The sequence below is a fragment of the Varanus komodoensis genome, unplaced genomic scaffold, assembly GCF_004798865.1.
Source record: "Varanus komodoensis strain SLA01 unplaced genomic scaffold, ASM479886v1 scaffold15, whole genome shotgun sequence".
Classification (NCBI taxonomy): Eukaryota; Metazoa; Chordata; class Lepidosauria; order Squamata; family Varanidae; genus Varanus; species Varanus komodoensis.
Genome location: NW_025335440.1, coordinates 14,283,794 through 14,349,200, shown reverse-complemented (window position 1 = coordinate 14,349,200; position 65,407 = coordinate 14,283,794). Strand labels below are relative to the sequence as shown.

General features: G+C 39.5%; 1 protein-coding gene across 1 annotated transcript; it reads left to right on the top strand.

Moving 5' to 3' along the window:
• The first annotated feature begins 4,693 nt into the window (after window positions 1-4,693).
• Window positions 4,694-52,605, top strand: NCAPG2 (non-SMC condensin II complex subunit G2). Its single transcript, XM_044425308.1, has 30 exons — window positions 4,694-4,790; window positions 6,912-6,952; window positions 8,022-8,149; window positions 8,971-9,090; window positions 9,836-10,024; window positions 12,375-12,489; window positions 13,302-13,462; window positions 13,874-14,008; window positions 14,673-14,767; window positions 16,144-16,213; window positions 17,924-18,010; window positions 19,430-19,525; window positions 22,644-22,769; window positions 23,256-23,435; window positions 24,769-24,921; window positions 27,739-27,961; window positions 28,577-28,680; window positions 30,378-30,551; window positions 32,119-32,189; window positions 32,381-32,534; window positions 32,667-32,840; window positions 34,151-34,267; window positions 39,174-39,317; window positions 39,949-40,048; window positions 40,680-40,867; window positions 42,102-42,248; window positions 45,003-45,106; window positions 46,666-46,763; window positions 50,778-50,880; window positions 52,411-52,605. The coding sequence occupies exons 4-30, from the start codon at window positions 9,013-9,015 to the stop codon at window positions 52,460-52,462; spliced, it is 3,438 nt and encodes a 1,145-aa protein (XP_044281243.1). The 5' UTR covers window positions 4,694-4,790; window positions 6,912-6,952; window positions 8,022-8,149; window positions 8,971-9,012; the 3' UTR covers window positions 52,463-52,605.
• The last annotated feature ends 12,802 nt before the right edge of the window (window positions 52,606-65,407 follow it).

Here is a 65,407-nt window from a genome sequence, read left to right as displayed (position 1 = left end):
TGTTGTCATGAAAATAAAAAGAAGAAGAGGATATTGCCTCTTCGGAGGAAAAAACATTTTAATATGATGTAATAATAAATAAGGTTTTAAGCAATCATGGAATTTCTATTGCTGATGGTTTTTAATTGGTTTTGTGTATAAATAATTTTTATATTATTTATATTATATTTTAATCTTTTGTGAATCACTCAGAGAGTTTATGATACTGTTCTAGCTATTAACTACATTGGTTTGCTTGTATTGTAGGCTGCTTTGCGGAAACCATTTGCCCAGGAAAAACAGATAGAAAATATGAATAAAAGAAGAAATGAAAATGGGAAAGGTTTAAATATGAACCATAAAGAAAACAAATAATAAAAAAGTTATCTCAGGTGATATAAAATAAATGTTACCATGTTATAAAAAGCTATTCCTGAATGGGTTTCTGATAGCAGATGTGAGTATAAAATAAGACTCTCATGTCAAATAACTATTGCAAAATGGGCACATATGCAATATAGTTTTAAAAAATGCCAGCTAGCCATTGTGTAATGTTTCAGTCTAGGAATATATTACTTACATTACTGCTGATAACAGTGGTGAATAATATACAAAATCGCACTGGCTTGCCTGAGGCATTTTAGGCTACTTGACAGCTAGTAAGAGGGCTCACTTAACAGGAAGAAAATGAGAGGTTGTCTGGTGAAAGGACAGCACTGAAGCAAACAGGCATTTGCTGTTGCTCAGCAACCTTGTACAGAAAGCCCTCTTTCCAAGGCTGCTTTAACTAGATTTGACAAGAGAATGATAATGAGTAGGAGATTAATATAAAAGGTACTGAGTGCTCCAAGCTGAGGTGTAGATGAATCAGGACTGAGGTTTGCAATTTAGGTTCTGCTGAAGGAGGAGGGCACCCTATGAAAACTGACAATTGGGTGGAAGGCTCATTATTACTTACACAAAGCCATTCATACAGGAATCGCAAAGTCTTACATTCCTTCATTTTGGCTGCCTAGCGTATCACTTCAGATCTGATCTTTATTATTATTCAGCCTGCTGTGATTTTCATGTCAGGTTTGAGTTGCAGACTAGGGCAGAGCAGGAGAAAAATTCAATATGACAAGACAAATCACATTTTGGAGAAAGCAGTATTTAAGTGAATCCACCAGATGGGTATCTTTTAGAGCTGGAAACATAAATTAATAAAATAAGATTTCTGGCTCCTTAAAAGTTGCACAATTATTTAATGACTAGAAGTGGACTCCATTCCATAAACACTTTTGGCATAATAAAGTTTTAGTTAAGGTGCATGTTTTAGGGGGACTGCCACCCTACTGGGAATGATGGGTACAATCACATGACACAAGAAGTCATGGTGAAATTTTAGCACTGGGAGTATGTTCTGCCATCTGAATCTGGTTCTGGCATTCCTCTGTGGTAGAATTTGTTTTTTTGAAACCACTGAGAGAATACTCTGTTCTAAGGGTTCCATGCTTCACCACAGCTTCTCTGGTCATCTATACCCAGGATTGCCAGTTTACCATTGTTGGTATGGAAATACCATAGAATCCCCAGCAAGAATGCCCACAGTAGTGGCTGCTCCTAGCCTCCAATCTCTACTATCCTCTTCCCCCCAGCAACAGATACATAATTGCTTGCTTTATTCCCATTGGCTAATTACATGGCTGTCACCTGGTTTACCTCTAGAAAAAAGTAAATATGCAAACATACATGGAGGAGGAAGGAGGGAAACACAGCAAAACCGTTTAATAAAAATTTTTTCTGAGCTGGAGCAGCTGGGAAGTGCAGCAGCCATGCAGGTACACTCAGGAGAGGGAAGGGGAAACTTGCCTCAGGACTGCAGTGGGCCAACAAGGAAGTGGCTGCTGAGGTCCGTAGGCAAGACTAGGGAATGAACTGAGATCTCATTTGTGGGGGTTCTTGGGATGTGTGGCAAGGATAGAGCTGAAAGTATGGAAAGCATGCTGTGCCCCTAACCAAATGATTGACTGGCAAGTTCAGGCCACAATGCACACACTGTGGAACCTGTGGCATGTTTTTCTATGATGTGTGAACTTTGCCAGCATTTTCCATACAGGTCTCTCTTTGTTACCTTCATCCTACATATTGGAGTAACTGCCTCCCCATTAACATTCCACTGGGTAGTTATACATGAGTAGACCCACAGTCTAGTCCTCCTAGGAAACTGTGAAAATCTGCCTAGGAAAAAATCCCCCCAAATTCCAGCCACTTGTCTTTTTACAGTTTTATCCCTATAAACCTGGGATAATAAAATGTCCCAGCATTTGCATAAGAATAGTCCTGTGGAGTATTTTATCTTCCAAACAAAGGAAGTTAAGTACAAGTGAACTTAGTCATGTTGAAAGTCAAGAGTCTGACCTAAAAGTTCCAGCAAACAGAATTAAAATCCACGGAAAGAAAGCTTTCTTATGCTGGTTTAAATTTTGTAGGCCAAACTAAAGATATGCGGACCCAACTTCAATAGGACAAGCACTGCTATGTATGCACATTTTGTTATGCATAGCCACAGGAAAAATTTACTCTTAAATTACATGTACTAGCTGAACCCTGAAACCCATTCTTATGCTGCTTCAAACCTTCTCTGGAAATCATTCAGCCAAAGCACTTTTGAGGCACTTTTGTCTGGGGTCAACATTGACCCCTTTGGGGACCAATGCAGGATTTCATATTGGCTCAGGTTCTGACTTCCTGCTGTAGGACAGAGGGGGCCTGAGTGTTATGCTAAATCAGAATAAAGGGACCAAGACAGTGTTAAAGAACATTTAATTACCCCAGAGTGAGCATACTTCACTGTCCAGGGCCATATTACAAACTATAGTTCTATTGGCACAGACATGAAGGGAGACACAATGCTGAACTTTCCTGATTCTAGCAGCTCCTGCTGACCACACCCTTGATGAACAACATATGGTTTAAGAACGTAAGATGGCCTATCCTGCCCAGTGTATTGTTCCTAGTGGCCAACTAGCTGCCTGTTGGCTTCAGCTCGTAATTAGAGTCTGAGGGTAGTAACTACTTGCTTAGGTTCCCCACTAGCTGATATTAAGAGCCTTACAGCCTCTGAAAACATCCATCCATCATGACTATTACCCACTGACTGCTTTTTCATCCAAGGAGGATTTATAGGGAAGTCTGACAAGAGAAATTTGGAATATAGTACTAAGGGGACTTCCTTCCATCAGGTTCCTGTACTATTGCATAAGCAGGTCTGATCAATTTCTGGAGACAAATTTTATTCCCATTGATGATAGTTACTGTCCTCTCCCAATAACTTCAGATAATTCTTAGCTTTGCTCTGGAGTTTTTATTATTGTTGTTTTTAGAACAATATTTTAATGCAAAGGTACAATTTTATGCATGCTTTGGCAAAAGGAAAGGCCTACAACTCAAGGGCACATTGGTAGTTGCAGGCCTTTTCTTCTGTCTGAACATGCATAGGATGGCGCCCTGAGTTTCATTATTGAAGATATTTTATAATATATTTAATCCCCACATTAAAATATTAACAAATTCTGGAACCAAACTCTAGTAAAACATTATTGCATGCCTCAATTTATTGGAATTTTTTTAATGCTATCTGGACACTTCTGATTTGCAATACATTCATGCTCTGGAACTAGTCCACACATCAAATGATTTGGGTGACTTTTTTTTAGTCAGAAATGCAGATATCTGCTTCAGATGTAAATATCTGGGTCTCTCAAAAGTGACATTTGGCAAAGAATATTGGAACCAATGACAGACCCTGTGCTAAAGTTCTCAGGGATGACATTTTCTAGACTCTTGAAGAGTGAAACAGGTGGATACAAACTAAGAAGTAAACAAAAATAATTGTCAGTGCCTTCATTAGAACCAACCAAAATCCCACAAAAGTGTTTTAGAAAATTTGCACTTTTGTGGAATTTTGGTCATATTAATAAAGACATTGATTAGCTGTGAATTTTTTTCTCACATACCAGTACAGTGATCCTTTAATAACAGAAGATCCTTTTAAGAAAAAGACCATAGAAGAGATTACTGTTGGCTGGCTGCACCCTACAGAACTTGGTCATGGTTATAAAAGAAAGTAGATAATTGTCACATATGATAAAGGGGTTAGGGATTTGGTTTGGTTTTTTTAAAAAAGCAATTGTTTTTTTAAAAAGTTATCTCATTCCCAACATTGCCCAGCAACAAGGTTGAGGAACTGTCGGATTGTAGAGTTTTTCCCATGCAGAGGATGTGCTCCAAGTGACAAAGCAAAAAAGCAAAGCAAAAAGGGTGCGGTGCTAGCGGTGGGGACTAAATAACAGATTTACCGTAAGCAAGCATCTATATAGCTCTATAGATAAATCCCAAATTTTATTTTTCTTTACACCAATTTTGATATATGCATTTTTTCCTTTCAGCCGCCAGGTCCAGTAACTCCTTCACCCCTAGTTCCACATGGGATGAGACAAAAACCTTGCCATTTTTAAGGGTGATACTCCAAGCTTAACATCCAAGGAACAGAGCCGACTTAACACTGATAACCCGAAACAGGCAGGCTGCCCCCACCTTCTAAAAAGACTAAGCGCGCACGCGCGCTGGCAAGCCGGAAAGACGTCCTCACACTTCCTTCGCGTCCTCCTCCCCCCTTAAGTCAATTGTTAGTCAAGCCAGTCAACTGACTAACTAGCTCGCGCATGCTCAGTACTTGCTGGAGGACGGCGATGGTTTAGCGTCGTCGGCCGCGGGATAATTCGAATCGCGCTGCGAGAGCGCCAAAGAGCATGGATGACTCCTTCGCAGTGAGTTTGGGCGGGCGGCAGGGAAAGATGGCGGGGAGCGGGACAAATCCTAGGTCTGAATTTCTCACATAAGTGAGATGTGTCCGGGGAAGGGGCTGTCGTGAATATTTTGCCACTCTGATGGGGGAAGCCGTTGAGTCTGTATCCGGTGCCTTCCGTGGAGTTTGGGAGTGGTGGGCTTACTCGCAGCGCTGAAGTGATCGGTCGAGTCCGCGGCCGCCGTTAGCCTGCGAAGAAACGTCCCTCATCACGGAAAGGCTGGCAGTGGAGGGAGGAGAAGGGCGGCGCTGGCCCTTCTGTGTTGTGTTTACATCCCGCCTTTTTCCCTGTAAGGAATCCTCTGTGAGGTTGGCTGGGCGGAGGGAGGGCGGCTGGCCCGAAGTCCCCCGGTGAGCTGCATGGCCGAGTGGGGCCGAGCACCGGGTGCAGCTCGTAAGTGCACTGGCTGTCAGAGCAGCCCACCGCGTCTCCTGGGAAGTGCGCTGGGGAGAGCTCACTGTGGCTCCGCGGCTGGGCTGCTGTCGCTTCTTGTGTGTTTTCTTCCTGTCTTTCTAACAAGGAGGTCAGGGCGACCCCCCCCCCCATTGTATCCCCACAACAACCACGTGAGGTGGGAGAACTGAGCAGTGGGGCTGAGCCTCTGCAAAGGATCGTCACCCTAGCAGGGAGCTCACTGGGGTGTTTCTCAACCTGCCTGTCTGCTTCACCACTGCACCCGCCTCTTGCCCTGGGCCCGCCGAAGTAATTGTGCGGGACAGAAAAGAGTCAGAGATTTTTTCTGCTTGTACACTGGCTGCCTGGCTGGCTGGCTGGCAGGCAGGCAGGCAAGTAGTTGTGATGAAGATGATGATGTGCAGGTACTGCTGATGGCAATATTATTATTATTATTATTATTATTATTATTACATTTCTATGCCGCCCCTTGCCGAAGCCTCGGGGCGGCTTACAACACAATAATATACATTGAAATACAATAGAACATAATAAATTACCACTAAATACAAAAATACAAAAAATACACTGAGATACAATAATATAAAATTAAAATTAACAGTATAAAATAAGTAAATAAAGAATATAGAAGGAGAAAAGAGAAGGAAGAAGAAGTTGCCCTGGCCAGATCATATATTTTAACAACTAAAATGATGTTTAAATTAAAAGTGGTGAAAAGAAAGGGTCTCGGTGGTGGCTTGCCCCAAGGACTCCTACCCAAACCTAGAGCTAGTGTTTGGGCCAGAATCTCATGAAACTTGGTTTACCTAGTCCCAGGATATCAGTGCTATTAGTGACAACTGTACCAGAGAGGTCTGCCTGGCGCCGACTCTTTACTCTTTCTGGTGCCAGGTAAAGACCTTTTTATTTAACCATCATTTTAATAACTAAAATCACTAATTTTAATAAAATCATTAATTGTATACAGTTGTATCTTCATTTGATTTATTTATTTATTTTCTTCAATTAGGAGATGATATATTGTTGTTAATTTGTTTTATTGTTGAATGTTTTAATGCTATCTATAATACTATATTATTTATATTGTTATTTCTGTAAGCCGTCCTGAGGCTGCTGCAAAGGACGGCATATAAATGTTTTAAATTAAAATTAAATTAAATGGTCCCTATTGATACAGCTGTCGCTCTTTGCAATTAATTTCCTTCTAACTTTATTGTTTATAGTTCTTCCCCCTGCCGCTTGAGGTTATATTATGTATAAACATGAAGCACTGTAATATTCCATGCATCTGTTGAAGTGGGCTACAATCTGCAAAAGCTTATATTGGGATAAATTGTATTCATCTTTAAAGTGGCACAACACCAATTGTTGTTTCCTTGCTGTAACCTACCATATATACTTGCTGGGACCTGAGAATGAGAATGACTCACCAAAGGTTATCCAGCAAGCTTCATGGACGAGTGGTACACATGTTCTAGTTAGGGTTTTGTGTATATGTGTGCAATAAAATTTTGGGTGGTTGTGGAAAAATACCAATTTTCTGGCAGCCATAATGGGAAAAAGCTACATGGGACTGTCACTTGCTCATAATTTCAGTGGATTGTTCACATTGCAAAATCTTTATGCATGGTAAACAGACATGTTATTAATATCTGTCCATATTTTTAGGAGTAGGGGAAGACGGAATTGGATGAAGGAGCAAGCTTAAAGTAATTTCCTCTTATTTTAAGTTGTTTTTGTTTCTCTTTTTAAGCATTAAATATACACATAAAACATTTACTTATTGAAATAATGTATATCCTATTGATCCAATGATCCTCAAGCTGTATAACAGACATAACTCATCTGCCCTTGATCCCTGATCAAAGGGTGGGGCCAGTGAACCTATTTGCACACAACAACTCCCGGTTGCCATGAATGTGCTGGTGTGCCAGCCCCCACTGCTCAATCACCCCTGTTTAACACTACTTGCCAATAGGAACAGCTCAACCGTCCAGGGATGCTATACAGCAGCTGTAGTTTTCAGTCAGGTGCTTGGCCATCGCTCTGGTAAAGACAAAATTTTAGGTTCAGATATCATATTCAACATCTCAGTCGAGAAGCATCTCTGGGCTTAGTGGCTTTCACTACAAGGAGTATCCAGTCAGGTGTAACCAGTGCACTGGCTTGTTTGCTGCAAAAAGGATATGAAGCAGGCCAACTTGTGCTTCCCTTTGGTTCTTCAGTCCCAGAACAATTGGCAGTTGGGGGCAACCTGGCTATACAGAAACTTTCTGCTTCCACTTTCAAAAGTACATAGCTGGAGAAGATGCCTCCATTGAAATGCTTTTGGCATCTGGCAAATACTTCTAAAAGACTTCCCCCAAACTTTATAAGGGCTTGGTTTGGCTTTTGAGAGATGTTAAGATTTTCTGGCATTTAAAATGTTGAGACTGGTCTGATAAAATATCAAGACTGATAAATCAGTTTTATTGATTTACCTCTCCTGTGCTGTTTTTATTGTTTTATTGTATTTTTAATAATGTGAGTCCAACCCCCTGCTGTTGCAGGACACTGCGTTACACTATCCCACTCAGATGGCTGTCCAGGTTCTTTTTGAATGTCTTCAGTATGGGAGAGCCCACCACCTCTCTAGGCAGCTGGTTAGTCTGGCTGCACCATTTTGCACAAGCTGCAGCTTTTGAAAATTCTTTAAGGACAGTCCCATGTAGAATGCATTCCACTAATCTAATTTAGAGATTCCTAGCTCAATAAATGACTGAAACCTTGTCATTCCAGGCCAAATAGGAACATAACTGGCAACCAGCCAAAGCTGATAGAAGACATTCTATGGCAAGAGGATTTGAAGGCCCTACCTGCTATTCTTTTTCTTCTGTCTATTCAACTGTACCCACCTACAAATGAGTGTAATGCTCTGTGTTTATTTTCAAAATGTTTAACAAATGCTTATGTTTAACAAATGTTTATTTAAAAGTAAAAGTATTTCTAAGCGTAGGCAGGCATGTCAGCAAATTCCAGCTGCTGCATTTGTCATGGGTTGACATGGAACTTAAATAACATGGAAAGTAGATCAACAGATGCTTTTTGCATGAGTTTTGAAAATTTATGTTTTAATTAATTGTTCTGTACTCTCAAAATGATGGGGTGTTGTTTCTACATGTTACATTAGATACATAATAGGCCTACTGCCCTTTCTTTTCAGAAGAGCTACTCTCTGTACTACACATCAGGCCACATCAGGTCACAGCAGCTTTAGATTTTGGTCAGGTGCTGGACCATCTGTCAGCCTTGTCAACCCATGGAAGGTGGTTGTGTGCATGCCATCCTCTCATTTTAAATCAGCCCAGAACACATTTTGGCATTTCCATTGCATTTGCTGCTGCCCTGGCATAGTCTACTCTTTTTCCAACATGTAACTGTGGCCAAATAAGCAAACACTTTCCCATGTGTGGATGTAGTTGAAAATTGATAGGGCTGATGAAAAATTATGGCTGCCATGGACTGAAGCAGTTGCATGAATCAGCTTCTATTCTGAACTACTGGTGATTTACTAAAGAAAAATTGCCAGGGTTATTTTATTTTACCTTGAAGCCCAATTGCACGCCTGTGTGGTGAAACCTTTTTTTTGAAATATTGATCCTGCAATCTTGTCTGTATCAGAGCAACTATAAAGTGAAAGTTTAACTGTCTGATTACTATTATATCTAAATAGGATTTTCTATTTCAGTGCTTTTTCCTTAGACATTTGTGAATTACAAAATAATACAACATGACAAAACGTGACGCTTTCCTTCAAGCTGTATTTAATGGTGCCATCGAAGAGTTCTTGCATTTTATCCAGCTTCATGTAAGTTTATGTGACAAATGTATTGGTGCCAGGAGTAAACAGAATTTCAGCTTCCTACGCAGGGCTGCAAATCAGGCTGCAGCTTTACTAAATAACCAATATTCTGAATGGCATATGCTATGTAGTCTAGTGTCCTGCCTGTGTGCTGGGTGAATTGCATCCAAGCCATCTGTTGAGAAAAACTGTGGGAGGGTGAATGCTGTAAGACAGAGGACTGTCCATGTTGCTTGCTGCTTGGGATGTGAGTGTTATATGTCCCAGTAGCAGGACAGTTTCGACGCCCAACTTGTTTAATGGCTCATAAAGGGCTCATGTTCCATTTGTGCCTAGCCTGATAGCTCATCTAAGGCCAAGTGTTTTTCCTAAAGCTAAAGCACCAGTAGGGGCAGACTATAAAGAAAACTCACACAGGGAAGAAGATTAATTATAGAACAAGTATGAAAACCCAGGCCAGGCGCATAATTTGGCAAAAATTCCTTCCTGGTCTCACCAGCAGGTCATTAATCTTGCTCTGTAGAAGGTAGAGCCAGCTCAAGAATGCATGAGGGTTACATGTGGCTGGTACCGCTGTGATCAGATTAGATCCTTGCTTTTTCTTGGGTTGAAATATGTATGTATTAATACATGCATTAATATGCATGTATTAAGTGATAGCACATTAAAGGAATTGCTTATTCTTACTGCACTATGACATGAAGCATGAAATACTTGGTTCAGGACAAATGGTTGTTTTTATCATTTACAGAAAGATGCTGCTGATTCATTTGATCTCAATGAGCTGCTTCAAGAATTATCAAGGAAACAGAAAGAAGCATTATGGGAAAAGTTAAAGCACTTGTTAACACAGGTTTTGGTAGACGATCCAGTAGAAGAATGGCAGAAAATTAGAGAAGAATGTGATGATGACATGGAAACAGAAAGAGCTGCTAAAAAGGTAATTATTTCAGATAGGTTAAATAATACATTTCTATGTACTAACAGTCCATGTTCATTGTTGTGGTTTTTCCTTGGACTCCAGCACTGGGAAACCTTGCATACACAGTCCTTCTTTTTCATTTAATCTCGCAAGATCTAGCCCAGAGAGCTTCAGTTGTGTGGCAGTATATAAATGAAATAAATAAATCAATAATAATTATAAATGGTTTACATGTAGCTTTCTCTGGCAATCTCTTATCATCAGAGAGCCTCAGCTATCAGGTGGTATAAAAATGAAACAAACAAATAAATTCCACTAACTACAGCATGTTTCCTTAGACCATTTTCTGTGCCTGATTTCTAAAATGTCCCTTCCTGAGGTTGTAGAGTCAATGTCTCCAATCACTGGGGGATCAAGTGTTAGGACCTTCTGCATCTTTACAGGGTTTCACTTCCCAGAACAGTCTTCCTGCTCTCGTCAGTCCCATTTGCCCATGGGACTTCATCTGCCACTTGACTGCTCAGCAGTCTTCTCTAGTTACCAGCCTAGTATGCCCTGCCCTTTCAATCCCTCTTTCTGCTTCCCGTCGTTGATTACCCTCTTCTTACTAAATGCCCTTTCTTCCCATGTTTGCCTCATACTCTTCCTTAAAATCCCTTCTATTTTACTTTCCTTTGTTTCTGTTTCTTTCCTTCCTCTCTCTCTTTCTGTGTAGCTTATCTTTCACACAGAACCTGATGCCTCCCGGCCAAATATTATTTGACTGAAAATCATTATACAAACTCTGACTAGGACATATCACTGTATCGAAGCATTATCTGCACCTTAGGGAACAAGTGTATGGCCTCCCCGTGTTGTTTTGGTGGCACAGGACATTTTAGAGCCTGCTCCAAGGCTCTGAAACCTCAGAGCTGGGAGTCCCAAGACTGAACCTCCACTCTAACAACCTCATGGCCAGCATGGAAAGAACCATGCCAGTTTCCTTTATGAGGAGGCTGCAGGGCCTTGAGGAGGGTTAAAAGTCTGTGTCAGGTGGCTGGGGCCAATGGTTTTTTGACCATCTAGTTAAAATTAGCAGATTGAGAGATCACAATCACCACTTGGTACATGGGATGCGCTTGAATTTGGAGCTTTGTATGCTTTTGGAGTCCTTTAACATTTGATTAAGGTTTAGGGCGCTGGGGTATGCTGAAAGTTGCAGGCCTTTCCTTTGTCTAAGAAGAATAGTCACAGCATTGCCTTTTAAAAGAGTAATTCTCATTAAGCTCAATGAATGTGCTCATATCTGGCTTTTATCAGTGGCCACATAATGCCATCAGTCCTCAGTAATTTCCCTATCCTTTTTTCAGGCAAATGTAATTGCCTAATTTATTCACTTTAGCTTCTCTGGTTCTCAGCTCATAATTCAATGAAGAATATTATTTGTTCCTGCTTTAAGTTCTTTTGCTGTACTTTGGTAGAACTAAAGATATACTTATTATCATTTAATACACTCTGGAAACGTTATATGTAATTGTATACTTTATTTGAGCATTAGTTAACAGCAGCTCATAAACTATTGGTGTGAAACATGTTTATAAGAAGATATGCAGAATCCCTGCAGGGAAAATATGTGATAGAAATCTTGTTTTTAAAAAGCAGGAAGATAAATATGGAAGATTCTGCCAAGTGGCTTTTAGAGAAAAACTTTGTGGGTGAGAGTTGTTTGAGCATGGAAACCACACATGTATTTAAAAACACCAGTATTAAAAACAACCAAAAATTAATATACTGGTATGTAAAAACAGCAAGCTCTTCCTTAAAAAGAAAATCCACAGTGCAAAAAAGGACTAAAAAAAATCTAAGGCACAGTCTGCCTAAATGACTCTCTTTATGGCTGCAATCTTATGCACATTTACTCAGGAGGGAATATAATAGAACTAAATAAGGCTTATTTCTGAGGAGTCTTGTATAAGACTACGTAGCAAGTCCTATTAATTTCAGTGGGAAAGTCAAGCACATATTCAGATCCTACTCAATGAAATAAATGGGATTTAAAAGTGCATAGCTCCGGCTACAGCTTGCTTCTACTGTGTGGAGAAGTCCTTATTCTTACAACAGTTTGGGGGCCTGGGCAATGGTACTGTATCATAACTGAAAATAGAACTGCTTTGTCAGAAATGTAGATTTGTACTAAATGTGTTTGGGTTGTGAGGTTGGGAAATGTATTGAAAATTCTTAAAGCAAAATTATTTACATCTTGGTTGCATTAAGCCAGTCATGAAGTTCTACTGAAAACTTATTTTCTAGACCCTCTACTTTTTAAAATATGGTCTAATTGCTGTAAGCAATTTACTTATTGTCCTTGTAAAATATACCTGTTTTTCAGGAACGAACTACCGCTATAATTCAGAGTGTGATAACTGTGGTTACTTCTTCCATACCTATAGCAGATGAAAATATAAACTTCAAAGCTCTTTTAGAGTGTGCACTGATATTAAATGGTATGTATTCTGTGTGGTACAGCATAATGAGATTAATTGATTTCTTAAATCTTTGCTGCATTTATTTTGTGCTAACCAGTTTTTGCCTGAGCAGTTAAATATTTAAGCAACAGGAATGCCACTTTTGATAATTTTGGCCCAGCCCAAATGTTATTAGCTTCTAGGCCCACCTTCTTCAGGTAAGGTCACAGGCAATCCCAGCCTTAACTCCTGACCAGCTGATATTCCTGACTAGTACAGCATCCAGGAGAACTCCCATACTAATGTGATTCTTTGCGGGGGGGAATACAACTGCAAACTTCAACCAAGAATGCTGAGTTTTCCCCATTCACAGTACCTTTGCTTATCTAAATTAAGTCTAAATTTAGCTTGCTCACCCTCATCCACCCAAAAACCATTTCCAGACATTCAGGTAAGAGTTCCACAGCCTCCCTGAGATGAATAGATGGAAATGCGGAAGAACTTGATGACATATACTGATGACATACATCTGAAGAAGGTTGGTGAAAGGATTGGAAGTATACAATCTGTATGCACAGTAGCTAACACTTTCATCTTTGCCATTTTGTGTGTATATCATATGATGTTATACCTGAATGGCTTCTTGCTATATACTTATCTAAAGATAACAGAAATGTAGTTAGGGAGGACTGGCAGGAAGCAGCTTTCCCAAAGATTGTTGTGTTATGTTGTTATGAGTCAGCAAAATAAAACTGCTTTAGGAATCTTAATGTGCCTGTAGAAATTTAACAGTCTTTTTGTTTGCAATATCTTATATTTGCAGGAAATAACTTTGCTCAATTTTTGTTTAGGCATTGTTTATGCATTACCAGACTCTGAAAAATCTCTTTTGAGAGCCATCCAGTGCCTCTGTGAACGGTGGTGGGAAAAGGGACTTGAAGGAAAAGAAGAGTTTGGAAAAACTGCTTTTGTTATGCTTCTGAAAAACAATCTTGAAAAGAAAACTATTGTGGTATGCATTATCTGTTTAAAAGTTTAAACAAGGTTATTTATACACTTTAATTTCTATATAAGCCAATTGATGCCATAAGCCTTAGTCATTATTTCATACATCACATGACTCAAAGAGATTTTACTGTTTTCTGAGAATGTATAAAGCTGTGTCAAAACAAGAGCTATTGAGTAGTATTGATTACACTGGCTGCAGCACTTTGAATGGTGTGTGGCAAGCAGTCTAGCCAACTGAAGGTATTTTAGTGTCAAGCTACAACAGAACAGCACCAAAAAACAAGATTATACTATGTGCCTGTGTATATGTTTATGAATAGCATATTCATAAAAAATTCTCTATTGCCTGGATTTCTCAGCATTATGCCCTTTACCTTATAATCCTAACAAAAATATAATTACACATCTCTTTTAGGGGGCAAATATAATCCATCTGTGGCGTCTTCACCGGGCTTTACTGTGTTTTGATTATGACCTAGAAGAGAGTAATGAAGTGAAAGATCTGTTACTTCAGTGCTTTATGAGTGTGAACCATATTAAAAAAGAAGAGGTAAGCCTACATTTTGCAGATATATTTTTCCTGCTTTTTAATTACTCACTGTCTATGGTTAAAGAACAACAACAGAAGTGAGTGTAGGAGCAAATAGCTAAATTGTGATTTCTTACAATTACTGTAAATTGGTGGGAGGTAGCTAGGTAGACTCAGCTCTCCTCTGCCAGATTCTTTGAAGAAAATGGTGAAGACTAATTTGGTTTGCCTGGTGAAGATTATGGTATTTGAACAATTAATGAGTCTACTGATTTTTTGGTTAATCCTTAGTATGTGCTGGTTTGTTTTTTTTTTTACAATTTGGATGCATGCTCTGCAATATAGTGCTACTGATGTTTATGCAGAAGTAAGTCCCATTGTTTGTTGATGCTTACTCCCAGGATGTATAGGATTGCAGCTGTAAACACAGGAATGCAAACTGTATGAACTCTATAGTGCTTAAATGAAAATTTTAAAAGGATATATGGGTACTTCTTGAACAATAGTACTTGTTTGTCTGAATTCTTTTACAGGTGACTGAAGCTGCGTTTTATAGCAAAACTATCCACATTTTGAAATCTGTTTGCACGTGTATGAACTAGATGTGCTACTGTTCATCTGTTTTGCTTTTGAGTGTTGTGTCATGTGCATTGCATTGTTTATATATCAGTTTGTTCTTTTACAGGGAAGAAGGTTCCTGAGTTTTCTTTTCACATGGAACGTAAACTTCATTAAAATGATACATGGGACTGTTAAAAATCAATTGCAGTGTTTTTCTAGGTATGTTTTACCTAAGGTGATTGCCACTGGGTGCATTTTCATGAAACACTAAGCCATAATTTTGGAGGTTCTGCCTTACCTTACATGAATACACATACTAGTGCATGCTGCCTGATTATGTCCCCAAGTCTCTCTCTAGCAGTGGAAACAGCTTTGAGAATCAGGAGTTCACCAGATGTTAAAAGCTCAGAGTTGCATCTGAACATAACTCCTGAATAGCTACTGTCAAGCAATTTAAGATTCTAAGCCAACTTCAGCCTTTGGATTGTAAGTCTCAGTTCAGATGTGATGCTAATCTTTTTTCTCCTGCTGAGTTCTGGCTAATAAAATGTTCCCCCCTCTGGCAGAGGGATGACTGTTAGGCAGCTTATAGCAGCAGGCTTGTGAGTGTTACATGAGGATTCTTTGGCATCCTGTCTTACTGTTCTGCATGCATGTGGCCACTGTGTGCATTTTGTGGATTTTGCTGTTTTTCTTAAGCTATTGTACTGTTCTATGCTTAGGCTCATCAACCCCCTACCCCAGTGCTGAGATACATAGATAGGTAGATAGTGTTGTGGTGGAATCACCCAATAACTACAGCATGTCATAACATAACATCTTTGTTTCAGGTGTACAGGCAGTCCCTGGGTTACAAACATCCAAGTTATGGACAAACCATGCTTACGAACAAACTGCCATAAAGCCTATTAAATTTGAAAAACTACTGTGGAAAGTTGTCATTACCATAGAGAAGAAGCAAAAGGGGGAGAAGGAGAGCCTCTGAAGCATCACCAAAGAGAGAGGGGGGAAGCAAATGGGAAAGAGGGAAGGCATTCAAAGCGTGCCCTCCTGCCCCACCCATCCAGAGAGGGAAATCTCACTAGCATTTCCTTGCTGCAAAGAGGAGGCATTAGTTATCTTGAGATAGTCATGGCTTTTCCACTTTCATGGTGGTTCTGCACACCAAACCCATGAATGTGGAGAGGCAGCTATATGTGATCTGACTTATATACAAATTTGACTTTAAGATAAGTTTCCATTTTCTCAAGAATGGAAGTCATTCATAACCTAGGGACAGCCTGTACATGAAATGGCTGTCTTCATTTTGCAGCAAGAAGGAGCTGACTCCTCCTGCGCACCTGGCTAATTACAATGACCAGCCTAGGACTAACTCTTAGCTACAGCCACTAAATTAAGTCTTCATGTTTATAGGTAATAGGCGGAGCAAGATGCCTAGTCTAAGCTAAACTGAGTCTTCTGAACTGCAAACTGCAAAACTGAATTTCAATCATTTGGGAGGCCTGAATGACTCTTACAGCTAAAGGAACATCTTTGGGATTCATCTTTGTGAATCTTTTTTCCAAGTATAACTGGCTCTTAATTTACTTACTCAGGTTCTTGATGACACACATTGCTGAAGTTTATTTCAGAGCTTGGAAGAAAGCATCTGGGGAGATACTAGAGGTATATGGTTTTAAAGTTATTACAGGTTTTTTTTTCCATTTTAAGATAGATTAAAATAAAATTGGTCTAGACACTTCCAGTCTTCATAGGCATATGCAAGTAAAGGCAGGAGAGTGAGGTGAAAGGCTTTGTTTACTAAAGATGTATGCAGAAAGACCAGTCCTAAATAAATACTGATACTGGCATATTAAAATTGCATGTGGATGTTCTGTATAAAAGCAATCAAATAACTTTTCTTTGAGGGGAAACAATTTTCAGGAGAACTGACACTGATTGTCTTGACAATTGATGGAAAGAAAAAATGACTTTGGGCATAGGCTTATGCAAGTTTAGATGGAAAAATTGTGTGCAGCTCCACACTTTCCTTGCTTGGTCATGCTGAGAGATATACGGCTTTTTCTTGTCTAAACATGCATAAGATTGTGCCCTTACACTCTGCTTGCATTGTATTTGGTCCTGGGCTGACCAAATTTAGCTGGAGTTACTTCTGCCAGTAACAGGATAGTGGGATGATTTTTTAGATGGTATGGATTTCAAAACTAACCTGTGCTATTCATTAGTTTCTTTTAAAGTACTTACATACTACTTTACTCAGTATTGTTCACGGTGGTTAGGAACAATTGCAATTAAATAATAACAATTAGATAATTATTGTGATCTACCCAGAGAGCTTTGGCTATTGAGCAGTATAAAATATAAACCTGATAAATAAAATACAAACAGCCCTTACAAACAGATTGGTCAAACAGTTGCAAACGTTTTAGTAAGATTTAGTTACGAATCAAATTCAGCCCACCTGAAGTCCGCCTCAGAAGGCCATTCTCCTGATCTTCCATGCACAGGCTGTTTGGTGGTTTCTAGTTTTCCCGTGATTCTTCCCCTATGCTGCAAGGTTGAAATGCCTCTCCTAAGGCTTACATAGGTACTGGCAGAAAGAGCTTGAACCTAAGATAATGGTTGCCCCCTCCTTTTTCCTCAGACCTAGCCCACACTTTTGGTTGCCCCCTCCTTTTTCCTCAGACCCAGCCCACCACTATAATGCGCCTCACAAAATCTTGTCTGAAATTAAATTCAGCCCTTGTGCTGCAAAAGGTGCTTAAAAAGCCACCCATGGCACCAAGAGCTGCTTAAAAGGGAAAGCTTTAGCAACCTAGCAGAAGTGCATCCAAGAGGAGGTATAATGACCCTTTTTTAGGAGAAAGTTTCAGAGCCTGGGCTCTCTGACTGAAAAGGTCCTCTCACTGGTCCCAGCTAGCACACTTCTAGAGACATTCAGGAACATGGGGCAGCCTTTCTTGAGGATCTTAGTGGGCATCTATCCTGGCCTCAAACTGTAAAGTGGACATACCTGATACTTCGATAAACTGCTGTGGGCTCCAGCACAAAGTGGCTGCCATAGAAGGTGTGGCTAATCACAAAGAAGAAGTAACTTGCCCAGACTACAAGGAGACAGTCTATTTGTCTCCTAACACATTAAACAACTCCTTTAAACTCACATTTTTCAGCATCATCAAAAATCTTGTTTGAGTGAGGGGCTCACTGGTACCAAGAGGCACCACAATGACTACAAATACTGTAAAGGATTTTGAAGGTTATCACGGCACTGTGATCTGGGCCTGGAAACCACAGGGAAAGCCTGAACAGTTGATTCAATAATGGAACCATATGCTTCCTGTATATTAACAGGAATATGTATTGTTCTTGTTTTAGGTTATTGAGCACAGCTGTATTCAGGATTTCATGCATCATGCAATTCATCTTCCCAGGAAGTCTCCACTGCACCCCAAAGTGCGAGAGGTGTGTCGATAATCATCTAAAGCAGTGATTTTTAGAATTCTTACTTCTGTGTTCCATATTGTCTTATCTTTGGAAAAATGCCAGCTGATCTTCTTTTATCTTTTGAACTTGGTTTCCAGTTTTGACTTAGAAGCATACTATGCTTTACTGTAACCCAGGGGCAAGGAACATTTTTCATCCCAAGGCTACACTTATGGAGAATCTTCTGGGGCCTGCAAGCAAGGGGTGGGGGTTAAAGATACAAATTTGGTGACTGCAGCTATCTTCACTTGTTCTTCCATACACTCAATATATCTAGTCAAATCTTTCTCTTTCTCCAGCTGCCTTCCTTTTGCAGTCCAGCTCACCCACCCCTAGTACAGCATTTTGGCTGTGAAAAAAGCCCTTCAGCCCACTGGAGGCATTTTAAAAGTTCAAAGAGACTTTCTCTCCCAAAAGCTGGTGCAGCACACAGGGAAGGAGCATTTCACCCTTCTGTTCCTAGGAAGAATGCCAATTGTACAGGGGGGGATCTACTTTGTGAGCCATTGTTACATTCCTGCTGTATGCTATCATTTGCCTGATTTGGGCATAATAACAAACTGGTTACCACAGTCCAAGAACTGAGAGAAATCAAAGCATCTTATGAGAAGAGGGAGCATACAAACCCAGGTCTTGTTCACAATAGCCAAATAATTGTTTGCACGTAACACTTGTGTAAGGCAACTATTACTGAGCTGACTAAATGGTATAAATGCACATTTGAAGGAAGACTGGAAATCAGATGTGTTTAGATAGCAATTTTTTGAAAAATTGCTTATATGGAAAAGGAAACGCTTCCAACTCTCCAGATCTTAGCCATGGTTAATGGGCAAATGTGTACTGGCTTAACTTAATTGGCCCCAGTTCAAACAGCTGTCTTTTGAGCACCAAAGTTTGTTTCGTGGCCCATGAGTTTTTTTTTTTTTTTTAAATCTACTTTGATAGTTGAGCCCTGGTTTTGAAGCAGTTGATATGGCATGTGGGGGGGCAGGGCGCATATATGTGTGTGTGTGTGTGTGTGTGTGTCATCCAATACAAAAGTCTTTCAACGGCTTACCAAAAAGGGTCACACCTTAAGAAGCCTGAAATCACCCAACTAGTTGTGTGGTTTTTTGGATCTCTTCCAGTTGCTCATGAAATTATTGCTATTTACATTCTTTTAAGTGTGCGAGTGAGAGCAAATGAATATTACGTGGATTTAAATACATGTTGTGGTCTGATACAGCTACAGCTCTTACTGTAAGGATTGCATAGAGGTAAGTATGTGGGCTTTCCTGCTTACATGGACATTAGGAATACTTGTTTTGTAAAAGCTCACAATTGGATAGAATGGTCTGTTTTTCAAAGGGTATATGAAATGACTTCTTGTATCATCTGTATTGATTTTTGTTTTGTCAGTTTCTAAGCTATTTCCATAAACAAAATAAATGTCGGCAAGGAGTTGAAGAAGTTCTCTACAGACTTTATCAACCCATTCTTTGGAGAGCTTTAAAGGTAATTCTCTAAAATGTTGCGTTTTTTGGAAGGTATTTTCATACCCAGACTATTTACGAAAATGAGGAAATACTGGAAACAGCCTCCTCTGGAGATGGTAGATGAAAAGAGAGGCCTTAGGTGCAGTGAACAGTATTCATCTCATAAGGGTGAATATATTCCTTACAAGTGGGGCCTGCAGCACAATGTTGCAGTACAGTGGTGGGGAGCATGTGGCCCTCAGGTGTTCTTGGTCACCAGTTACCCTCAGACCAGTCCAGCATAGCCAATGGTGAGGGATTTATTAATTATTATTATTTATTTAAAACTTTCATATACTGTCCACTACCAAATGGTCTTAGGACAGTCTTAGAATGATGGGTGTGGGTGTGCAATATATGTTCCATTTGCCACCACCTTTTGTTCACTACTAGAGGTGTGCACATGTATGTGTTTTTCTCCAGAGTTGTAAAAACTCTGGTACGTGAGGCCATTTATTTATGTATTTATTGCCCCTGGAAATTGTGCAGCTGTGTTCATGATTTATTTATTTATTTGTTTGTCAATCTTGTGCAAGTGTTATTGTGTAGTCTCACTTGGTCAATTTCCTTGTCTGTTTCAGCTAGGAGAGGGAGCAGGGAAGTGAAGGAGGTGACAGATTGAGAAGGCAAGACTGCATATAGGTTAATTTGTGGAAAATTGGCAGGGACCAATTGCCAAGTGTCAATTGAAAAGTGCCAGTAAAGTGGGGAAAGCAGCAAAAGAAAAAGCACCAAATGGCAGGAGAACAATATTTAACTTCTTGGTGCCCTCATCTTTTCAACATTTCTCTGGATTTCTAGCTACTTCAGAAAGAAGTTATAAATCCCTCTGCTTTGCTGTTCCTTTTCAGAGCACTTACTGCTGCAGTTAGTGTAGTTTCCTGACAATTCTAAACAAAAGCTCCACAGAAAATATACACAAATGTAATGACTGAGAAGTAAATGGAGGAGAAAATTATGGCAATTTAAGGGCTGGGAAGTAAATGGAGGGGAAGTTTGCACACCTGCAGTCATGGAGCAATTAAATGGTTGTCTTTTTGTGTGAGCCCAGTCAGTGTCAAGCCTTGCCTTGACCAAGGGCTGATGAGTGTGCCTCTGCCTTTCCCGATCATGTGCCCATGGCTGTGGAGTGGGTGGGTCCAGGCTCCCTATTTTTCTCCATGCCAGTTATGTGTGAGGCTAGATGGGGTGGTTCATGTGAAAGGAACATTTTATGGCCACATCCACAGGAAATTCATTTGCCTCATTCTGCTTACCTACCATCAATTAGCCATTACTTTTTTTATTCAGATAGGCCCTTAATTTGCCTGCTTGGGTTTTAGTATCTTACCCAATTATTATAGTTGTGTCTGAGCTGATGCTGTTGCCTTTTACTGTGTTTTAATTGTCTTGTATTATATATACAGTGTTTAAATGATGTATACTGGCCTTAATATTGTGCATTACTGTGGGAAGGTGTGATATAAATTTTCTTAAATACATACATGGACAAATGGTAGACAGAATAGCTCTCACTGTGGCAGGCTATGCTGCACTTACTGTGTAATTGCTGGCACTGTAGGTTGTGAATTGGAAGAATGACTTCTTAACAAGGGCAGAATGGACGGTATTAAGCATTTTTAAAAGGCTGTGCTGCTCCCTCCCCAACCCCACTTTTTTTTCTTTTTTCCCTGATGAAGAGCTTGCCCTACCTGATAATGTTTTTGTCTTAATAAATTTTATATTGTGCCTGTTATTGGCTCATTTTTCTTGCTGTTTTTTCTTGTCTGTGTGGCCTTGCTCTGATGTGGAGTCAGAGTGGGAGATAGGTTAATGGTTTGTGAGACTGACAGTTTTGTATTTTTCATTACCATTTAATTCTGCTGATGGTTTTGAGCACAGCTGAGAACGATGTTTAAAACTGGGATGGGCTATGTATGGTTACAGGAGGTGACCCTGCTTTTGAATTTGCTGTAGCAACAACACCCCTGCTCCAGTATTCCTGTAAAGAAGCAAGACACTCAGGGAGAGTATGGCTTGTTTGCAGGAAGGATTGTGTTCCTAGACGTCTCTTGTAAGCATGCTTGCAAATGACATCCACAGCAAATTCAGCAGAAATTCCAGAGGCCCTGAGAGTGGGTTCTGGGAGTGGGATGGGGGCATATAGCCCTGGAAATTACCCATCTCTGGGTAACATACATTGGGTGATCATGCTGTATTCCCCCTTTTAGTGGAAATCTATCAACATTGATTTTCCTTGATCCTTGCGACTTGTCATTGGCTGGCTTGATGTATACATGAGAGATGTACTTATAATGACTTTCTGAAATTGAAGTCTCTGAAATTATGAGATTATAAAGCGATTGCATTTGCAATTCTTTGCCTTTCTTTTTGCACAGTGAAATTTTGAATTGGTAGCCTGCTAATCTGTCTTGGCTGCTTAACATCTAGTCTTAAATTCTGGATGGTAAAACCCTTGTCCATGTTTAAATGATTTGATGCTTGTTCATAAAATACATTTTATTTAAGGCTGTGCCTTGGTTCTATAGTATAGTGAAATTGCAGAATATAACTTTAGGATCACCATTCACCTTTCTGAGGCTCTCAGCTTTCCTAGTCTTGTAAAACAAAGCAAGTTTCTTCCATTTTATAGCAGTGAAAATATAATCTGGACCATGCCAATTGAAATGTCAAGCAAAAGTGATGCTTGAATTCATACTTTCAGTAGGGGAGGACAGGGCTTCACAGGTTCTTGCCTATGAGTCATACAACCAAAATAAATCAAGCAGAAAAAATACAGAACAAGTTATGCAAAATGAGAAATATGCTTAATGTATACAGACTGTGGAAATCAGCTTTTCTGGGTGCAGATGACTGATTACCTTGATGTAGAATTTTAAAATAAATAAAGTCCTGGCTATGTGATATACAGAAACAGTTGGTGATGTGAAACAAAGGCTCTCTGTTACCAGACTTACAATGCGATCCTTAGGAGATGCGCATAGAAGTCAATTGCAGTGCATTCAGTGGTGCTTACTGCCAGGCAAGTACATGTAGAATTATGGCATTATTTTGTTATGTGGTGTTCCTCTGACCTCTTTTCCCCTTCTTTGTAATAGGCCAGAAACTCTGAAATTCGATCAAATGCAGCATTGCTATTTGTAGATGCATTTCCCATACTGAATCCATCCTTTAACAAAGAAGAAACAGATAATGAAATCCAAAGGCAATTTGATGAACTTTTTGTAAGTAATATCTTCCCTGTAGCATCCCCATCAAACTGGTTTGATTTAATAATGAATTCAGTAACTTCATATTCATAAAGCTGTCTAGAAAGTCATAATTCTGATAACATTGATTTGAATTGTCTGCGCAGCAATTCATCAGCAGCAGAATACTGAATGATGGTTACCTCCCCGCTCTCCAAATATTCAATTGTAACTTCATATTTCAAAACATGAATTGAATTTTATTTTTAATTTTATTTAAAAAGCTAAACTGATAATTAACATCTTAGAAGGACAAATAACTGTGCTGGTGATAATGATAAGTTTGATCCAAAATAAACTTCTAAGAAAGGCATGGAATAGTTAACTAAAAGTTGATGTTTCTAAAGATAGTTGAAGCACAAAGTCTTTTGTGTAAATTGTCAAAATGAATGTGAGCTCTACTTGGTTTTATCCAAGAGTTTCATATAAGGGTATTATTCATCATTATATTTTCTATTACAGTCTCTCTTAGAAGATCCACAACCTCTAGTCCGCTCAACAGGGGTGCTTGGTGTTAGTAAAATAGCTTTCAAATACTGGGAGATGATTCCTGCAGCTGTGCTTGCTGAACTTTTAAAAACTCTAATTGAAAATCTTGCATTTGATACAACTTCAGCTGATGTTCGGTGCTCTGTTTTTAAAGTAAGTGTCCTTGTGACTAACTAAAATGCCTTGTGTTTTAGAAGATTCTCTTTGCGCGGAGGGCTTTTTGTGTTGGATCCAACCCTTGCACAAGTGGACGTCTGCTCACATAACAAGACTTCAGGGCTTCCACAATGAGACCTCCTTGTCTCCCCTGCAGTCCCCCATGCATGTCTCGATTCTGTTCTGAAGCATTTTCAAGCGCTCCGGAACAGATTTGGGGCATCTGGAGAGGACCCTGAGACAAAAGGTGACATCCATTCTGCCAGTGCCTCCCTCTCACTGGCAAAACAACACAATAGGAATCATCCCATTATTTCCCATGTAAAATAACTTATTGAGATGTAACACTAAAGTACAATCTGCTGCAAGAAGGGCAAGCCTTCCATTAATAGTGAAGAAAAAGGGTAAAAGTTTCTGCTAGTTTGCTGTTGCACATACTACAAAATAGGGAGTCCACAAACCAAGGTTTGGGATCCTGCTTTGTTTTGGTAGGGTTCTGGGTGGATTGTTAATCATGGTAACAAACCACCTTTCCCTGTTCGTATGACAAGATAAGCCATATCCACCATGGCTCGAATGTTGACAATGGCAGCTGGAACACACTGCAAACCAACGTGGCTTATTCAAGTCATGCTGTCATTTGTGGAAAGCCAGTCACAACCTTCTTAGTTGTGGTACATTATTTATGGAATGCCCTCCACAAGAAGGTGTGCCTGACAATTATCATGTTATCTTTCCAGTGACTGCCAGAAAAAGGTCTTGCTTTCCTCCCAAGTGTTTGAGAATTTCACTTTTAGTTTTTATATATTCTATATTCCTCTCTTGTTTGTTTTGCATTGCATTTTATTCTTTTAGGTTTTATAATCTCTCCAGGGAACATCCATTATTAAGCAGATTAAAAATAAAATAAGATAAAATGTACCAGCAGAATGGCAGAATTTTATTTTATTCATTCATTCAAAATAAAATTCTGCCATTCTACTGGTACATTAACCAAATTGTGCTTTAGATTTAAATAAAAGTTTTCATAGGTATAGCAAGCTTTTTAACAATTTCTGCTCTGCACTTCTATAAATATATTTGCTGTCTTTGTTTCAGTTGAGTAATGCTCTCCTAGAAGGAATGATAATAGATAATTTTATAAGCAAAACACATACCACTTTACATTTAAATGGCATGTTTTTATAAAATGTGTTGCCCTGCTTTCTGTCATTTTTCTGAGCCAGTTCTCTGAGCTGCATGTATTTAGCAATTAGAAATAGTTCCAGTTCTGTATTTCCTGTTTTCTTGTGATAACCTTTTATTGGTGTTTTTGCTTTCTTTCTTCCAGTGTTTGCCTATAATTTTGGACAACGTACTAAGCCACCCATTACTGGAACAGCTTCTGCCAGCCCTGAAATACAATCTCCATGACAATTCAGAGAAAGTTAGAGTGGCTTTTGTAGATATGTTGCTGAAAATTAAGTCTGTCAAGGCTGCTAAGGTAGGATAAATTAGGTTTGCTAGGCTACAGACAAGATGCATAGAACTAGGCAATTTATTTTGGAAGATGTACATTCATCAATACTGCAACAATCTTAAAAGGAAAGGGGTGAAAGTAGCCCATTAACATTTCACTCCAAACTATTTACTACTGTTGCATTTTAAATGTAATCAGTGCCTGCAAACTTTAAGCATCTTCTTTTCCAGAGTTTTAAAGGAGTTATTCTGATAGTATGTCCAGCAGTCATTTAACAACTGAAAGATGGGATTTAATTATTTCTCTATTTTTGAATAATTAATAATTTTAGCTAATTATTTAAAATCAATGAAGTCTGCTTCAGAGTTGAGATACAAAATTATTTGGAAAAATAAACTGCTTCTTAAAAAAATGAAATGAACCCACTCTGCTGCATAAACAGAGTCCCTGCCTGAGCTGATGTCCATGCCGGGGCTGCCTTGTCTGGGGCAGTTCAGGACTTCATGGCTGTCATGACAACCATGGGGTTGTTTCAGCATTTCACTGGCCCAACACACGAGACGCATCATACTCTTGACCTGGTTTTTTCAACTAGGCAAGAGGATGGTGATCAGACAGTGAGGGATTGGACATCAGTACCTTTGTCATAGTCAGAGCACTTCCTCCTGAGATTTAGACTTCTTGCTGCTCTTTCCCTCGAGTGCAGGGATGGAGGATCTATTAGAATGGTCCGCCCCCAGAGTTCTGGTGGATCCAGTGGGTTTCCAAAGGGCTCTGTGGGTTTTTCTGGCTGATACAGTTGGCACTCCTGTTGAAGCCCAGGTTGCTCTGTAGAAGTTGGAAGTGGCCCAAGTGGTTATCAAGATCAAAGCTAAGTGCCCTCTCCCCATGTACAGAGCTTGCACAGCTCCATAGTGTACAGCAGAGCTGCAGGCAATGCAGCAACTAGGTAGATGGCGCAGGTGGAAGAAAACCCAGGCTGAATCTGACCAGACATGGGTAATTGTACTACCCCTAAAAGACAGAATGCGTTTGGTGGTGCTTCTGGACCGAGAATTGTCTCCTGGAGGATCAGGTGCAATCTATGGTCAGGAGTGCCTTCTATCCACTTTGGTTGCTATACCAACAACACCCCTATCTGTATGAGCAGATTCTAACACTGGTAATTCACACTCTGATAACCTTGCATTTAGACTACTGTAATGCACTTTATGTGGGGCTGCCCTTGAAAATGGTCCAGAGACTCCAGTTATCACAAAATAGGATAGCCTGCGTGCTGGCAGGTTTGGGTTGGTATGAACGGATAAGCCCTGTTCTCTGTTGATTAAATTAATGGATTTTATATTTGTTGTTATCTTGCTAATCATTGCCATGGCGTGATTTGGTTTTATCATGTATCTTATTGCTATTTCTTGTTGTTGTGGTAGCCTTGTAACTGACCTCTGTTATATTGTGATTGGTTGTGATTTTTAGTATATTGTATGTTTTATGTTTTTAGATTGTTGATTTGTAAACTGTTCTGAGAGTCAATCTGGCTAACTGAATGGGTTGTAAAAACCTTAAATAAATAAATGGAAAGTATTTGAGGACTAAACTGGGCATTGATTGGATAGTAGGTGTTTGGTATGCTTGCTGAATTTTTAGGAGGATATAGAAGGGAAAACAGAATTAAGGAAAAATTGATTCTATTTATATACACCAGAGACAGCCGATCAGGTCAAAGACATTATGGTGAATAAATATGATTTTTGTAACTATATTATATTTTGTAACTATATTTGCTGACTATATTATATTTAAGTGGTCCTTTATGGCAAAACTAATACAAAACTGAAACAAATTTGAGTTTGTCACTGGGATGAAGTGAGAGTGAGCATATTAACTTAACACAGCATGAGCAAGAACTTTTATTCCTTGCTGTTTATTTAACACCAATGGAGTACTAGGCATTGATACAGTAAATGTGCCATGCTGTCCACTTGTGGCTTATCTGTGAAAAACCTGAAAGTGGATTCAGGTTGGAGACAGACACTTAGACTTGATACATGTGATTACAAATTGGAAGAAGAAAAAGAAGCCAAAATCCTGAATGCAGGGAAGAATGGAGTCACATAAGATTAATCACAAATAATTAGAAACCAGAGAAAGCCTGGGTGAAGGAGAGCATTTTCAGGATGCATTTAAAACACGCCTTATATTCTTGCCTTCGAAACTGCAGTGGGGAGAGTGTTCCAGGAGGTGTGTACTGCCCATGAGATGATCCACCTTCAAGATATTTTGTGGCAACATAGCTTGCTCACTTTCCTCTTCACTCCACAAACAGCAGAATGTTGCAACAAAAGGTCTGGAAAGGAGGCCTTGGTGACACCCACCCTTCCCAATGCAGTTTGGGAGCCACAAAATGTGTTTTAAGCACCTCCTCAAAATAGGCTTTTTCATCCAGATCTTTCCTGGCTTCTAATTAATTAAGATTAATCATGCACTACTTATCTTAGTTTTCCCTTACATTACTTTTATTGGTGTTGTAGCTGAATTGTAATAGTATATTTTAAATGGGTTTTTAATACTTCTCTGACATGCAAATCGTAAGCATGTCACGAGTGGAGCTGGCTGGAGCAGGGGGTCAGACTCGATGGCCCAGGAGGCCCCTCCTGACTCACTCTGTTTCTATGTTTCTCTGTAAACTGTTTTGATTTTATTATACTAAGCAGTATATAAATAAGTGAGGTGAGGTTATGGTAGACAATGGAGGGAAATTCATGGATAACTATAAAACAAAACCATGGTAACTTCTTTCTCTCTCCTTTGTTTCTTTGTTTCCCCCTCATCTTTTGAAATGAGTTTTGGAAAATCTGTCCTATAGAGCATCTCTTAACTCGCCTTGAGATTGATTCACGACCTGTATCACGGCGCCTAGTAAATCTTCTGTTCAGCTCATTCTTACCTATCGATCAACCTGAAGAAGTATGGTGCGAGCGCTGTGTTACACTAATCCAAATGAATCCAGCTGCTGCTAGGAAGTTCTATCAGTATGCCTATGAGTACACTAGCCCAACCAACATAGGTAAAGTTCTGGAAAGGGTTACGCATGTTGTCGGCTTGGGTGTGGATAAACAATCTATTATTTAAAAATGTATTGGGTGGCTTAACTGTAAATGCTTATCCATTGGTTTCTGCTTCTAGAAAATGCTACACCAAATTGAAAATGCTAGGAATGAAGAGGGAAAGACATCAGCATATGGAACTGTATTCCTGACTTGCATAATGCATGCATGTATATGGGATAGTATCTACTTGGCCTGCTTATTTTTTAAATGCAGATCCTACTTAACTTTTCCCCGGTGCATAGCCATTGAGTGACGCAGCCACATTTAAATATTTTATTTTACAGTATGCACACATGAACATGCTCAAGACCATTTGCAAATCAATAAAAATTGCTAACAAGAAAATGGTGAATACAATACTAAGCTCTAAGCAGAGCATGCTTTATCATTAAACAATTTTAATGCTCATATTTTGTTTAAATTGAAAACTTCAAATGATTTTTTTTAATAAAGCAAAAGTTGGGTTGATCATTCTACCCTCCCCTACTTTCTTAATTGTTCTTTCTTAATTCTTAAATTGTTCTTGTTCTGAATAATCTTTTGTAATTATACACTTTGTTCTTTCATTTCAGCTAAATTGATGCTTACCATCCAGAGCTGTTTGAATGCTTGTATCCAACAGGGATTAAAGGCAGCCAACAGCGATGATGAAGACAGCGAGAAAGAAAATATCAGGGTAAGAGTATAACAGTAACCTTGTAATATGAAAATGTTAATTCATTTCATGGACTATGCATTGAACCTTCCTTCTGTGTTATTCTTTGGGACAAAAAAAAAGACATTTGCTCAATACTTTACCTGTTAAGAGTGTTTCTGGGCACTTTAGATACCTGCCCATTTCAAAGGGAATTTCTTGTTCTTAAATGAATAACACAAAACATAATCTAAGAATAAGGTAAATGAGGACCTGCTCATATGTATGGATTCTTCATAAAATACCTGCTCTCAATCTGTGGATGCTGGGTGGCAGTGCAGGGGTAGCCTAGACACATTACACTGGGGGCAAGCCAGCAATGTGGCTCCGCTTGTGTGTAGATGCCCAGTTTGCATGTAAGATTTGAATGTGGGCAAGCTTCGCAGGAGTATAAGCTGCAGCATGCTACTCTGTAAAAGTGCTTAATCCTGGTCCAGATGAGGTAATCTTTTACATGTTTTTTTCTGCGTGTGTGAGCTGAGGATCTTCTATGCCTGCTACTGTGCATAGGAATTCATGGATGTGATGAACATGCGATGTGTTGTTGTTGTTAGTCGCGAAGTTGTGTCCGACCCATCGCGACCCCATGGACAACATTCCTCCAGGCCTTCCTGTCCTTCGCCATCCCCCAGAGTCCACTTAAGCTCACACCAACTGCTTCAGTGACTCCATCCAGCCACCTCATCCTCTGCCATCCCCTTCTTCTTTTGCCATCTATTGTTCTCAGCATTAGGCTCTTCTCCAGGGAGCCCTTCCTTCTCCTAAGGTGACCAAAGTATTTGAGTTTCATTTTCAGTATCTGGCCTTCTAAAGAGCAGTCAGGGTTGATCTCCTCTAGGACTGACTGGTTTGATCACCTTGCGGTCCAAGGGACTCGCAGGAGTCTCCTGCAGCACCACAATTCAAAGGCCTCAATCCTTCGGTGCTCAGCCTTCCTTATGGTCCAGCTTTCACAGCCATACATTGCAACTGGGAAAACCACAGCCTTGACTATACACACTTTTGTTGGCAGGGTGATACCTCTGCTTTTTAGTATGCTTTCTAGATTTGCCATGTGTACAATTTAGCTAATTTACGCATCCCATTCCTTCCCCTTGCTTTGGGAAAGAAGGCATGCTGAATCGCAGTTACTCTTGTCTCATATGCTGTACACGGTACCCTGTCAATACGCTAGTATCAAGGTTTGAACTAGCCTTAAACTCTGGCAGTACCTTAAAGGGTAACCCTTTACTTCTGTAAGGTTGTTATATTGGCTTAGATGTTTTAGAAGGATGAATGTATTCTCTTCAAGTCCTCTTTGCAGTCATTTAGAAATCTCATGCCAAAAATGCCAGTTTGCATTGTTTTGCTGTGTCCCTGTTAGTTTCTGTGCACCCTTTTATGTTGCCACTGTCCTTCAGGTGTTACATTTGGAAACTGTAAAATCATATACTCTAGATGATTATAAAGGAAATGCAAGGGAAAACAAACCGAAATCTGCAACTAGGTAACTGATGCTCTCTTATACAATAGCAAACTTCTAAAATAGCTTTATTCCCAGAAATTAAAAGAACGGCTTTCAGGATATTAACATACTCATAAATTCAGAGGTGCTCCTTTGATTTTTTTTTTTAAAGCGTATAAGTTTAATTTGATACAAAATATTCAAGAGTACTAATCTTCAAATATTTGCATTTCAGGTGCCAAATAATGTTCTGTCGATTGATGACATACCTTCTATGGCAGGCTTACTTGAAATTATTGTAATTCTCTGGAGAAGCATTAGTAAAGCACTTGATTGGAACGAAGGAGCCAAAAATCATATCATCCGAAAGTTTGCTTCTGTGCTACCTGAATATTTAAAAGTATTTAAGGTAAATCTCATATAAAATACACTGAAGGCATAACCCTATGCATGTTCAGACAAAAAAGGGCATGCAATATCCAGCATGCTTTAGTCAGTATTGCTAGCTTAGGCATGCTGGGAGTTATAGGACTTTTTTCTGTCTCAACATGAATTGTGCCCTGAAAATACTTACAGCAGGTTTGATGTGGAGTTGTCTTTCTGTTCATGGAAGGGTCATACCTTAGTGAACCATTTCTCTAGGAAGCTTTACTCCATGGCCTGTGCCTCTAATCAGAATTAGAGAATTAAATAAGCAAAATATTAAAATAGAGAAGGAAAAGACTTGTGAGTTTAGGGAAAGGGCAAAATACAGTTGTAAAAATAATGAAAATGGATAGGGTTCTCTGAAATATAAATAATTCAGTTCACTTGATTAACAGCTGCATAGCCATGCTGTAAAGAAAGATAAAATGTCGACTATTTTTCACAATAAGGCTTATAATGTGTAGTGTTGGTCTTAGTCTAATAAGGGAGACTCCTTACTGTAACTTTAAGATATAAATGGTCTTTTGACATGTGTTCCTACATAGTTTTCACATAGAACATTTATGATTCATAGATCTAAATAAGCGGGACTTCTTTTTATTCAGATATGTTAAATTGTAAAAATACATAAAAATATCCAAACTCTGGGAAATGTTATGAGTTCTAGGATGTTATCTGTCTAAACATGCATAGAATAGTGCCTGTGAGGAATTATCTGACTGAACATATGTGGATTGCATAAAAGATCCAATAGTACTGTAAGTTTGTATTTGTAGCACCATATAGACAGCCCAAATGGATGGGTAAGGCATTGTACAAGAACTACTGCTACTAATAAGAAACAGATTAGTAGTTGCTGACCAGTTTTCATGAGCTGAGGTTTCTCCTTCGAGCATTCAAAAGCTTGAGAGCGTTTTCCTTACTCAGCATTCTTTATTGACCCAAAAGCACAGGTCACCCAGAATGAATCTTTGAGCATGCACAGAGGGTTTGTTGAATCCAATCTAGTAATCACCTCCAGGAACTCTCCTTATGAGTATGCATGGGCCCTATTCCTTTGGGAGGGGCCTTCTGAAAAAGAGCATGTTTCCTCTGCGCCACCGATCCTCAAATTGGCCTGCCTTCCTCTATGATGCTGCACCACGGGATGAAGAGCCAGGGATGCCTGGTCTCCCTCTGCAAAACACTCACTCTCACCCACTGGCTGTCCATCTTGGTTATTCCTATGAACTGCCTGCCCACCTGAGGAGTCTGGCCTTGAGGATAAGCAGGTCCTCTTCTCTTATCTCAGTGTCTTGGCATGGCCCATCCTCCCCTATTCCCCTTTGATCTGCTTTGCATTCCAATTTTTCTGAAACCCAGCCAGCAGTCCTTGAGAATGAGTACCCAAAGCAGCCATCCTCTTTCTCAGTACCAATTCTTGACCATACGCTTTTAGATCTTACGTTATACTATTAGTAAACAGCAGTTTACTATCAAAGGTGTGCCACTTAAAGTGTCTAGTATTCTTTCTGTTTAATAAAGAATTTATAAACTTTTTTTATACCTAGGATGACCGTTGTATATCTCCAATAATTATCCTGGCGTCTTTCATGTCACCTGCTGCTATTCCTGCATTCAGGTATCCTTAGTTCTTGATTAAAAGGTTGAAACAGTGAATGAGAACTTTTTCCTTTCTTAATTTTGTTCTATACAGGTTCTTCTGTTAAACAAATCAGTTATTTCCTTTCATATGGATATCAAGAACCTTTATAGATTTTTAATGTTTTTTATATGCTTAAATGGCTTACATTTTTTGCCATTTGTTTCTAGTTGTGGTGTGATCTCCAAATTAAAGAATCTGGAAAATGGTGCCTCAAAAAACAAATACTCCACCCTGCTTGACTGTCTGTGTCGCTGGGGGAAAGTGGGACATCTTCTTGAATTAATCTGTGATTGGATATCTCCTGAGCTGAATAAGAGAGAGGTGTGTTAAAGAAAATCTGATTTCAAATTGGTTGTTTATTCAGCTTTTGCAGTTAATATGTTTTGTTTGACATTTTGAAGTGATCAATTACTAATCCTTAAAAATAAAGGGACTCTCTTCTCCTGTTCTTAGAGTAATGGGGCTGCTGAACGGCGAGTACATATCCAAGAAACACATGAGCCAAAACCAGAATTGGCACTTGATTATATAGAGTACTTACTGACTCATTACATGAATCGGGATTGTCTTCTTTCACTCCCCAAAGAGAAATTGAATCAGCTTTTGAAAGTTCTTGAAGCTGCAAAGGTGAATTTTCAATTTTTTCATAATATCACATGACAATCTAAATTAATTTTAATAATTCTGAGGCTTTTTCAGAAAATGCAGCTAACTACCTCTTCTGTGACCTTCCTCCATATCACAATTACTCAAAAAACACGCAAAGCTACTTATTCAAATGAATGTAGCAAACACTTCATAGGGTGCCTAAATGCTTAGTTTTACAGTCAGTTATTGTGGTCCAGTCTCAAGTGGAAACTGTTATCTCTGTGCAAAGTGTGTAAATGGAAATACATGTGAATTTAGATGATGGCACCTGATAATACAGGTCCGTGATCCCCATGGATTTGCAATGATCGTACATACTGCATGGCTCTGATCCAAAGTCCTTAATTTGCAACAACCAGATGGATTGTGGAGATTATTTAATACTGGAGTGATCATTACAACAAGCTCAATCACAGTCGGATCTATATTTCCTCTGTGTACTTAGCCTCTTATTGTGGATGCTCTGCAATAAAATTGAACTGACTGGACATGGTAATGCCTGTTAATTTACAGGTCTGTGGTGTTAACAAGCTGTTTTTCTGCCAAAAAAATGCAATTGGTATGCTAAATACTGGCCAAGAGCCCTAGATGTGATAATTGGAAAGCTATTCTGTCCTTGAAGTTGGAGCCAGTTTGCCTGTGATGGCCATCCTTCATATTGTACTGACTAATGCTCTCCTAAACATTTTAGGGGAAAAGACTGGAGTTTGGGTATATTGAAGCAAGAAGCTTCAATATTAAGAAGGGATAGAAGAGCTTTGTATGAAAGTAGAACATTACATTGAATGCAGGCCACAGTGTTTCCGTGGGTCAAGTTCAGATACCATAACTCAGGTGATTTAAAAAAGAGAAACAGGAGTGAATGAGCATCTGGCTCCCAGCTTACGTCATGGCCCCATCGGTAGCTGGGCACAACTAAATGAACTTGGAATGCCATGTCTTTGGGTTGTTTTCTGTGATGCTGGAATATAGAACTTTGTCTTGCTGGAAGAGGAACAACCTGGAATGGTTACAGATCAAATTGTAATTGGGCCCCTCCCAGCAACCCAGAGTTATGTGTTCAGATAACATGTAAAAAAAAAAATCACACAGTATTGCAGTCTGTGAACAAAATACTTGAGGTACATCAACATTGTTTAGCTTAACTCTGACTTGTGGGTAGGAAGAATACATTATGTCTGAAGTGAGGGGGGAGAAATGTGTGCTGACCCCCCCCGCATCCTATCTCTGGAGGTATACAACTATAAAAATCAGATTTTTATTTCCTAAATGTAATTCTGAAATTTCAGGATGTTCTAGACTTGTATATCGGAGAAACAGATACAGGGTCTCCTGGCATTTACCAAGCAACTGCACTGAGAGCCTTCAGTTTGTATTGCAGATTAAATATACATCTTCAGTACAAGGTACTGTAACTTCTTTTTAAAAACTGTGTTAATCTATAACTGATATACAGCATAATAATCTTTGGGACCAAAAAAATTCAGTGAATCAAGTCCCTCCAAGAGAACATTTGAATCCCTGCAGCCATATATTCAGGGAAGCTTCTATTCACAGAAAATAAACCAAGTTTCAAGAAAGCAGTCATTCTTACTAAGTCCTTGAAGCAGTCTGCTGTGATGTGTCAAATGCTCTGCCAGAGCTATTTGTCAGATCTTCATTAACCAGTCTTGTAAAGTGAAACCTGCAGTCAGCTTCCAATGTTGAGCAGTTCCTGGATGCTAGATGTTAGACTGCTAACAAAGAATTTAATAGGTTTTAGACTGTTTTTCTTCCAATCTTATCATAGTTGGATAGTAGAGCAAGTAATAGGTCAGGGCTGATGGGCTGAGAAATAATATTATTCCAAAAATCCTGGACCGGTACAGAGAAATTCTGGGACATTCCCACCACATATGCATCTAAGAGTCCATGGTGTTGCAACCACACCAGCAGTTAGGAGACATAGGGATGCAAGCAGGATAATCTAAGTGGGGTGTAATAGCACCTATGAACCACTTTTTTTGTATTTTTTTCTGAGCCTAGATGAAATAATATAAAGAATGAAATGTGAGCACAGAGCTTTCCAGCTTACATCAGATGCTGAGGACACCAAATCTGCCTTCCCAAACAGATTTTAAGCCATTCCGGTCCCCAGTGATGGTACAAAACATTATAGAATGCAGTGTTGATAGCATCCCCTTCCCTAGCTTCTCTGAGTAAACACAGAATTCTTCAAATCCCATCAGGGGATCTGAGAGGCCTTCATTTTGGTAACCATATTCCTGGAAAGGGACACAGTCTGAAATTTTTGTAGCCAAGGAGGACATTCTATCTATCTATCTATCTATCTATCTATCTATCTATCTATCTATCTAAAACATTTCTATGCCGCCCCCATCACAACAAAGCCTCAGGATAGCTTACAGCAAGAACCAAATTATACAATAAAAATATTAAAACCCGGTGCATCTCGGCTTAAAAATAATTTTAAAATCCTACAAATGACCAATAAATTAACACTTAAAATAAATTTTAAATAAAAAGGTCTTAGCCTGGCACCGAAAAACAAATAACGATGGCGCCAGGCGGACCTCTCTGGGGAGCGCATTCTACAGGATATCATAAAAGTCCCTCTCTTTGGGTGGCTGCCCTCCTGCCTCCAAGATTTGAGTTCTCTACATACATTTAGATTCCAAACTGCATACTGTTTATATTTATCACTATGACAACAGCCTGGGTACTAGAGAACTGGTGACAATGGGAGGGGAGCCAATTTCTTAACCCACATAGAGCAAGCCAGCATAAAAGGTTTTAAAAATGGGTTATTTAGCTTTGCAAACTTTATATAATGGGTGGAAAGAAACAGACGACATCTTAATGAAAGAGACTGAGTCTCCATCTCTGTCCATGGGATTTTAACCTCACAGTGAATTACCTGCAGTAATTGTCTCAATTGCACTGCATGATAATAGTCTCAGATTGGAAAATACTAAACACTCATTATATAACCCTGTATAACTATTAGTTCTACTTAATCTGCTCTGTTTGCCTGTGTGGGTGAAAGTTCCTAAAATTCTCTGCCAGTTTTGAATATACAATTGAAGTAAGCATATTGGAAGTGTTTGAAATAAAAACAAGAATTTAATAAGACTTGACATACTCATATTTAAGGCTGGCATTCTCCCCATCAAAGCAAACTTTAATTTACACCAGAATAATAACTTAGATCATATTTCTTGAGTCAAAGGGGAATAAGCTGCTTATGGAGCTGCTTTATATTGTTATAAATACCCCTAACTACCTTAAAACAGTGGTTTTAAACCTTTCTACAGCTTGGGACTGGTGAAAACCGGAAACCCACCTCAGGGACCTTTGAGGCAGAAACAAAAAGCACCATACACATAATACAATATTCTGTGTATTAGGTCCCAAACACAATACTAAAAAAATGAAAATTCTCCAAAACAACCAGAGCAACAAAAATTCCAACTAAAGAATAAAATGCTGAAATCGGTGTGGCATGGCTCCCAGCTGCTTTCCACTGAGCTGTCTCCCTCCCCTCCCCACTGGCACCAGCACACCCCCCACAAGTGTGATGCCAACTGAGAAAGGGGTGGTAGAGCACAGCCAGCCTCTGCACTGGTCCATGGCAAGCAGCTGCAGCCACCCCATGGACCTGCAGGAAATCTGGCGGGCCTGCACTGGTCCATGGACTGGTGGTTGAGAACCACCGCCTTAAAACATCCGGGGTGCAGTTGCAAACCCACCCTAGATTTCGACAATAAGATGTAACATTACAAAGATAGCATTTTGTACTTTAGGACAGCCACTTGGTGAAATGCTGCAAGAATGGCTTTGGGATGCTTGTTACTTGGATTCTGCAACATAGCCATGATATCTTCTGAAAGAGACTTAAAAGATGAGTTTTACCTTCAACATTCACTCCCTGAAGGTTAGAATTAGCTCTTAAAATGTTGGCAAAAATTTCCATCGTTATTACAAAAAGTAGGGATGAAAATGGATAGTCCTGCTAGTCCCTCATTTTAAGGGGAAAAGGTGAGGGTCCATGCGGATGCAGAGCTAATCGGCAAAAGCTGCAAAAAATTCTCCATAAAGTCTAATTTAATCATGCATTACTTAAGGGACCTCCATTCCACTTTATCAAAAGTGCTAAAAGCATCCAGTGAAAGGAGAGTGCTAGACAGCTGCTTATTAATACAGTGGAGAATAATAGTCAGGATCTCATTGACAGCGTGGCCAGCCATCTACCTGGGATAAACTTTGCCTAGTCTAAGTTTGTTTGTTCAAGGTTATACCTCCCCTTTCTAAAGAACTCAGAGTGGCTTATACTTCCTCCTGTTCTCAATCTTATCCCCACAACAGCAACCATGTCAGGCTGGGCTGGGTCAAAGTCACCCAGATGGCTCCATGGCTGAGTGTGGACTAGAACACAGATCTCCTGGGTCCCAGTCCTGCATTCTGAATCACTGTACTGCACTGGTTTTCAGTATATCTCAAGTTAATATACTCAGGATTAAACTAGTTAGTCCTACAAGCCATAAAAGCGGACAAGAATTTCACATCCTGGTTTAGGAGGGTGGTATCAGCTAGTATGATCTCAGAGCTACAGGTTACTTTCCTGGCTGAAGAGGTATCACCAGTTGTTATTATTTCCAGGAATCTAAGTCACTTTCCTGCTTTTAGAATACCATTGAGTGGTGCCTGAAGTTGTAGCAGAGGCTTTATAACCCCTCCCCCCATATTGCATGCCATTGATTCCTGCTGTTTGTGTTTTTAAGATGTTTTGAAATACATTCTGAATGTCCATGGTTGATAATGCCTTATTTAATATTTCTTTGTGAACTTCATCCAGAGATGTAAGTATTCCTTTGGTCAAAAGGGTGTTAATTTTCAAAATAGCAGAGATATTAAATATACATCTTCAGTTCATGTGTCATGCCAGGTACCCTTGGAGAGCAATACATGACAAAAGGAGGGGCTTGCCCGCCAGATTGTCTCAGATGTTTGGGATCTTTAACACATGGCCAGAGAGAACAAACCCCTGTTTTGTATCCACTCAGACACACACAACACTTAGAAAGGAAAGAAAAGGAAAGTTTATTCAGCAGAAAATACAGCAGGCACAAGCTTTTAACTCAATGTTATTTAGGCAGTCAATATTCCTGTTGCATCCCAATCTTATTCCATATCTCTAAAGAGTTAAAGAGCTTTCTGCCTAATAGAGGGAGGAGGGGGGAGAGAGGGAGAGAGAAGCTAACAAAGAGAAAGAGAGAAAGGGGGTCTATTAACCATTCTGCTGGGTAGACTCTAGACCATGGGTCCTCAACCTACGGCCTGGGGGCCGGATCCGGCCCACCATGCCCATTTATCTGGCCCACCATGCCCATTTGGACCTGCCGCGCATGCGCCCGTGCCCACAGGTGCATCCTCTGCTGCACACGTCGCCCCGCGCATGGGGAGGAAACGATCTCCAAGTGAGCAAGCCACTGCCTTGTGCGCCTGCCCCTTGGTGCGTGCCTGCCCCCGCCCACGCCTCGCTTCACCTCGTGGCGCGCCCCACCTCACCTCGCCTCGCTGCATGCCCTGCCCCAGCCTCAGCGCACGTGCCCGCATGCACTGCCCCCATGCCGGCCCGCACGCACCGCTGGCACCACCTTTCTGGCCTGCGCCCAGCACTGGCAGCTTTCAACTGTCCCCCTGGTGGAAAAGTTTGAGAACTCCTGCTCTAGACAGCATTCTTGTGCGTGTGGAGGACTGGGGTGCCAGGCCTGTGTTCAGAGCTGGCCTCCATCTGTGCTATGTTCAGAATCTGTCCCTCCTCTTCTCATTATGTCTCGAGCTTGTCTGACTCTCCTTCCTAAGTCCTCAATGCTTATCTTATTTCTCTCTGTACTTGCCACTATGGGGTGGATGAGTTTCCCAGACTTACGCTAATTCTTGGATGGGTGCTTGCTTTCTCTGGATGACCTTACCTGTTGTTGTCCATGGGTCAGTCTCCTTGCAGGGTTGTTTTGCCTAATCTCTTCAGGGGAAAGCCTGGCCTTTTCTCTGCTATAATTCGAGCACTCAGTTGTCTCTCCCACTGGTAGCCTGGAACACTATGCACTTCTTCCTGAATTCGAACCTAACCAACATGACCCACAGCCTGAAAGCCCATCCTGGCCTGGGATCTTGTTGTTATGGCATTAATATTGATATATACATGTGTTACAATGGTGCTGTGATTTCATGAGGGACTCTACATTTGAGCAGAGATGGTTCTAATTCTTTGTATAACCACTACATGTATGTGTGTTTTTTTCTTAATAGTTTGCATCTGAAGGGCAGGATTACCTGTCAGCTTTGATGGAAACAGGGGCTTGGATAGAAAATAGTGTTCTACCAGCATTTTTGAGAGATGAGCAGGAGAGCAGCTTACAACAGTGCAGTGAAATTTCTCAAGTGGTTATTCAGGTAATAGGTGTGTGTTTTGGGGTGGGGTGGGGTAGGGCTGCTTTTACTTAATCATGGCTTTTTGGTCAGTGCACTAACATTATGCTGGTTCAGGTACTACAGCAGCATGACTTGAATCAATCTTAGCTTAAATGAGTTCAAAGAGGCAATTCTTCAGTTCTTTTTCTCAGAAACCCATTGTTTTAGAGGTGCTTTTCTATCTTTTGTTTTACTTTTTACCTCACCAGGTTACTTTGTTTCCTTACTCTGTGTTCTCAGTGCTTCTCTTAGTTTGGTTCAAAGCTTTAAGAGTAACAACCATAATTAGGATTTGTCAAATGCAAGGATCATTCCAAACCATGGTGTGCAAACTGCCAAACATTTGCTCTCATTCTGATCTGGTTTTCAAAGCATGGTGCATTAATTTGGCCATGGCAAGCCATAGCTGAGCCTCTGAACTGGAGAACATTTTTCTTTCTTTTCAGGTAAAGCTGAGTTCTCATGAGTATTTTTAGTAATATTTCTGAGCAATTTATCAATTTAATTCATTGCAGTGTGTCTGAATAGTGTCTTAGTCTTGATAGATGCATCTAAATATGAATTGCTATACACAGAAATCTAATGCGGGTCAATTTTCTGCTCTTGTATGTAGATCTACCTTACAGTGTGTAAAGATCTTACAGCTGTTGGTCTTGCTGATGCAGAATTTCAAGCCAACCTTCTAAACATGGCATTTGTAATCATACATGGAGGTAGGACAAGAGTTTTTAGTTTCTTTTATCCAGAAACCATTAAAACACTATGAGGCTATGGGTGAACAGCACAATCTATTGAAATTTAACTTCAAATCTCATGAATATTGATAAGTTCAAGTTAACTACAGTGTAGATACCAAAATGTGAAAGCTGGTAACACTGCAAACAAGTGCATTGTTGAATAAAATATATATGTATTCAATTTATACTTTTTGTAAACTCATGGAAATATCTGCAAGTGAAGTTGCTGCAGTCAGTAAAAACCAAGTTATATATTGACTTTCTGTGCTAATACTAAGTTTAGTTTTATAAAAGTTGGTAATTCCAGAAAGTATGAGTTCAAGTGGATGGCTTCAATTGCATATTGAACATTGGTACATGTGCAAGAAATAAGGCTGAATGGATGGCATACATAGCAGGTATCAAAACAGATGCATCAGTAGAGAAGTGAATACCTTTTATTTTTAAAAGTGTACCAGCCTATAGGAGCTTAAACTGATGGGTAAAAGAGAATGTCTGTAAAACTGACTGTATGGGATGATCAGAGGATCAGTAACATCCCGGGATTGATATACTGTATATTTTGTGGGTGGAATATATTCTGAAACTTAAACTTTTGTTTGCTTAGACAGAGGCTACATCTTCATTCCAATGTTACTTTGTATCCTGAGAGAGATGGTTGAAGCATCTTCAACCTATTACAGTAAGGACCATGACAATTTGGTGGAGTTTCTTGACAATCTTCAGAAGTTGTTCCAGAAAATTCTGGAATGTTTGGCACGCAGACTCAGAAGGCAACAAGAGGAAGGAATTCAGGTATTTGCTATATTTAAATTTAGCCAGATTGAATTATTCAAACTGCTGTGTTGTGGAGAAAAACCTTAATATAACATGAAAGGTTTTCTATCAGATATGCACAACTGCTATGATTCACAAAGGAAAGAGTCTTATTAACTGCAATTTTGGGGAATGGTACACAAAGAAGGCTATTTATTTTGTTCTGAATATCTGCAGCATATTTCACACCTCCCTTTTTCAAGAATGAGTATATAAAACTGCTTTTTCAGCAAATGCATATTACTCAGCATTTTAATGAAAGGGTATCATGTTCAGTTGATGGTGAAGATGTTCTCCTGTGACTGAATTGAAATAAGTCCAACATTTGTTTGGGTATCTCTCAGTGGAAGCTTTGAGGAGTACATTTGAAGGCTATTATTCAAACCTGTATCACAGTAAATATCTCATATTTCTAATTCTGCTTTTTTTAAAAAGGTTCATGATAGGCAAGACATTATTGCAAATGAGATGAAATGTACAGAAATATGCCAATTAAATTGTGTTGAAACATGCCCAGATAAGGAAAACTATTGCTTACTAAAAGAATGAAGTAGGCATTAGATGCTGTAGCGTTCAAAGAGATTGTGCCATGTTTTTTCTTTATCCTGAAGAGCTTGTCTGCAATTTAGAGCTTGTGCAAAAGCACCAAAGAAAGACAGACTAGCTGAAATAGTCTCTGTTATTTCCTCTGTTGCATGCCTTTTCATAGTAAGACTGTTCAATTCTTCTTTAGCCTTTCATTCATCATTTCACATTATGTAGATGCATGACTTTTGCTGCTCCTTTTTATGGAGGAAAAATAATTCTGTACAAACAGAATTGTCTCGTCTTGACTTTGGCTGCTTTTAAGGTTCATAGAGAGATTTGTAATGCCTTAATTTTGCAATATTTTTAAAGGTCTGTGCTTAGGATTAGTAAAGGAAGGTGGATAAGCTTGTCTGTGAAGTTTGTTTTGTGGAAAAATTCAGTGATGTTCTACTTGCATGTCTTGGCTGGAACTGGATGTCCCCACTTCTGGATGACATTAGACAGCTTGCTACAATTGCTTTGTTGATCAATCTGTAATGGATAACTGCTGCAGTCATTATGGAATCTTTTTATATTGCAAATTATGTAAATGTGCCAAAAAGTGATAACTGCCTCAACATTTACTTTTAAATGGAAATGTGTATTAAGATCCACTGACTATAAGATCATGTTTTTATTTTTCTAGTTAATCCACTCTGTTCAAGAACCTCTTGGAGAATTCATACATATGGTCCAATGTTGTGCTTTGACTTCTTCAGCGGTGCATCAAGGAGTCCTTTCTTCCCTGTTAGCTGCCGCAGTTGTAGAGATAGGATATACCTTACAAAAAAAGGTACACGGATTTGTCTTGTTCTGTTTATATGTATGCTTCTTTATATGTATGAACCAGCCTAGGATTAATTCAGTCAAAAATGGTTCTTGAGGAGAGGCCAAGCAAGCATTCATTGTCCTATTAGGAAAGCAGCGGAAGATAGCATACCCAATATAGATGGACAAGCCATACTGTTGTTCAAGTTCAGTTCCCCATTTTAATGTGGTTTGCTCTGACGTACAACATTGATGGTCTAGACAAGTACAATGGGTGGGGAATATCTACCCCTCCAGGTGTTGGATTGCAACTCTCATCACCGCTTGGCATTATAGCCACTAGGAAGAGTTGCAACCCAACAACTTCTGGAGGGCCACATATCCCCCATGCCTGGCTTTGATCATGATGGCAGGATCAATTTTCTCTGAACTCTAGTTCTAATGGTTTATGTTAAAAGGATATCATAATTTTTGAACAGCTAAATCAATGGAGATTTTTTTTGCAGGGTATGTAAGGGGCAGGGTTATAAATCTAATGGGGCTGAGCTTGCACATCACACTAAGCTTCCCTGAGAAGTTATGATTTGGATATTTTGTCCTTCATTCCTGACTGACAAGCTTAACCAGCTTTCCGTGACTTATTTCCCCCTCAGTCCTTCTCGTTCCTCCAGGCCACTGCCAGCATATTTCCCAGGGGCCTTTATGGCAGACATCCTTATTTCCTCATTCCTACATCTGTACCCTTTCTGAAATTGGTCTGCTGGGGTCTCCAGCTGACCCAGGAAGCTCCCCACATGCACGCGCATCAGAATGCCTAAAGAAAATCATTTTCTGAGCCCTTCTGAACTTAGAAACATATTTGCAACCCCTTTTTTCCTGGGTCCTTCTCAGTGTCCAAAGCTCTACCTTTGCTAGTGAGTACCTTTTAAAATGTTGTTTCACATTACATTGAAGTAATCATACCTAGTCATTAAACTGCCTTGCTCCTGTAATTGCCAGCCCCTTTCAGCTCTCTACCCCACCCCTTGGGCTTTTCAGGGCCTTCTACTGGTCTCTGTTACTAGCCACCAGATGTGCATGAGCACTGCAGAACGGGGGAGGGAGTGTTGCCAAAATATGCACATTCTACAGTAGAGCAGTACAATGGAAGCGGAAACAACGCAAAAAACCACTGGAAAAATGCCAAAAGAAAATAACACAAAAATGACTAGAAAAATGTCAAAAAGAGAGCCAGTGTGGTGTGGTTAAGAGCATGGGACTGGGACTCAGACGATCTGGGTTCTAGTCCCCGCTCAGCCATGGAGCCAACTGGGTGACTTTGGGCCAACCACAGACTCTCAGCCCAACCTACCTCACAGGGTCGTTGTTGTGGGGATAAGATGGAGGAGGAGAATGATGTAAGCTTCCTTGAGCCCTTTGTAGGAAAAAGGCAGGATACAAATTGAAAAAATAAATAGATAAAAATAAATAAATAAACAAACAACCCCAAACTTGCAGTGTTTTTAGGATGCTCTTCAGTGTTCAAGTTTCCTGCCAAAATATAATAGAAAATAAAAATGCACTCTGTGGAGGAGGAGGGATGAGAGAGAATGGCAGCAGTAGCAAGCTTATGAGGGTTTTGCCATTCTTGTGGGGCTGCTTGCTAGCTGTTTACAGCAACCAATGTGAAAACTATCTTGTTGGTTTCAGATCTGACACTAAGGAACCCTACCGTATAAGTGTCCCAATTGCTTTCACAATCTTTTCTTTATTTTCCCCTTTCTTGTGCAAGTGTGTGCATTTGAACACATGCTGCTGTGAAATGTACATAGTTTTACCCATCCACCTCACTGCTCTGTACCCCACATGTATATCTGATCACTGACAAGACAAACCAACAGAGTGAAGTGGTGAGGACAAAGAGAGCAGGAGCCAAAAATATAGTTGGTGTGGGCACTTTGGAGGCAGGTTTAATTATTGTGGGAGAGTTGCTAACAAGGCAAGTGCTGAAGTGGAGAATGAAATGTATGAGCTTATGAACTTCAAATGCTAGTAGCCAGTTGTCAGGCCCTTTGATCAAACCCAGCATGAAAGCATTATAAATGCCCCTTCTTTAGTTAAAGCACTTAATTCAGTCTTCTCACTAAATAAAAGCAAGTGCAACATACCATTCAGGTCCTTTCCATTTTAGTGGATGTGAATAGAAATGTACATTGATCATTAGTATGATTTACATCAGAAGTAATGACACCCTAACAAACATGGCTGTTGCAGGGAGATTGCTATTTCCCAAACCTCTTATGAGCTCTTCTGCATTCATCATAAGGTAGAATGGCTTCCTATAGTTGTAGGAAACCTATTCTCTCTCTCCCTCTCCCTCTCCCTCTCCCTCTCCCTCTCCCTCTCCCTCTGTGTGTGTGTGTGTGTGTGTGTGTGTGTGTGAGCGAGCGAGCGAGAGAGAGAGAGAGAGAGAGAGAGAGAGAGAGAGAGAGTAGTGATGTAAGTAGATAAGTAGCTGCCCCATATTTTACCTCAACAATGATCTCACAAAACACCTAGGGTGTAAAGAGAGGAGTGTTCTTCCAGCTTTTCTGTTTTCCAAAAGGTGGGGTCATTTTATCCTTTTAAAAAACATAATTGCAGATAGAAGTTATTATTTTTTGCAGTCATTGCTATTATGCCTTTCTCCACCCTACCACCCCACTCCCCAGACTGTAGCTCTTCCAGCGATGACTAACGATTAGTAAAGTAACATAAAATATCATTTTTTGCATGTTCCTTTGTCTCTCCTCTATTTTAGGCATCACATTCAGAAGACCTAATTCCACCTAAGACCTTTTCAGATCTCCCTCCCTTATCAAGTTTTTTAATGGCAATCATGAATAAATCGGCAAATGTAGTCAGGTAAGCTTTGTTTTCCTCAAAATGGAAACACAGCTGGAAAAGCAGTTTCAAGGGCATAGCCATGATTTATGAATTAATGTGGAGTAAGTGCACACTGAGTCAGAGCACCTTCTTTCTCTGTACCATACAGAGGACCTCTTGTTTGATGTGAACTTTGGTGCCAATGTTCAATATTAAAAAGAGAGCTAATGGATGAAATAGGGACTGGAACAAGTGTTAATTTCTTAACTCCAGCAGACTCATACTGTATAATGGCATACCTTATAATGAACAGAATTAGTACTTTTTTAAAAATTAGAACATTATTTTAGCAGCACTAGTTACATTGAAGATCCATTAACGATGGTTCCACTATTTTCATCTGCTGTACAATTTTTGAATATTCAGAAATCTTTCTCTTCTGTTTGGTTTGTAAAGTAAACCAAAGACAGTCTGGAAACAATGTATTACAACCCAACAATATGTTCATTAGATTATTGAGGGTGCCATGCCAACCAGTTTGGTTATGTTGCTCTGCTCAGCTTGCTAGCATGGGAGGCAGACCTTCCTCAGAGATGGAAAGGAAGTCCACCTCCTTGGAATGCTCCATCTGCTCTCTTCCAGTGCATGGCAGGCTCTTCTGCAACAGATGCTTTTGCCTCACAGCCAACTAGCTCTTCTTGGGACTTTAAACTAACAAATTGCAGTCTTTTCTGATATCTGCTCTGCCCAGAGAAGTGTATGAGTGAGGGCTCTTCTAGTTTTTCATTTTGGAGCAGAATGAAGAGGGGGTCCATCGTCCTCAGAATAATTAAAAACCTTTTTTGAATCTTTTCACTGACACGTTCAGCACTGATTATAAGTAGGCTTGGGTAATGGGCAATTGGGATTTGATTGTTGGTCAGTGATTCACTGAAGGAGATAGTACTAGATAATCACAAGATAACCATGTGAGGTGCCATTGTAAAGAGAGGATAAATGTAACACAAATTTTCAACAAGGCATTATTAACAAGTAATAAGGAAATGCCTTATTACTTGTTAATACTTAAGGTATCCTTGTGTAAGGAATAGAGTGCCATGTTTGGATCACATGTTTCAGAACAATACATTGTTCTAGCTGTTCACTTGAATTCAACAGAGTGAATTGTACTCTAGGATCAGAGATTAAGGTCCTTGGTCTGTTTTAGGGGGGAAGGTCTGCAGGGATAAAAAGCCATAGAAAATGTACTACATTAAGATAAGGGGAAAGATATTGAGCTGAAGGCCCAAGAATAGATGATCTACAAATTGCACAGGATCAAATGGTGTTAGACGTGGAGGCTAAGATGGGTGACAGGGTTGAACTGGCTGGGTGTTGGCAAAAAGTGGTAACACTGGGCTAAGGGTGAAGAAAGAAGAAGCTGTTTGGAGATTGCTGGGAAAGAAGTGATAGCAGAGGAAGTGGTCGTGGAACCTTAACATTTAAGATCTCTTAAACCTAAAAACTCTGAAATCTCAGAGTGGTTCCCTTGAGTTCATTCTTGGAGAGCTTGACTCTTTACTACTTTTGTGTTTATTGCATATTCTGTTCATTCTTAGATCTTTTTTTAATGAATTAATGGACTATATTAATTCTGAAGAAATTGAAGGAATTATTAGCATTTCAGCATCGGTATATATTGTTGCTTTACTTAAAGGTGAGTAAAAATGTTTTGTTGAGTTAAGTGAAAGTGGTATGTGTTTACGTCTGATTTTCAGACTGCCTAAATGCTTTTGACTATGTTTCATCAAAAACCCCAGAGTAAACCTATTAGTCCTATGAGTTATTAAAAAACAAGAAGCAGAGAGTAGAGCTAAAGGTTTTCACAAGGGAGCGAATTATATGCAATGTGATAATAACAAGGGTGCGCACGCACACACACACCACTTCCAGGATCTGTATTAGGACTGGTACCATTTTTCTTCTTATACATGATCAGCAGTGAGGTAAGTTTGCAGGTGATGGCAAATTATTTAAGATGGTGAAAGGCCTAATAAGCTGGGATATACAGCAAAAAGTCATTCCTAAAAAGTAGTTTAAAAGTTCTTCATAGTTGCTGTGCATCATGCATATGGGCTGTGCACCTATATGGAACCGAGCTTCGGGAAACCTTCACAGCTGAAGAATTGCAGGAACTCCCTCCCTCCCTCTTCCAGTGCACAAGTTAAGTATTTCCTCAGTTCCTCTTCAACCACTGTTGTGTTTCCTTGAGAACTCCTATTGCCCATTGGATTGAGATTTGTCTACTTCTGAGGAGTAGGGAAAGGACTTGGCAGTTTCGGGGTTACCTAGTGAAGATGCTCAGGCAGAGAGTGGGAACTAACCTGCCTTAGAAAAGGAAGGAGGTATTTGAGAGCTGGAAGTGGTGGCAGTGAAGGAGGTCCTTCTCCAGTCAGGAGCCAACGGGTGAAACCAGCAGACTACTTATAGAGTGTCTGGCATCCCCTCTGTCTAGGCCTCAAGCAGCAGGGGCCACCCTGAGCGTGAAGGGAGAAACTTTTCTGAAGGGGAGGGCAGGAGGGGGCATTTCAGTTCGGATGCAGATCTTTACATGGGCAGATGATGATGATGATGATGATGATGATGATGATGATGATGATTATAACATTTCTATGCCGCCCCTTGCCGAAACCTCGGGGCGGCTTACAACACAACCCACAGGAGAAAGATACTTTGATTTATACTGTTATACTGATTTATACCCTGTAAAGTTTTAATCAAAGGCCTGTCTCCTGCTGGAGAGAAAAGAGGAAGGGAGAGGACTGCTCATGACACACCAACACCTTGCGGAGCTTCTTAGTCATCTTGCAGGCTTTGATAAGGAAATCCTTTGAACTGCTGGCTACCACAGATTTTCATGTTTTATTTTGGAATGTGGTCGTCTTCATCACTATTATGTGAGCTTTGTGCTATCTGAATAGGCCCTCCTTATTTGATTTTAAGGCAGCACTCCATCCCGATGTTTCTTTCCTTCCAAAGCTCCTTGAAAGCACCAAGCTTTCACCTTAACCAGGATATTACACTATTCACATTCTTCCTGCACCAGCCTTGCCCCTTGACTATGCTCTGCTTCCTAAACTGAGGCTTTTCACAGGTCACAGTGACTTTTTGTGTGCAACAGAGGTAAGAATAGAGGCTTGATGACTAGCAGAGTAGATGATCAATGCTGTTATATTAACTTATCAGCTTGCAGAGCTAGAACTTCTAAGTCCTACAGAATTCATTCTTTCTGTGGAGTTTCAGCATCAGTTGTGTTCAGGGACCACATTCAACTACCAGAACTGTGCTGGGCAGCAACATAGTAAAGAGTGTCTACCTTTATTCAGCCCTACATGCTGGACATTTGTACAGGAGCTGAATACTCTTTTGGAAGAGCAATACTTTCTTCAGTACTATGAGAAGGACACTTTCCCCACTCCAGAAAGTTAAGCTTGCTAGCGACCTGTATAGTGTGATACACCAAGACCACAAAGAACAAAGAATAGTTCCTTTCCTGCAACTGTAGTTCTCCAGGTGGACACTGATCTCTGTATTCACACAATTTACCCACCATGCCCACTTGGGTGTCCAGAATCATACTGGCATTTCAGCTGGATATTCTGTCAGTGTCGGCATTGCTCTCCATATTGGGATTGAAGCCAGGGTTTCTCTTGATTCTCAGGCCGCAGAAGGCAGGCCTGGGGAACGAGGGAGTAGGCTGGAATGCACTAAGGACATGCTCACTAGAACAGCAGGGAACGTGTTCCTACTAAAATTTCTCAGCTTTGAAGGTTTCCTGAAGGGAGGTTCTATGCAGGGGCAGAGCCCATATATGTGAGAACACTACTCAAAGAACTGCAGTTAGCTGTATAGTTATTATTTATAGTTAAATGGCATTAAAAGTGGTTAGACCCAATTAATTGATTCAGGACATATAAGAGAACTTCAAAATGCGCCAGGTACTAAATTAGCTGCCACAGGGTGTCATGATGGCTACTGCCTTAGTTTGAGAAGGAAGGGAAACAATTCCCATTATTTTTCTATCAGTACTGTTAGCTATTAACTGCTAGAAACTCTGTGTTCAGAGGCAATGTACCTTTCAGTACTAATTGCTGGAAGCAAACATCACAGGAGAACTGGTGCCTTCATACCCATGACTAACCCAAGTCACATTGCTTTCAGTAGATCTTTTTCGAGTATGACCAAGTCTGGATCCAACCCAAGAAGTTCCCAAGTAATGCCACAGTCAGTAACTTGCGGACGGTGCATTTGCCCTGGTTCAAATATTGAATATCTATCTATAGTTGCTAACAAAAGCAGATAGTGGAACGGCCCTTAAACCACAGTGGTTTGGTTCTTTGACTGTATGAGATAACATTCTGCACTAGTTTGCACAGAAGGTGTGTTCCTTTCTTCCTGCAAGAAACAGGATCTAGTTTGTTTATATGTTATACAGTCCTGTTTTAGAATGAGATGGCCCAGTTGGAGCTGAAGTTCTGTTTGCTGCTGAAACTCTGGTAATATAGATCTACATTAATGCCAACTTAAAACTGAATTACCAGAAGTGATGACTTTCTTGTATATTGGGCTTTAGAAGTTTTTGATGCAGGTGTTGCTTGTTCAAAGCTTTTTTTTTTTTTTTAAAGATGTGTGTTGTCATTGTTATGAGTTCTGTTTTTTTGGTTTGCTCTCTGTAAACTTGCCCAGATACTTTTTACGTAATTGGGACAGCATACAAAAACCTTAAAAAAATGTGTACAATTGACATACAGTTGTATTTCCTTCTTTGCATGTTAGAAAAACACATTGTTAACATTAACCGTGAAGGGGTTTCTGGAGTATGAAACATAAAATTAGTAATCAGGGCAGTGCAGTTTTCCCCCATGAGTGATTTTTTTTCTTTATATTCTTAGCTGCATTTTAACAGGTGAGGGCCTAAAGCTTATTGAACTATTGTGCTTTAGAGTTTGCATAAATACAAATACTTTGCATTTAAAATCACTCTATGCCCAGCTTTAACTGTATGAATTATTGCCTATTTTTTCATGAAAACTATATGAATGTCGATAACTGGCGTATTTACCAGCATATAAGGCAAGGTTGATATTTTGGGCTGTTTTTCTGGTGTTTGTCATATGTTGGGCATACAAGACAACCCCCAATTTTTGCTTCACTATTTTCAGTTTCAAGGGTTCTCTTATATGCCAGTATATATGGATATATAGTTAGCAAAAAAACAGCTAGTATCTTTAGGGAAAAAAGTGAATATCTCTAGAGTGTTCATGTCCACTGAGGAACAAGACACGAGACTGGCTACTGCTGAAACAAAGAGCATGGTGTCTGCAAACAGAGATATGCATGGATTTTTGCTAGAGATACTTGTGGTTTTTCCACTTTCGTAGGGGTCCTGCAGTTTCAGGCATCCGCTGGGGGGCTTAGAACTTATCCTCCACAGATAACAGGGGTCCTTCTGTACAATTAGTTTTTTCCCCTGCCGTAAAAGACAATCCCCCAATTTTTGCCTCAGTATTTCTGCTTTCAAAGGTTGCCCTATAAGCCAGTATATACAGTATAATTGTTACTTTTAATGTAGCCATCATTAACAGTTCTAACTTGAAACCATGCGGGACTAAACAAGCCTATTTTTACTTCCCAGTAAGGCTCACTTAAACATAATAATGTTTTTCAACAGGTAAGGAAAGGCCCTTGCATGTAAAGAATATAGCATCTACCCTTCAAAGAAAGCTAACTTCATACAGTGAGAATACCAAGGAAGATATTAATAGCATTCAGAGGTAAGGGAGAGAGGTTTACTTCTTTGAAATAATTCTGTCTTTATTTAATGCATGAGAATCATAAATGTATACACTAATCACTTTATTATCTAGAGTATTATAAGAACCATACTATTGTATTGTTTGTGGTAAACTATCCTAGATATATTAAACATAAGGCAGAAAACCAAATTAATCCTATCAGCATCTACATACAAGGTTCACAAATGGAGAAATTGACTCAAAGGCCTGTTTCATATCTAATCGAGAGCTGCAGTGCATAGAGGGCAAGGCCACAGGTATGCATAAGTCTGGTCCTAAACAGACTAGACTCTCGCTCTGGGGAAGCTGAAGAAGGAAGTTGGGGTTATGCATATCTATCTATTCTATCACTTCCTGATTGATATATAATTTAATCATATTAGTTGTCCTGTAACTGAATTTTCAGTTCTAATTTGGTTTGAAGACTTTCTGAGAAGGAAGAGGAACCCTGAGCTTGCACATGGTTTCAAGAATACTGAGTATTTGCGCCTTGGGTTTTTGTAGTATTCAGGCAAGGCACTATATTCCTGGGCAAAATGAACACGGAATACTTTTAACACTCTGGAAGTTCAAAATTTAATGAGACCATGATTTCCTCAGATATTGCTATATTTATGGGCAGGGACTTTTGCTCAACCATCATACTTACCAGTAATTATTCAACACTTTGCCTGTCTCCCATTTAATTTTGCCTAATTCCCTCATCAAGTATCCAGTCTTAGTATGGTTATCTAGCATTACATTGCTAGATCATACCCTGGTTTTGTAGCCAGGAATTACTCAGGCCGGAGACCCTCATGAACAGGAATTTCTTGCATCCTTCTGCCAGAAATACAAGCTCCCCATCATTGTTTTACACAAGGTGGGTGCCAGGCTGAACTGCCTCAGATGCAATGTCATACAACCTGTTGGAACAAAATGTTAAGCTAAACTGCTGGCCAGCAAACCTCTTGTTCGCATTACAGTAAACTCTGGTTTAGTGTGAAATTCCCATGCAGCCATTGCCTTCCTCATTGTAAAACTGTGCCTACAGACTATTTTGTGTGATAGCCATCTCCCTCTAGATATCCCTTGTGGACAAAGCATTGGCTGGGGATGGAAGCAGGGAAGAAAATAACGCATTCAGCATAGAGGGCTGCACACAGATGACTTCTTGCTCAAATCTGCCCGATCTCCAGTAATGTCTTCAGTGTAGGAATTCTTGTGCATGTCATGTGCAGAGAGCCTTTGGCTATTGGATAGTGTAAGAATGAAATAAATAAATCTGCTGCTGCTGCTGCAAAGGAAGATGCCTGAGTCAGGGCCTTCCCTAGGAAAGATCAATCTTGTCAACATGGCTCTTGCTAACAGTGCTGTGAAAGAAATTAATTTTAATTTGACATCTACTGTTTTGCATAAGAGCATCAGAAATGTCACAGTAAGCAGATGCTTGAGTTAATAGAAAACAATATTTGCTTATTTGCCAGTCATTTGTATAACTTACACAGCTGCTCCCTGCTCTTTTTTCAGAACCCTGTGCAAAACAGCTCTGCGAATTCTGGATGAAATACTGAGTTCTTGACCACATGATTACTTGCAAATCAAGGAAACAGGATCAATGATTCCAAAGATACCCAAATAACTGTGCAGTGTTTTTCCTTAAAAATAATGCTATTTTGAGTGCTGGTCCCTGTAACAGACACTCTTGAAAAAAAGAAATCATATTTGTACAAATGTTTTAACAATTATGTAGAGATGTTTTTTAAATGTTAAAATATTTTATACAGTGTATTAAATTTAGCTAGTATGCTTGAATTATATTTTGTATATATTTAAGGAACAGTCTTATGTTCTTTCTTTTGAACAAAAACCTGAGCTTTTCACATTAAATCTTTGAGAACAGCACTGCCTCATATGGAGGCACATTTTTTCTGTACAAAAAATCCTTAATTTTTTAAAATATGGTAAGTTATATATAAATAAATAAATTACACATAACACAATCATCTATTCATAACATGCAGTTACTTTTAAATATATTTCATATAGCAGTATTTAAACCTAAGTAATTTTTTGGAAAGGTGATACAATCACCAATAGACAGTAGCCACTTCTAGGGTGCAATTCAATGTGGCTTGTAGGATTACAGGCATCTATTGAAAGGACAAGAATGTGAAGGTTTGGATCAGCTCCATGCTTCTCTTGCCTTTAAAAATATTTAGTTGGCCAATTCCAGCTACCTCAAAGTTTTCCCTCCTTGTAAGGAGGGAGGCTGAGCCACAGCTGGGATTCCTTGGATGGTGGTGCCTCAGTCTTCTGCTCCTCCCCTGCCCTGGTCTGACTCCAAAGAAGGTCATCTGTTTTCGGAGTCCAGCTGGCATAGAAAGAACAGTGCTGGCTGAAGTGGGGTGGGCAGGTTGACACTGGGATTGCAAGCTATCTTCCGGCCACCCAGACAATGTCAGGGGGCCATGAAAGTGCACCATGACTTATTCTGATACTTGATGTTGAATAATTGAGGAGCCCCATACATTTATGACCTATATTTTTTGTTTTAAAAAGATTACTGGAAGAGAGTGTTCACAGTTTTTGCATGGATAGGTTGACCACTCCTTAACGATCTGCTTTAGCAAGTGTTTGATAATACCCTTCTCTTACAGCTGAGGTCTCCATCGTAAGACCCATGGGCACCAGTGTGCCTGTAGATCCCTTGCTCGATGCCCACCAGGCTTATAAACCTTCCTGTCTATTTTTTCTTTAAGATAACAAAATAGTGGGAGGTGGGCATGTTGCCAAGTCCTCCAGTGCCAATCGTTTGGATTCAAAAGAGTCGATTTTCAGAGCTCAGATTCCACTTATGCCTTACGCAAGGTGCAAATTACGTTTCTTTTAGACCACCAGTTTGTCTTTTGAGAAATGAATGTTTTGTGAACAGCCATGCCTAGCAGCCATTTTATGAATGGGCAGGCATTTTTGTTGGAACCTTCTGCACTAGAGCCCAGTAGACAGGAGAAGGCCTGCCCCTGTTCTGAGATGCCAGAATCTGCCCCATTTTGTCCGTTTGTTTATGTCTTACTTGAAATTCAAGCAGGTTTTTACAATTTCAGATCTTGTAAGCCCATTTTGTCCGCCAGTGGAGGTAATGCTGCCATAGGACATAGACTTGTGGGGGGCTGGGGCAGACATTTCCCCACTCACCCTGAGAACAGGCCAGGGTGCTGATAGTCTTCTCTTGACCATTTGTGCCCACACAGGACAATTGTTGGAAAAAAACGATATAAAAGCCCAGAAAGCAAAGGAATGTTCATTCGTTCATTCAGCTTATATTCCACTATACTGCTCCAAAGACTCTCCAAACAGCCGTTCTGAATCTGTTTTATTTTTTCATTCAAAATTTTGAGGAATACATACACACATATTCTCATTTAGAATCAATAATAAGCTTTGGAAGGCAAGTTTTTAGTCAAAGTTATTATTAATGTAAGATTGCAGCATTATATAATAATGCCTTTGAATATTGTAAAATAGGGTGGACCACATTTGGGGTTATGGGACCTTTCACATAAACGAGTACAGTAGCACTCACCATCTCTCCATTCAGCCTTGTTTTCACATTCATTGTATCTCAAATGCATGTGGACACATTTCCTCCCCACCCCCCTCCCCACCCCCCACCCCACCAAACTGCTTCTCCCCTGCTTGCAGTTCTGCCATCCTGCCTGCTTTAGCTGCTCTGGGACCACCCCTCTGCCATCTTACCTACCTGCATATTCTGTTCCTCCCTTCCTAAAATAGACCTCTGCTTCTTTCAGTCCCTTTTGCACTGCAGCAATATGGTTTGTTTGCCTCCCTGTCACTTCCTTCTCTTGAAGGGGCTCCACACATCTGCTCCAAGCAGCCTGAAGATGGAAATCAGTTTAAAAGCCTTCTGCTCCATTTGTAGTGGAAAAGTGAAATTTCAGGCCCATGGGAGATACCTTTCTTTCCCAACCACAAGAAGGGTAAGTTGGTTAAAATATACAGAATAAGCATTTTATTTATGTGAAATTTTTAAGAACATGGATTATACATACCTTGGCATGTGAAACTGCACTATTATATTTATGAAAATAAAGTGCTTTAGTTGTATTCCTATAATTCTGTATATGCTTATTGTTAGAAGGATTGCTGCAAGCTGTTGTGCCCTAAGATGCCAAGATTGTTTGCTTCCTGACAAAATACACAAAACATTAAAAATAGAAACCATTAATATAGTAAATAAAAAGATTTTATTTTCTGAGCTTAGAAGTAGCATGTAGAACTTACCATTTACCTGTAGCCATAGAAAGAACTCAGTATTAGAGGAAAAACGTATTTGCGGAAATAAATTAAGACAATTATTATTTGTGACAATAAATTAACACATGCAGTTAAACTTCATACTAGCATAACTAGGGTTGCAGTCCTATGCATCTTTAATTGCTGCTGAGTTCTGTTGAACTCTCTGGCACTTGCTTCTGACTAAGAATGAACAGGAGCAGACTGCTAATCCTAATTAACTGTAGAAAAAATCTTGAAGAAAAAAATTTTTTTTTTATTTGCCACAAAGTCTCAGTAAACAATTTATACTTTAAACAAATCATCACGAGTACTGCTGTAATCTTAAAGTCTCCAGAGTGTTAGCCATGGGTGCTTGTGGATGCCTCTCTTGGCTCCTGCTGTAAAGTCCAGGGCTTCGGTGGCTGGTAACTGTGATTGGAACACCAGGGCACAGGTGCAGAGCAGAGTCCTGCAGCAGGTTCCGAGGGCCGAAGGCATGGGGCACATTTGTATAACAGTGCAGAGTCAAGCCAGGGAGACAGAAAATTCAAACACCACAGTCCAGGATTTCACAGTCCAAGGGTCAAGTTCTGGAAAGACAATAACATTCTGAAGCAGGCAAGGTCAGGGAGGATGGGTGCAGGTACCTGTGAAGGCAGGGTCAGGCTAGAGACAAAGGCTGGAGCACGCTGCAGCACTAAAGAATTACCAGAGCAATGTTGTAGCAAAGAGCAGCAGTGCAGAGAAGCCTTCTATGCTGGTCCCCAGGCCCTCCAGCTGCACTTCATAATTGCTCCTCAGCTGTTCTTTGCAAGTGCCTGCACAGGCGTCCCTGGTTCTTCAGGCACTTGCAGGGTCACGCTGGACCTGATCCTGTTACCTGCCAAACCCCCTGCCTCTCCTAATTTTGACATTACTTAATGTTTTACATTACACTTTTTGACAATGGGGAGACTGAAATAATGGAAAGGGAAGTGGTTCACCTTTTATTTGGACTCAAAGGGTTTGGTTCTTTTGAAGCTGTGATCCCACGTCTTTCTTATGCTTTGGTTCTTATGCAGTTTGCCTGCTAGAAGTAATGTGCTTTGTAAGCAACCATGGCAGCCATTTTGTGGGAGCACCTTTTACCCTAAAAACTACCATACTTCTGCATCCTTGAAAGAGAATACTGTGCTGATTTCTGCAGCTGCCAGTGGAAGTTGGGCAGAAATCCTCTCTCAATAAATGTGTCTAAAGCCTTTTGGATACTTTTTGGGGATTGATACCACTGAAATGGAGATTTCCGTTTGCACATATGTGAGTAGGATCAAGGTGTTTTTCGCATCTTTTTTTTTACCCTGAAAAGTTAAGAATATTTCAGTGTGCTGTCCAATGTCTTGTTGGTAGTTGGGTCCTTCAGCCCCTAGCTGATGTAAACAAAATTTCAGAAATCTGCTACCAACAGAACTATATCACTAATCTAAAACAAAATACACTGAAATTCTTCTTCCTTTGTATGCAGCATGTCTTGACTTTAGAGTTTTTGCTCCTTTGAATGAGTAATGGAGGCCATTCTGCTTCAAAATGAGTCTATTGTTCATACTGTCAAGAAGGAGCATTATCTGCAGATTTGTAGGACTAATCACTGTTTCTGTGTTCTGAATAGCACTATGCAGAAAATTTATCTCTTATTCAGGCTGGTTCCATGGAAATGCAAATGGATTTAAAAATGTTTCTACCTAGTGCACCACCTAAAATTAATCCATAGTATGGTTAATATAAGGACAGTCGTGTTGCCCTGCACTTCTGTGCTGATTTGGGAACCTGCATGCTTCAGCCAAGGCAAGAGGCACATCAGGATTACAACAAGATGATCTTTTTTTCAGAAGTGTAATTTGAGATCTGCAACATGTACCCCTGACTTATTCATTCAGTCTACATTTTTCATTTTGAGATTGAGTCTTTCTATGCTGTAGACCTCATAGCCAGGATATCTGGTTCAGTGTTTGAACTTTTCCGTTTCTTTCTCCACCTCATGCTTTTTGTACCATCTAGCTGGCAGAACATGAAAACTTGTACATTCAGGGTGCATCTTTGGCTGGTTATTTTTCCCAACTCTGAATAAGGGACTTTGGATTTTTCCTCATGAGCCAGCATGGTTAATATTTGCTTTTTCACTGTAGTTGCATTTGTAATTGATACAAATGTAGATGGAGAAGAACATGAAACAAACACAACTCAACATAGCGTAGAGCTCATTTTAGAGCCTGCTCTTTGAAAAGCTGAATTACTTTTCTGCCACCATTTTGTTTATATGCAGGGTCACCCAGAGACACTATTCTGGATGATCTGATGCTTTCTCCAGAATCGGTTTAGCAAAGCCTCTAGCTGTGAAACATTTTCTGGGTAAGATCACTTGTATCTAGCCTGACATGGATGCTACACTATTTGCAGTATAAGTAGGAGGCATTCTCTTAGGTTTGTCTAGTTGGTGTTTGATCAGTTATTGAAGTTTGCCTATAGTTGCCCATGTTTGGAGATATGCACTTTACCATTTGTATTGTGGCTATTCACATCTAGAGAAGGAAAAAGGGTTGAATGGTTCTAGGAGAAGATTCCTGGGCACTTTGAAGTCCTTTGTGGATCCAAGTTACTTATCCAACTATTGATCCTTACAGAGTTCTTCTCTGTGGGCAAAGTCCCTTGGTAATTTGTTCTGAAAGCTATACTCAGATTAGAATAAGACAAATTTACTTCTATTTCCACAATGATAGACAAGTATGCTTAATTTCAGGGCTTCTAGGTAATGTTGAACTGTAGCTTAGTTTCAGTATATGAGCTTGTGGGCTTGCATGCCTTGCTCTAGCACAGTTCTGTGAAAGAGATCTAAAGCATTCAGTTCCATTTACAAGCTACGGTTTGTTGTTACATGCAATCACAGTCTACCTGTGGTTAGTGTCAACTATGGTTAGGGAAGCATGCCAGTTTCAAAAAATAGTTAATCATCTTTACTTGTTTTCTAACTACTGCTAACATTAAGCATAACCCTTGAGTCAGGCAAAACATATGTTTGGTTTAAAATGTTAGCAAAATCTTATAATCCCACAAGCTATTGGAAATGAGAAGCACATAAACCATGCTTATTCCATAGTGCTAGACTATGGGGAGTGTCATGTATGATCCCAGCTGAAACTCTGTAAGCTTTCTAGAAGAGAATGGTGAGTCATGCTTGAAGAGACTTCCATTGTTCTTTCAAGTTTGGTTTCTATAAGGAGGAGGCTTATAGAAATGACTGAAATACAGATTCCTGTTCATTCCTGAAGGATTTTTTGTCTCAGCTTGAAATAAAGCAAACACTAAACAGGTCCTTAATTAATTCTTCCTGGCAATGTCACTTAATGCAAGCCTTATCTCCAGCTATTCTTACTGCTCACTGCTAACTGTACTTTCACTCTCAAACTTAAAATGCAACTTCCCTTTAAGCCCTTTTTGCTGCTCTTCTTTAGCAATGTGTAAAAGTAATCCCTTTAGTTCTACCTTAAGAGACAAAATAACAAAAGCTTCTAGTCATCACTAAAATTCAGATTTGCTTATTGAGGTTCAGAAGGAAACTTCATTTCCTCTGTGGTGATTTGCAAGTGTCTGACAAACATTACATTGAAACAGGCCTGTGTACTTAAGTTGCAAAAGCAGTATAAAAAAAGAAAGAAAATAACATTACCTGAGTTGTAGCTTTTAATGAAGGAAGAAAGACATTAACAGTTGCTGTATCCTCTCCAATATATAGAAAATCTCCTGAACCCACCGCTATTATTATGCAAATAATTCTGCAAAGTTGTCCTGTCAGAAAAATGAATGAATTCAGTTTAATGTGTGGCAACACTCCTAGAGTATTGCACAGGTTGAGTGAAAATCAACTTTAAGGTAATCTATATTTCATTATGATAAGTCCTAAAAGGTTTTCAGTCTTGCAAATATGTATCTAGTTTATTAGTGTGTGATTATGGCTGAGTCACTGTTCAAATAATGTTTACAGTGCTGGCAACATATACTGCTAAATAAACTTAAGGAAATGGATATGGCAGTAACTTTGGCATCATGCTAAAGCCCTAAGCATAAACTTTGGGATTCAATGGCAAGGGCAGGAAAGGAGGAAATTATCTCCACCATAATTCTAATGTGGCAGCTGCTTAATTTGTACCATTCTCTATATACAGCACAGTTTTGGTGCTAAGTTATTGGACCCATGTTTAGTACAATCATTTTAACTTCAATGGCATACATACCTCTACACCTACTGAATCTCACCAGAGACAAACACCCCTACACCTATAAGACCCCCCCATACATGCCATATATATCTGCAATTATTTATGTAATTACATAATTATTCATAGCACTGCACAAACTGATTCCTGGCTTGAGTTTATAAAGTAAAATAAATTCAACACATACTGAATCTGGGAGGAAAATTCATTGAATAATTGTGGGATAGTTCAGATAACTCTGATCATTCAGCCAAAATAATTTACCTGTTGTTCAAATGAGATAAATACAAGATTTGTTGTAGCTGTACGGAATCTGAGAACAAAATGTACTGCCAAAAAAAAAAAAAAAAAGGCACATAATGTCACCATGTCTATGTATTAAGATGTCCCTTTAAACATGAGAGCTGAACCCAGATAAAGTTTGTGGAGACCCACTGAACAGGGATGGGTCCAGTGATTTCAGTGGGTCTGATCTAAGTATGACTGAGTCTGCACCCAAACACTGGATTGCTCATGTGTACCTTGCTGCTTTGGGTCAGTAATGCCCATGTGCCTTGGGTACCCACCGCCAAAAGCCTAGTGCTTCCCAAAATAAAGTAATTCTGGAACAGACTAAGTCAGCAGGCCTCGCAGAAGGGCATTCCCTTGATCTGTTCGAGCATTTTGCCTCCTTCCTGGGGTTCCTTTAGGATGCACAGGGTTTCTTTTGCACTAGCAGGAGGTCCTGTGGATGCAACATCAGCAGCGGAGGTGCTCTAGAAACATTTAATATTGACCTTTGCTGTTATTTTTTATATTGGGTTCAGATTACTATTTCACTATTACTTTTATATATTTAGAATAATGAAGTCTTGTATTAATTGCCTAAACAATTAAAATTCAGCATGGGAGGAGAGTTAAACCTGAGGATGTACTTAAGTTTAGATCAGTACAGAATGAGGATTAAGGAGTTGTGCTGAGGTTTTAATATGAAAAAAGTTTTGAGGAAGAGCTAGAAAAAGGATAGTATGGTGGCATAATGGAGGTGTTGTGGGATGGGATTCCATGCTGAGTTAAGTGTGCAGAAGATCTTCAGACAGAGGCCAATGACAAATATCAGGATAGAAGGGTGGAGAGATTTGGATCAATCACAAAATAGTCTTCAGTCTGGAGAGTGGATCAAAAGCCAGTGTTAGAGACAAGGTATGTCACTGGAAGAGGAAAGCCTTTCAGTGAGGCTACTGCTAAAAGGGCACAGCATGTAAGCTTTGCATGCAAAATGTCCCAGGAAAAATAGCTCTAGCCATATGCATGCAGCAAAGGCTTCTGTCAAGCACCTTCACACAAAGCATGGGGACAGCTTAGCTTAAAGGCAGCTGAAAGCATTATTTTACATCCCTTGTGGATAAGCTTACTAAAGAACATAGTCATCTCACAAGGCAAGCCTGGTGCACAGTGGTCCTGAGATTCTATATGTAGCAATTACCTTAATGAACATCCACAGGCTGATGAACCTCGACAGGTTTTCACCATCTGAGATGGGAAAGAATCCACTCACAGGTCATTACCTTTATAGTGGCAAATGCATCTGCATTAGCCAACACACAGAAACTATTCCTTCTAAACTGTGTAAGATCAAGCCTCTGGTGCCTTGTAAACTCCATGCTCTTAGCTCCATATGCAGCAGCTCACAATCTGCTTGAAGATATCTTTAGAAATGTGCTGTTTCTTAGCAGTTAAGCCTCTTCACCACTTTGCATAACATATAAAGCTTAATAGTGTACCTGCAAAATCTATTTCTAACCTTAATATTTGAAATCAGTTTGTTGGATGTACAAAATCTAATTGAAAAGAAACCTAGAGATTACAAGACTAAATATAGTTTTTGTTTGTCCAAAGCTTTTATTATACAAGGTTATTAATAACTGCAACTGTAAGATGAGAACTCAAATCTATGCAAAAATAAATAAAGTGAACATTTCAGGCTATAACAAGAAGTTGTCCAAATAAAAGAACTGCAGCATGTGAAGGGGTGGAGAAGAATATCTTCCTTATTTCTGTATGTTCGTAATATAATTACTCCAAGCTTCTGATTCATAAAGCAACTCTTGGTCACATATAGAATTTAATGTAGCATATGTTTTGGCTGACAATATATAAAAAGAAAAACCAAAGGGAAGGTTGTGATGTGAATATTTGAACGATACAGTTTTGTGTGTTATCTGCAGCTGATTCTAACATGCCCAGTCCCTTATTCCAAGGGCAGACCAGCAAAGTTGGGAACATGAATCTAGTTAGTGGTAGAAACTGATGTTTTTGTAAACCTTACTTTTAACAAATGCTTAGTTGGATTTACTTTGCCAGCAAGTGTTCTGTGAATTTGTGATTCACATCCACTTGGATGCTATGCACACATTATAATACATTTGTGTATATATATGGCACATCCTGTAAATCCTAAACTTCTCTCCCCCCTGTAATCATACAAACATATATTGCAAAATGATCTTTGCCTACCTTTGGAAGGAGGGAAATGGGAGCAAAACAAAAATGCACCTGATGTGATTTCAGTGTGAGTTTCTGATACAAAAATAGGATACATCCCACCAATTCATAGTTAAGCAAACCAAGTCAGAATGGTTATGGATCAGTCTAAAATTGACTAAATCTGTATCCATATACCTTTCAAGGTTTCTGTGTTTTGTTTTTTACTATAGTTGTATGCTATGATTGCTCATTTAATAATATTTGATTTACTAACACATTTTTCCTGCTTTTGAATGCACTACTTTTCGGTGTGGTTTCTTTTATTTTGCATTGATTTTTCCAAAGAATCCTTCCATATTATCTGATCAATTTTATGCTGTACAAAAATTGCCAAATCAATGTTCATATCAATGTTAATAGATTTTTGTAGTCAGTGCTGAGTAATCTATTCTGATGGTCTGAACTTTTCAGCTTTGACTGAAACGTAACACATGTGTAAACTGAAAGCTTCTTTCAGTGATCAAACCGTCTATAGCTGGTATGGAAATGTTGTTGCAAATGTATTATTTTGTCAACTTCAAATTTATACTTTTGTATAAATTGAAATAGTTGTTATTAGTGACCTTGAGCTGAGTGATGGGTTTTATAATTATAACAGAGAGAGAGAGGACTGCATCCATGCAATAGACACAATATTTGAGAGCCCCAATTAAGTGTGTATTGGCCCAAGTGAATCAAGGCATTGCATGTGGCTCAGCTGAAGTACAGTACAGGGTATCATGGCATCTGCCATTTGGGAAAACTTCTGAATAGTCTCATAATTATCTGAAGCTATTTCTTACTGGCTCATCCAGCCAGCTCAGTGCTATCAGTTCTGATTGGCAGAAGCTCTCCAAGTCTGAAGAAATACTTTCCAGTTTTCCTAACCAGTGTCATTCAGCTAGAGGTGCTAGGGACTGAACTTGGAATTTCTACTGTGCAAAACAAAACTTCTATCTCTTAACCTCCCCTGTTCACCCCATCTGGAATATTTAAGTATTTTGGTGAAAGGGAGGCAATCTGGTATACGCATATCAGCAACACAGGGTATGGGTTGTTGCCTTTCCCAAAGTTTACCCATTATTTATCGGCCAGACAATTGTACAAAATGTATGGGGGGGGGGGGAGGTCAGTCCCGAGACTGCTTGTTTCACTTCTATTCCCACTACTTCGATACCTCAAATGCTTTTGCAGCACTGTATTGATGAAATATAGAGCAGTTTGGATCTTGTGTTGCCTGGCAAAATAATCCATGAGAAAAATGTAGTTGTGAGTTTGCATGGAATAACAACTCATACTTAAAACAGCCAAGAGTTTACAACTCAGCAACAAGCCATGGATTCTCTTCCTAGGTAGTTAACAATCCATACTTAATCTATGGTTCCTAGTTTGCACAGTTCAGGATACAATAAGCCATAACCCAGATTCTGAGTTGTCGTTATGTGTGAACCAGCTTTGGAATGCTACGTAAAAACAAGGGAAAAAAGGCATGTTTGAAGGTACGTGTGTATGTGATGGTGGGAGGGGTGTGCACAATTGTTTTGTTTGCGTTCTTTCTCTTGCTTAGTTTTGTGCCACTGCATGGAAGTATATCAGCTTGCTTGCATAAGATCTCTCCAGTTTTTGAAGGCATGGGAGAGAAAATTCAAAGCATTTTAAATGTGTTTTTGTATCATAGGTTTGATTACAATGTTGAATTTCGTGGAGCATTTCCTTACTGGTGCTTTCTAGCTTTGTAGTTAACTGCAGAAAATAAAGACATTTAATTTGAATATATTTTGATAAATTGTAGCTAATGAGAATGATAGATATTTTGAATTCCCACTTTCTACCATATGTTCTCATCTAAGTCGGAGTTATTTTTTCTACTTCATGTTCATTCAATATGGGTTTTTTTCTTACTTTTTTCACTAGGCACATACTCTCCCCAGCCATATGGCTTGCATAGCCCATGGGAATTTGACAATTTACCTTTCAGCAGTTCCATTTTTCATTGTGTCCTTTCTATATTGCCTGTCTTTGCATTTTTGTTTGTTTCTACTTCATACTTTCAGTTTATCTTTCTGAAATTATGTATCTTGCAATAGTGGATTTTCTGTAAACTATAAATCTGTTTTTAAAACCCACATTCAAGAATAGGACCTTTTTATTCTTTAACTAAAGTTTATATCCAAAATGCCAATATAAAAGTAAAGGTTAGCTTTAATAAACATGAATTAAGTTGCATTGGCATACAGTATACTTTTGTTGTACAGCTTGCTGCATGCAGTGATTTTAAAATCAAAAGAAGTAGACCCAATCATTTTTAAAAATATGGAAAAACATGTTGCAGTTGTCTTGTGATAGACTTTAACCTACACTCTACTCTTTTGAATTATGAACCATTTGGGTGCAAGAATAGTTTCAGTAAAGATTGTTGTTTTTTTTACATGTGCTCAACTCAGTTGTTCCACATCATACTGAATACATTATTGGAGCATGTAGCACTGTAATGAAGTGTTATTAAGAGTTTGTCAGGGCCTCAGCAGTTAACATTTGAGATGAAAAATAGACTATGTAACTCGCTTTGAATTAGCCCTTATGCTAGTGGGTGCTTCACATGTGACTTCCAGGTGTTCCCCAATTTACTAGGAATTTGCTGAAGGAAGAATGACTATTACTAGATCAAATCACAGGTACATCTCATCTAATGTCATTCTCCTTACAGGAGACAGTCAAAGATAGCTCTGAGATGCATCCTGAAGGCTGTAATAACCCTTTCCTGCTGTTGGTCCCTAGCAGCTGGTGTTCAGTGACATACTGCCTCTGAACTTGAAATTTCATTGAGCTTTCATGGCGATTTATAGCCGTGCAGAGATCTCTTCTATCACTGTACACTTGCCTAATCCCTTTTCAGCTGCAACTAGAATCCTGCCCATTACCCCATCTTGTTGCAGTGAATTCTATAAATTAATTTCTTCAGACTATTTTTAGTCTAACAAAGAGGCTTACAATATAAAGCATTTAAAATATATTTTGTGAATCATTACTTCCTTTTGTCTGTCTTGAATCTGAATGATGCCTAGTTTGAGTATTGTGGGAAGAAGGAAAGCTCCCTTCTGTCAACAACAGGAAGTGACTCCACTGGATTTGCTCATGCTAGTTCAACCATAAAGTATTCTTAAACTTTATGCTATTCTACTCTATCAGTTTACTGTGGTAGTAAATGTAACAAACTTAGAGGCACTTTGCACATCTGATCCCAAGTAAATTTTGTAGTAAATTATTGTTGTGTACAACTACCTATCATATTTAGATCTGGTTATATAAATGCAGCTGGAGCATTCTTGAGGCTGCCAATCCTCGCTAGGAGCATCTCTGAGAAAATGCACGCAAACTGTATCCCTTTTCTCCTCTGGTTTAAATTTATCATAATTGCTACAAATCTACCTTGAGTTCATACAGTTCAGCAATGGCAACTTGTGGTCCTCCAGATG

Excerpts from the sequence above, each read along its gene's own strand:
- NCAPG2 (XM_044425308.1), top strand. The coding sequence starts at position 9,013 with ATGACAAAACGTGACGCTTTCCTTCAAGCTGTATTTAATGGTGCCATC. Across the intron at positions 9,091-9,835 it reads TGCATTTTATCCAGCTTCAT|AAAGATGCTGCTGATTCATT; the intron begins GTAAGTTTATGT and ends TATCATTTACAG. Across the intron at positions 19,526-22,643 it reads TTCTTTGGAGAGCTTTAAAG|GCCAGAAACTCTGAAATTCG; the intron begins GTAATTCTCTAA and ends TCTTTGTAATAG.